At 36.0% G+C, this 72,089-nt stretch overlaps 1 protein-coding gene across 4 annotated transcripts; it reads right to left on the bottom strand.

Moving 5' to 3' along the window:
* Window positions 1-16,142: 16,142 nt before the first annotated feature.
* Window positions 16,143-61,586, bottom strand: LOC127881929 (period circadian protein homolog 2-like). Of its 4 annotated transcripts, none has more exons than XM_052430154.1 (25): window positions 61,475-61,586; window positions 59,181-59,292; window positions 57,820-57,891; window positions 51,339-51,398; window positions 49,139-49,222; window positions 47,964-48,127; window positions 46,923-47,086; window positions 43,066-43,152; window positions 40,801-40,900; window positions 39,571-39,625; window positions 36,430-36,689; window positions 35,579-35,657; window positions 34,726-34,832; window positions 32,941-33,094; window positions 32,269-32,380; window positions 31,806-31,878; window positions 30,417-30,591; window positions 28,463-28,560; window positions 27,162-27,311; window positions 26,267-26,334; window positions 24,918-25,467; window positions 22,625-22,797; window positions 21,938-22,039; window positions 20,129-20,380; window positions 16,143-17,303 (listed from the first exon to the last, which is right to left on the bottom strand). In XM_052430154.1, exons 2-25 carry the CDS (start codon window positions 59,267-59,269, stop codon window positions 16,425-16,427), a joined length of 4,107 nt encoding a protein of 1,368 aa, XP_052286114.1. In that variant the 5' UTR covers window positions 59,270-59,292; window positions 61,475-61,586; the 3' UTR covers window positions 16,143-16,424. The 4 variants fall into 4 exon arrangements, with proteins under 4 accessions (XP_052286114.1, XP_052286115.1, XP_052286116.1 ...); XM_052430155.1 differs by having other exon boundaries at window positions 21,938-22,036; XM_052430156.1 differs by having other exon boundaries at window positions 46,923-47,068.
* Between the last annotated feature and the right edge of the window lie 10,503 nt (window positions 61,587-72,089).

Raw genomic sequence — 72,089 nt, 5'->3', positions numbered from 1 at the left:
TGCTGCGTGCGCATTTGGAAGAAATATTGCATTGACCATCTTTATTAAATGTATGCATCATAAAACATGAACGATACAAGTTTGGCCGACCTAACCTACATATCGGAGATGTTTGTGGAAACAACCCTCTTTTTGGACTTTACCTTGTATCATATAGATCGGAACCAACTGGGACAAAACTTTAAGACTTCGCATGCACTTGTCGAATGACTTTCAGTGAAAACAATCAGTATTCACAAACCATGTCGAATTCATGATAACACAGTTTGCAGCCATTTGCAGGTACTCTACACAAGGAAGTTTTGAACATGTTTTTGTGACTAGTGTTTGTATCAACATATGTATTGACGCTGACAGATTACTATGTCATTTCAGCGACGTCGTTGTGCACAACGGTTTTGCCATGGACCAACCCAACGTGGGAACTAATACAAGTAGAATCCATCAGGAAATCAATATTGCCGTAATGAAACAAAAATATCGAACAAGCTGTGTGTTGGGGTGGGGATTAAGCTTAAATGTAGAAATCATGCAGTAAATAAGAGCAACATTTACAAAACGACAATCTACTGTACTGGCTGAAAATTTAGCGAAATAAATAATGAAAAGTTAACTTCAGTAAATGTAAGTTAACATAAATATGGCAGTAGTAATAACGGATAGATGTTCATGAATATATAAATGGCATCGGAAAATACGTTTACAATTTGGGAGTATACGAACCAGGCAGAATGCAACACGACAAATACTACGTGACTTGCCAATAATGCTGACATATGCGATGGGTGACGAAGAAATAAAGCCATGACTGGAAGTTCGCATTATGTAATCCCTGACATCGATTCTTACCGCTGACGCACTTCTGTCGCATCGAAATACTCGGTACCTCATGTCATCTGGAAATGTCAAATCCATGTATGAGGAATGACATCAACAACAACAATGTTCGTCGTGTGCGTTAAAGAATAATGACTGGAAATGGCTTTTTCAACATGGCTTACATATTCGGTGGTTATCTTAGAGTCCCTTTTACTAGACGAGTGCAACGATTGCAACGAGCGCATGGTAACTACAGTAAGTGCAGCACTAGATATAGACTGTTGCTAAACCGTGGTTCTGTTTAAAATGTGTTGATAAGCAAGTTTACACTGCAACGAATGATAGCGTATACTGACACAACAAGCATGTGCAATAATAATGCATTTTTCGTATTGGTGCGCATATTGTATCGTGCTGGCGAAACGACATTTTGGTGGCAATCGATCGAACGCGCAAATGAACCTCCATTGTTTGAAGATGTGTGTTGAAATAAAAAAATGTTTTTTCCACTTTTTATCAATACCGTACTTATTTTCGACTTACCTGGACCAGCACATGTAAAATGTTTCAATACAAATACAACTTTGCAAATGTCTGCATGTGTTTGCTGTTGGTTTGATATAATTGATGCACGATGTAAAACCCATGCGTTAGAAAGCAACATTTGATTCTACGAATCTGTTTTTATCCTTTAATAAACACGCACCTGGTTACGGGACGTATTTCTGATTTGCGGTAGTTAAGTCCATTGATTAAAGCCAATAGACTAAAAATTGCGATAAGAAACCGGAGTTTCTTATATTACGATGGCTCTACAATTGCCCGGCAATATGGACGACCGGGAATGTTGTGTGTTTTTAAGTTTCCAAAAAATATTTTTCTTTTTTTAAATATTCGGGGTTAATATATATTCATTAAACTGCTTCAAGTGTGCACAATTTAAGTTAACATATTTCGATATTGAAACATAGTTAAAACAATGAAGCTGATAGACTTGATATGGATTGTTCTAACTTACAGTAATATTTCTGTCACAAGAAACATGGTAAAAACTTAATGGCAAAGGAAAATGCTCCTTTCAAAGACGGACCAATCAAAATCCAATTACTTCTTCTTCCTCTTTCCATTAATTGCAGTGTTACTCCGGAGAGTCGGTTCAATTTACTATTCAATAAGTCTTTAGTCTGGGTAAAACTATTACTTGGTGTCTTTGGGGAAGATCTAAAGTACGCCCCCCATCGAACCAGTGACTTCCCGATCGCTATGTGGACACCACATACACTACGCCAAGGCGATCTTTAGTACAATAATAATATGCGCATTGATGTCACCATGTAAAAGAAAAGGTTCAGACCGTTGTTTTCATAAAAGCAAGTTTAAACAAAGAAATATTTTTCTTTGAAAACATATAAAACGTGGTGAATACAATTTTGCAATAGTGTTACTTAAAAATCTGCGAAATTAGTGTTTTACGCAATCATAAGTTAGTTTCTGCTATACAGTCAAAACACATTTCTGTACAAAATACATGGACAGTGGGGAAATAATTTTAACTACGTTTAAGTTCATATTCATGTTAATAGATATGTGTTTAAGATTGTTAAAAATATAACGATGACATTAAAATCGTGTGTACTCGCTTTAAGCAACCTTTAAACAGTTTGTTCATGAAGAAAACTATGTTGATTATATACCACAGTGTGCGTAGATAAAAACCTGCTTCTTGGTTAGCTCGGATGAAAAAGCTATTTATGTCAATCGACCAATATCTTTGCAGCAAATGATGTATATGTTTGGTAGCTGTTGTGATCCGGGTGATGTCCGGTCACATGACAAAAGCCATAATGTCTGGTCACAAGGCAAGTAGAGCTCTAACGATTCGGTTCGATGCATCGAAAAACCGGTTCAACGCCGCCGATTCGATTTCGATACCAATACGGCCAATGTCGATTCGATTCACTGCAATCCCGATTGATCCGCATTTTAAACCTTACTTTCCCAATCCGTCTTCTTAACGTTCTTGTCATTCGTAATACGTTTTGTGATTGGTCAATAGCCAATATGGCATCCAATGAATGGATGAATAACATGCTGAGCATTCATCAGCCAGTAAAATGGCTTCTTCAACCACGCCGAAAGACGCAACGTCAAAAATAAAATCAAAAGTGTGGGGACATTTCGGGTTTCGCGAAGGTTCTGATGCAAAGGCAACTTGCAAAACGTGTTTTGTTGACATAAGTGACCCATGTGGTTTGTTTACTAAACTGTGTGCATTCTGTTAAGAAGTCAACTAGAAGTTGTTTATATACGTACATTTTTTTGGTTTGTGTTTTCTGTTAAACGCATGTTATACATTGTGCATATTATGTTATTTAAGAATAATTCAACAGGATGTTTTGTTCAATAAATTTGTTAATTATCATACCATGTTGCGTTTTAAATTGTAGTTCAACAATAAAACACTTAAAATGTACAACACAATAAGTTTATAACAAATTCCAAACATACATGTATTTGTTCATGCTCTGGACAAACCAAACATGAAATAGTTTGCAAAATAAGCAGCAAATAATTTAATTTGAATCGAATGGAAAATAATCGAATCGGACCATTTGGTATCGATATCGTATCGAATCGAATGATGGGTGAATCGTTATAGTTTTAAAGGCAAGAGCCATAATGTCCGGTAATATGACAAGAGCCATAATGTCCGGTTACAAGACAAGAGCCATACTGTCCGGTCAAAAGGCAAGAGCCATAATGTCCGGTCAAAAGGCAAGAGCCATAAAGTCCGGTCACATGACAAGAGCCATAATGTCCGGTCACATGACAAGAGCCATAATGTCCGGTAACATGATAAGAGCCATTATGTTCGGTCACAAGACAAGAGCCATAATGTCCGGTCACAAGTCAAGCGCCATAATGTCCGGTCACATAACAAGAGCCATAATGTCCGGTCAGATGACAAGAGCCATAGTGTCTGGTCACATGACAAGAGCCATAATGTCCGGTCACACGAAAAGAGCCATAATGTCCGGTCACATAACAAGAGCCATTATGCCCGGTATAACGACAAGAGCCATACTATCCGATCAAATGACAAGAACCATAATATCCGGTCACATGACAAGAGTCATTTTGTCCGGTCATGTGACAAAAGCCATAATATAAGGTCACATGACAAAAGCCATAATGTCCGGTATTATGACAAGAGCCATTATATCCGGTCACATGGCAAGAGCAGTAATATACGGTCGCATGACAACTGCCATTATGTCCGGTCACATGACAAGAGCCATAATATAGGGTCGCATGACAAGAGTCATTATGTCATATCACATGACAAGAGCCATAATGTCCGGTCACATGACAAGAGCCATAATATCCGGTCACATGACAAGAGTCATAATATCCGGTCACATGACAAGAGCAATAATATCCGGTCACATGACAAGAGCCATAATGTTCGGTCACATGACAAGAGTCATAATGTCCGGTCACATGACAAAAGCAATAATGTGTGGTCATATGACAAGAGCCGTAATGTACGGTCACATGACGAGAGCCATAATGTCCGATCACATGACGAGAGCCATAATGTCCGTTCACATGACAAGAGACATCATTGATGTCTGGTAAAATAATAAGATTCATAATTCCGGTTACATGAAAGGAACCATAATGTCCGGGTACGTGACAAGAGCATAATTGTCCGCTCACATGCCAAGAGCCATAATGTCCGGCTACATGACAAGATCAATAATGTCCGTTCACATTACAATAGCCATAATGTCCGGTCACATGAAAGAAGCCATAATGTCCGGTCACATGACAAGAGCAATAATGTCCGGTCACATGGAAAGAGCCAAAATGTCCGATGACATGACAAGATACATTATGTCTGGTATAATTACAACATTCATAAAGTCTGGTCATATGAAAGGAACCATTATGTCCGGTCACATGACAAGAGTAATAATTTCCGGTCACTCGCCAAGAGCCATAATGTCCGGTCACATAACAAGAGCAATTATGTCCGGTCACATTACAAGAGCCATAATGTTCGGTCACATGAAAGAAGCCATAATGTCCTGTCACAGGAAAAGAGCAATAATGTCCGGTCACATGACAAGAGCAATAATGTCCGATCACATGAAAAGAGCTATAATGTCTGGTAAAATTACAAGATTCATAATGTCCGGTTACATGAAAGGAGCCATAATTTCCGGTCACATGTAAGGAGCCATAATGTCCGGTCACATTACAAGAGCAATAATATCCGGTCAAATGACCAGGGCAATAATATCTGGTAATATTACAAGAGCCATTATGGCCGATCACATGACAAGAGTCATAATGTCCGGTTACATGGCAGAGTTATAATGTCCAGTCACATTACAAGAGCCATAATGTCCGGTCACATGAAAGATGCCATAATGTCCTGTCACAGGAAACGAGCAATAATGTCCGGTCACGTGGCAAGAGCAATAAGTTCCGGTCACATGGCAAGAGCCATAATGTCATGTCACATGACACGAACAATAACTTCCGGTCACATGGCAAAAGCCATAATGTCCGGTCACATGACAAGAGCAATAATGTCCGATCATATGAAAAGAGCCATAATGTCGGGTAATATTACAAGAGCCATTATGTCCGATCACATGACAAGAATCATAATGTCCGGTTACATTACAGAGTTATAATGTCCAGTCACATTAAAAGAGCCGTAATGTCCGGTCACATGACTTAATCCATAATGCCCGGTCACATGACAAAGACCATAATGTCCGGTCTTATGCCAAGAGCCATAATTTCCGGTCACATGACAAGAGCCATAAGTCGATCGATGAGAGCTATAATGTCCGGGCACATGACAAGAGCTATAATGTCCGGTCACACGACAAGATCTATAATGTCCGGTCACATGACAAGAGCCATAATGTCCGGTCACACGACAGGAGCCATAATGACCGGTCACATGACAAGAGCCATAATATATGGTCACATGACAAGAGCCATAATGTCTAGTCACATGATAAGAGCCATTATGACCGGTCACATGTCAAGAGCAACAATATCCGGTCACATGACAAGAGCCATAATATTCGGTCACATGACAAGAGCCATAATGTCTAGTCACATGATAAGAGCCATTATGACCGGTCACATGTCAAGAGCAACAATATCCGGTCACATGACAAGAGCCATAATGCCCGGTCACATGAAAAGAGCCACTATGTCCAGTCACATGAAAAGAGCCAAAATGTCCGGTCATATGACAAGAGCAATAATATCCAGTCACATGAGAAGAGCCATAATGTCTCGTCACATGACAATAGCCATAATGTCCGGTCACATGACAATAGCCATAATGTCCGGTCACATGACAATTGCCATAATGCCCAGTCACATGACATGAGCCATCATGTCCAGTCCCATGACAAGAGCCATAATATCACGTCACATGACAATAGCCATAATGTGCAGTCACATGACATTAGCTATAATTTCCGGTCAAATGATTCAGAACGTCCGGTCACATGACAAGAGTAATAGTTTTCGGTTATATGATGTTCGGTCGTATGATAAGAGCCATACTGTCTGGTCATATGACGACAGCCATAGATCAGACGTGCAGATTAGGCGGAGTTTAACTAAATTATAAAAAATGTTGTTCTTACGAAGTCTTGGTTATGTTTTTATAAGCACGTTATGTGATATATGCATGTCCAAATTAAAAAATCCCTAAAGAATAAGAATTATTATGCCGTGTTTAGGTGGACTGTACTTATTTTGTTGATATGTGACTTTGTAATGAATTACTTTTATTACATCCTTAAATTATCAACAAGACAGAAAAATTGCTAACGCAATACAATATTTGAACATCTGGACAACTATAAATATATGTTATTCGCACAAATACATATTAGCATGACGTAAAATGATGTTTACATAAATGACGTCCTTTCATTCAAATTCGGATCTTTAAAGAACTATTTTGAGAAAAAGTGTGAGTTTTTTAATCAAAAGCAGACTTTATTTCCATTTTATTTAAAGGTGCCGCTCTTGTTTGCATGCAACATCAAAGTTTCTATAAACTGATCTTAAAATATCAATTTTTTTTCAAGTCAACTATGTTGTCACGCGAGGAATACACAAATGAAACTCGCATACACGTGTAAAACATGCGATAAACGCTTAAGGTCTTGCCGCCCATCATTGCCATGAGCTCCATCTCTTTTGGAAAAATGCATGTTATATATCAAATCGGCAAGCAGCCATTTTTTAGAACACAGCTTCTTGAATATGTTGAAAGCAAGTGTTTTTAGCGATTGCGACTGTATTATTGATGTTTTTGTTAATAAAACTTAAACGTATAGAGATTTATAGAGAAGACATATGAACAAACAAGATGCTGCATGTGTCCAACGTGTTAGTGTAAATAAATCGACCGATTCAAACAATTTTTAAAGTAGGTAAATTTCAAGGTAAAAGGTATGCCATGTAAATGGAGCGTGTTAAGAGAGTCCATAGGTAACATCCATACGTGTATCAAAGCTGTATATTTAGTTGTATCGATGTTACACGAAACGAGTCATTTGTATAGTTATTACAATATTAACCAATAATGTGGATAATCTGAACTATTCTTAGTACACACAAGTCCCAAACAAGGACAATCAAAATTTAAAATGAGGGTATGTGAAAGTGTTCAGAGACACGATTCGTGCAATTATAAAAGCGTGTATGGAGCATTATTGATGTTAGACGAAGCACGTCAATTTGGTCTAAAAAAGAATATGAAAGATATGAATACGTATAATTTCAAAGGCAGATGATTGTAACTGTCATAATAAGGAGTGTGTCATTTACATTAATCACGTACGGAATGACGGTGAAACAGAAAGTCAATCGCTAATAGCTCAATCTGTAGATACTAGGGGAATAAACATGCTCTCAATTTTAACATCTCACGTCTGAAGTATGCACGTGACTACAGTCTCATAATTCAGACTTCACCACTGCCCTCTATCTTATTATTTAATGATACATTCCTTCAATTAAATTAATTCGTGTCTTTAAATTGCGCAGTTATTGTCTCGATTTACCGGTTCAGGCATAGTTTGACAAGTTTAAGTGAACAGCAGCACGCGGTTTCCGAACACTAGAAAACAATTAGCAGATATTTATGGCCTTTTATATTATATAACGCCTACAGAAATGCCAACAGAATCCATAACCTTTTAACAATTATCTGTTATTTACCTGGTAACAAATTTTTTTCCCACGCAAAACAACAGATGTAAACTATGTATGCTGCCGACGAGTATATAGACACGTAGTCTTTAACTTTTGTTTTATAATGTTTACGACCAAGTGAGATTGACGTGTAATAATGATTTAACAATCGTTACTTGTTTTCTACTCCTATATATATGTATCATTTTATGTAAAAAAAAGAGCTCAGAATTAACCGTTTACGCCAAATTATTTGGATTAGGAGTTCTTCATTTCAGCGCTCTCTAGATATGATGCGGATTTTGTTAATATTATGTTCAAATTTACAATAGCCCTTAACCTAGAATTCTGAATAGTTGACGTCGCGATCTGAAGGCTACTTCCATTACTATCAATAAGCTGTCCATTACTACATTCGCGTTTTACCTATTGACCTTAAAAATCATGAGGGGTCGCCTTTTTCTCCAAAGTAACCAGAAAATCAGTTTTAAGATATACGACATTTCGAAAACCCACATCGATCGGTTGACCATTATGAAGCCTTACCTGATCAAAAATCAGACGAAATATCTATTTAATTTAGTATATGGTAATTCTTACAATTTTTTTTGGAAACGTTTTTCTAACGTTTTCTTTCAAGAATATTGCTGATACCGTTTTTAGTGAATTTTTCAAAGACCGTTTTACGTGAAAAAACCTTCTTAGAAACTAAAACAAATTTCGTTCGTAAAACAATTCTGTTCTTGTTGATAGTGACCTCACACCTAATTTCTATTTCCTTTGTTTACTGGTCTGTGAGAGGTCAAATGTTTACATAACCAGGGACCTATACAAACATGTTTGGATAGGTCCCTGACATAACTGAATTCATAAGGCCCTGGTTTAAGGATATGTAACATTTCATCGGTTAATTATAAATAGAAATTATAACATATTCTCAGCAGGAAGTGGGGCATAAAGCACTTTTATTCTTTAAAAATGTGTAAAAAATGGCGGAGTACGATGAATGTTTTCTGATTTATGACATGGATTCTGACCTGCCTTTCTATGGATTTGATGAAGTAGAGTTTGAAAGTAATAGAGATGTGTTAATTGAAGTTAAAATGATTTACTTTGAGCCAGAAATTAACGTTACGAGTGGAGCTAACGGTTTAAATGTGGCATCGGATTTATTGAATTCGCGCGAATTCTGGACGAGTGTTGTGTCTGTAAAATATTAAATTGAAAGCTGTAAATGTATCAAGTCGGAAAAGAAAACGGATGGTTGCATAATGGTTTGCGTGAAATAATGTAATTCTACGTATTTATTTTCATAGTTATGTCATTTTGTAACCATTCACATTCGTCACTATTTGGAATTCCCGTTTCTAAAAATAGAACAATTTGGTAACAAGGGGGCGACTCGTGATGTCAGCAATCGTTTAGGTTACAATATACTAAATAATCGAGTCATGAAGGACTAAATAATCGAGTCATGAAGGGCTGTACTCTCTAAACAAATCATCATATTTTCCTCGAAGGCATGTTATACACTTTAGACTGTTGTTCTGGTTTTATCGTTTGGAGATATTGATAGGGTAAGCATAGGTGTTCACTACAAAACACCTGAAATAGGATAAAGTTGGAGATTAAAGTAAAAAAATGGCACTGCAAAAGGTTACCATCCACTAGAAAACGGCCGAAAAAAAAGGCGCTAAAACAGTCGATTTTGATTTGAGTCGAATTCTTTTTTGGTTTGAACATGACATATCTTTTTATTGCTTAAATCGATTCAGCTAAGAATGTCCGTCAAGAAAAGGTATGGTTATGGGGATCTCTATGTGCAAAATGTTGTATTTATTTTCGCTCAAAGTTGTCGCTTTTACATCGAAACATATAAGGAAACTATTTAGTATATTTTGACCTAAACATTTACTTCAGCAGCAACTTCCCTGTATCTTGCAACTATGCTTTCAGCGCCATCGGCGCTCTCGTTATGATTATATGTCAAACACGTTATATTTGTACCGCGAGGAAACGGTTTATCCTGTGACTTTGACCTTTGACTAGTTACCTCAAAATCAAGCGTCTAGAGGTTAGCCTTAGCTAACTATTTTGCATATGGCAATTTCAGTTACCCAAAGCGTCTGTGTGACATTGAGTTTGACTTTTGAACCAAACATAAATAGGCGTATCCTTTCTTATCGAGTAACCGTAAGATCTGTTTGGATGGTTGTAGCATCATTTAGGTGTGTAGAAACGAATTTCATGCTACAGCCATCTGTGCCCTTGACCTGTTGAAACCAAAGTCAATAGGTCTGTCTATGCTCCAAGGTAACCAGTATCAATAGGGTCTCCCATTCCTTCTAAGTAACCAACACTCGGGTCGATTTACATTAAATTCACAGAGGTGTTATTTGGAAAAGACATAAGATAAATATATACCATAAACCCTTTATTACCGTGTGTTTCAAACTCATTTTTTTCTATAAATCTAGTAAAGTTAATTATGTTTAAACTGTTTTTTGTATAAAAACGAATGAGATCAGCTAAAAAGGGGGACCTCATATCGCTGATAGTGATGCATCTGTGGGAGGAATGACATATGAAACACTGAAATGGTGACACTCAAAGTAAACAAATATGTGCCGCTTTTCTCTCTTAAGAGTAAAGGTGTAGCTCGATTTACAGGCTCTGTAAAATTGTGACGCCTTTTTTACTCACTGCAATCAAATGTGCGGCTTGTTTACACACTCGAAGGAAATGTGCTGCTCGTTTTACATACTCAAAAGAAATGTGTTGCGTTCTTGGTTAACATTATGAAATGAAACGTGTTGCTTGATGTGCACACAAGAGGGAAAAGTACTTCTTAATTATACATTCAAAGAAAATTTGCAGCTTTATTTAGAGGAAATGTTCTCTTTCCTTTACGAACACAAATTCAATGTGCTGCTTTAGTTACGTACTCAAATTAAATGTGCTTTATCACACTTAAAAGAAATGCACGGCTTTATTTATAGACACAAAATACATGTTTTGAGTTATATTCGCACGGTTAACCCAAATATGCCTAGCGTCTATAAATAATGCCTTGGCAAACTGCATAGACCCAGATGAGACGCCGCATGATGCGACTATCATCAGGGTCTGCGCTGTTTGCTTAAAAGAATTTCTGTACGAAATATTCTAAATATAGAAATAAGTATACTAGACATCCCTAATTTTGCAAATAAGACGATTCAATTTAGAAGGATTGGAGAGTCCAGTAGGCATGAATGGGTAAAGTTGTTGCTTCGTTTACACACTCATAGCAAACGAGCTGGTTGTTTAGCACACAAAGGCCATGTAGTGCTTGATTTGCATAATTTATTATGGTGTATGATTCCGCCCAAAGTACTCATTTCAACTGTAATGTTCGTGCAATATGGTTAATACATTTAAAAGGATTCCAACAGAAAACAAGACCAAAACTTTCCATTATTTTATGTTTCCAGCGCTTTACAATACAATACACATGTATAAGAAACGCAAGATCTTAGAAATAAATACACAAACATTAAATACAATTTACACATTTCCCTAAGAAAAGTGACACAAACTGAATGATGTTTAATTGCGGAATTTCTGAGACATTATTAACATATCATCATTTAATAATAGTTTTCTGGTTAGAACAAATCAGTGTTCATACCAGAAATTTGAATGACATTCTCTTCACACCTATGACACATACATGAGAAATAATATACAGTTCAAGGTGAACAAATATGTACATTATAAAATGAAGGTTACGATGCCTTTGAATGACCCTTGGAAAACAGTGTCAAAGAGTGAACACAAAAATGCTAGCACAAGAAATAGATGAGTAATTGTACAATTAAAGCTACACGTCTTCCAAGTATTGCACAAACATATATTAATATCTGTAAAGACCTCACATTTACAATTAAACAAATAAAATGTTTTAATCATCAAATTTAAAGAAAAAAATAGATGAAAAACAATTCGCACATTCTTACCAACTGATTACTTATTGAATTTTGTATATAACAATCCATTACGTAATTATACTTCTTTTTCAATCTTTTTCCATTTGATATTGCCCATCATTATTTCAGAAATGTATAATTTTGTATGTATAAAACGTAAAATAAAACAGTATTTTGTTGAGGATTTTAAAAAATCAGGTCAGAAAATTCACAACAAATGCTAAAAATGATTTCATATAATTAAAACTAAGAACCAAAATACTATTCAATACATATTTAGAACAGTTATAAATGTCAACTAGTAAATGTGAAGTCTTCAAAGATTGTGAGCAAAGGGCTTTGTTCATTCACTACATATATAAGCATCTGAACACAATGATCAAATGAATGTGACACAACCTGTTAGTATCTAGGCCCGTATCTGTTTGAAAATGGAATAATGAAACTGACTAGTTTTTGTAATAGAACATTGCTACAAATTCAATGATAAAACAGTTCACTTAATATAGCAATAGCACATTCCCCTGCTTAAAATAAAAGTTATCAAAATGCTCACGGAAAAGCTCTTCAGTGCTATTTCCATAAAAAAAGGACAATCAAAACCAAGAATCTAAAATGCTTTCCATGCAATTTAGATTGCAAGGAAATTAATGGGAAAATGGGAATCAATAAAGTTAAGTTGAATGTAGGTCAAAGTCTTCTTTAAATACCATGCAGAATCCTTATAGTCCATTTCAAGCGAAGGATGGTTTCATATAAAAAATACATCTCTAAATTAAATGTGTCCAAAACATAACAACTGTAAATGAATGGCATAATGGAGGTTTGCTTACTAAACGTTGAACATTTAATGAAGAGCCAGAGCCAAAGAATGTTCAGAGCACCGGGTCCTGAAACCATATGGACAAATCTTCTTTTATTCTTAACCCTTTGCATGCTGAGAAATTTGTCGTCTGCTAAAATGTCGTCTGCTGAATTTGTAAAATTAGCATTTTCTTCCATTTTTTTCAAAGAATACTCTCAGAATAGCAAACAGTTTGGATCCTGATGAGACACCACGTTTTGTGGCGTCTCATCTGGATCCAAACTGTTTGCAAAGGCCTTCAAAATTTGGTTCCAGCACTGAAAGAGTTAAAAACTGAGGAAATTACTAAAATTTGATATAATTTCTTTAGTCTCTGGCTATATTTTTTCTAGGACTTTTGTTATTTAACAATTTGAAACAAGTAAATATTACTAAATTGATTGATAATCTATCCTTTCTATAAACCCTTTCCTCTGAGAGACAAAGTCAAAATGGCTACAGGAATCCAGCATAAAACCAGACCAGCTTGCGAGTGACTCCCAGGCTTTTCAGATGTATTGCTGTTTGCTACATATATCAGTATTGCAGGGTTGGAAATGAAGCCTTTAAAACTTTAATAAATGTTTACAAAGTATATAATATAATTGATTTTCTGAAGTAGTACAAGCAAGTCAATATGCGTATTTGAGGAATAAACGGTTAAAGCAGAAAAAAATAGATTAACATTGACAATTTGATCTAAAATTTTTACAAGTTACAGCTTAAGATATGCCTTCAGAGCTTTGAGAGTACAATTCTTTGGTTGGCAAGTATCAACATCTCAGTTTCAAATGAGGTAACTATACATATATAAAATATATAATCAAATCAAGAATACTGCTTGTTTGGATTTATAAACAGTTTTTCAGCCAGATAACTACGTTTACTTCACATACCGCTACTCAAACTTTTTGTGTTAGCAGGTTTACCAGTGCACATACTTATGCCAGGAACTGAGAAATGATCTTATTACAACAGAGGTAGGAGGAAAACTGCCATATCATGTATATGGGCAGTTCTCAGTGAAAAAGGGATTTAATGCATATGCATAAAGTGTTGTCGAAGATTAGCCTGTGCAGTCTGCACAGGCTTATCAGGGACGACACTTTCCGCATGAACTATATTTTTGCTAATAAGATATTTTCTTGAAACCAAAAATATCATAAAAGCGGAAAGTGTCCATGATTAGCCTGCGCGGACAGCACGATCCATGTGTAATTTCACGTCCAATCACCACATAGTCGCATAATCAGTCTGAAATTGACCCTCGCAATCCTCAGACTTGTTGTTTAGCACTTTACAAAATTAGTTACCTGGTCTTGTAAAAAAATGTGAAATCTGCAATTAAGTCTACTTTCACATTCAATTTAGTCAATTTATAACAAATGTGCACCTTGACCTTATGGTTTGAAGACAATTGTTTGTCATCACTCATTGATAGTAAGCAAGTGTGGAGATAATGCTTCAGCATTTAGGATCAGAAATTTAACTGAGGAGCTGCGCCATGAGCGCATGATACGCCCGTCGTTCGCCAATGAAGTAGTAAGGTAATAAATAACCCTTTGAATCATTTTTTTACTTCAGTTTATTTGTATTTGAATACATGGTTTATTTTATAAGTACATGAGCATGGAGCGCCGTCTCCTTGACATTCATACCATATCTTTTTTTGAGTATATGTATGCGTGTATGGAATTCCAATGTTCCAGTCAAATCTCATCCAGTTGAATATGTGAATACTTGATAATTTAACATTGTAACATGGTAAATCCGATACGGTAGGACAGTCAATGAAATCACGAAATTTTGACGAACAAAGTCGCATAACTCTGGAACGACAATTCAGAATTCCGTCAAAAATGAAAGAGGATCAGGGTTTATGAATATTAAGATTGTGTTAAAATTTGAAAAAAATCCATCGAAGGATATTTGAGCTACGGTAGGACATTCAATGAAATCACGAAATTTTGACGAACAAAGTCCCATAACTCTGGAACAACAATTCAGAATTCCGTCAAAAACGAAAGGGGATCAGGGTTTATCAATATTAAGATTGTGTTGAAATTTGAAAAAAATCCATCGAAGGATATTTGAGCTACGGTAGGACATTCAATGAAATCACGAAATTTTGACGAACAAAGTCCCATAACTCTGGAACAACAATTCAGAATTCCGTCAAAAACGAAAGGGGATCAGGGTTTATCAATATTAAGATTGTGTTGAAATTTGAAAAAAATCCATCGAAGGATATTTGAGCTACGGTAGGACATTCAATGAAATCACGAAATTTTGACGAACAAAGTCCCATAACTCTGGAACGACAATTCAGAATTCCGTCAAAAACGAAAGGGGATCAGGGTTTATCAATATTAAGATTGTGTTGAAATTTGAAAAAAATCCATCGAAGGATATTTGAGCTACAGTAGGACATTCAATGAAATCACGAAATTTTGACGAACAAAGTCCCATAACTCTGGAACGACAATTCAGAATTCCTTCAAAAACGAAAGGGGATCAGGGTTTATCAATATTAAGATTGTGTTAAAATTTGAAGAAAATCTGTCAAAGGATATTTGACGTAGCGTACGACATTAACAGACGGACGGACGGACGGACAGACGGACGCGGGGTATACCATAATACGTCCCGTCATAGACGGGCGTATAATTAAGATTGTGTTGAAATTTGAAAAAAATCCATCGAAGGATATTTGAGCTACAGTAGGAAATTCAATGAAATCACGAAATTTTGACGAACAAAGTCCCATAACTCTGGAACGACAATTCAGAATTCCGTCAAAAACGAAAGGGGATCAGGGTTTATCAATATTAAGATTGTGTTAAAATTTGAAGAAAATCTGTCAAAGGATATTTGACGTAGCGTACGACATTAACAGACGGACGGACGGACGGACAGACGGACGCGGGGTATACCATAATACGTCCCGTCATAGACGGGCGTATAATTAAGATTGTGTTGAAATTTGAAAAAAATCCATCGAAGGATATTTGAGCTACAGTAGGAAATTCAATGAAATCACGAAATTTTGACGAACAAAGTCCCATAACTCTGGAACGACAATTCAGAATTCCGTCAAAAACGAAAGGGGATCAGGGTTTATCAATATTAAGATTGTGTTAAAATTTGAAGAAAATCTGTCAAAGGATATTTGACGTAGCCTACGACATTAACAGACGGACGGACGGACGGACAGACGGACGCGGGGTATACCATAATACGTCCCGTCATAGACGGGCGTATAAAAACTGTACAAATACTTCAAAATAATGTGCAACAACTCAAATAATAGGAACGTATTTATAAGTGATGTGAAATAAATTTGTTATGAACTTAGGAAATGAAATGCTAAACATTAGCAAAAATCAGCTCTATACAAGTACAGAATATTTTGAATTCTGTGTACTCACCAATGAATTAACATTAAATATAACAAGCGAGATGCATTCAAGAAAATGAAAGATTCCAATGTAACATTTCTTAAAAACCTAGAATGAGATATGTAGAAAAGCGCAGTCTATTAATTCCATTTAGGACAAATTGTCTGTCACAAAAGAACTAGCCTCGCTGCCGACCATCATCGAGGAAATGTCAGCGTTTGAACTTATGTCTTCCATAAGGGCACACAACTGAGTTCGCACTAGATCTGGTTCACCCATTGCCTCGATCCTAGTTCTGTCCCTTTGCAAGATTAGCTCACTGTCCTTGCACTCCATGTGGTAATTCATCTGCAGGTTATCATCAAAATCCACGTCAACTAACCACGGCACCATATCGGAATGACACTGAGGAAAACACACGGCTAAATCGATAAACAAACTCTCAAAGAGTTCATCGATGATGGATGTTTTTGTATCCAATTCTGATTCCGAAGATATCACTTGTTTATCACTAGAACTGGAGTCAGATTTCTTTGACATAGCGTCACCGTCAGATTCTTTTAATGAGCTACCGTTTTCGTTGTTACTTCTTTGGTCGCTTGGGGTGATATCACTAGTATTTAGGGAATTGCCAGAATCTGTGCTCATATCACATCGAATGAACATGTCCTCACTCTTGTTGCTACACGAGTCCGACTTTGTCGACTTTCCGAGCATTTCGCTATCCTGAATGTCGATAACGATACCATCCCGAGCACCAATTTCAGCTTCAGTCTCGTTCTCAGCTTCTTCGTCCATTTCCATTTTAAAGCCGAAGTCAGTCTGCATTGCAGCATCTTTATGCATCACTTTTGGTTTAGAAGACATTTTCACGTGTTTCTCCTTCTTTTTGCCCTTCTTGCACATGTGTTTGAACATATCCGATATCCCGTGGTCCTCTGTGTTCCATTTGTTACAACAGGTGGCAGTGATGCACGAGCATGGGTTGTGCAGCTCGGAGTTGAAGATCACGTCGTCATGCTCCTGGTCCTGAAACAAGTGAGCACATTTATACCAGTCCTGTTCTGAGAAAACTGGGCATAATGCATGTGCACAAAGTATCGTCCCAGATTAGTCTGTGCAGTTCGCACAAGCTAATCTCAGGGACAACACTTTCCGCTTTTTAAGTCTCTTTTTAGCAAAAATCCAATTTAGGCGGAAAGATTCGTCCCTGATTAGCCTGTGCGGACTGCAGAGGCTAATCTGGGACGACACTTTACGCACATGCATTATGCCCAGTTTCCTCAGAATGCAGCTCATTTATATAAACATGCCATCTTATGTTTGAGCGTTGATCTGGGACAAGGGTGTGTAATGCATGTTCATCAGTCTTCTATGGCCTATGAGGAAGCGCTTTCTGCTTGTATGGTATTTGTTTGTTAACCCTTTACCACTTGGATATGTATTTTGATGCATTTGTAGTCCCTTAAAAAAATACATTTTATTAAAGACCTTTCTAACTAGATTCAAGTTTTAAAGGCTTCATGTTCAACCTTTAGTTACTGATGAGCAGCAAACAGCATAAAATCTGAACCTAAACAGACTGCAAGCTATAATATAGTGGTATTTTAACAGTTGTTTTTAAAACAATCACATACGAAGCTCTACTTAAAAGTAAACTATAGCAACTATCCAGTATCCATGAATGGTACTTTTCTTGATATCAACCAAATTATTGACTCGTCCATTCTCTTACTTATAAAAATCTGTATAAATGTGTTTATGCTAACAGAAATAACGTTGTAAACAAGCACAAAAATTACTACCGGTAAACAGTCACGGAAACCACCTTTCTTTCACCCTGCCACACACACACACACACCATAAGACAAAAACAAAACATGTGTTTATGAAATCCTGTCATTGCAAGCATACCATCAAATATTGAAGAAATAATTTCCAATAAATATACAGGCAAAGAAGAAAACATACATACGCCATTAAACGTCATTTCATAGGCAAGAAGCCAGCCATTGCAAATCTCAGATATCGCCATTACTCCATACCTTGAAAGTTTCCAACCGCTACTGCTCAGGGATCAATACAAGTAAACAAGCTGTTTTTGCAGCAAGCGAGACATTCAACTTTCACACTAAAGCAGCTAATTCTGGAGCTATGGTCACGTTGTACTGCATGTGATTGAAGATGTAAATATATTTGTATACCAGTACATGTATTTGTTCACACAACATGTTCACAGGCTTGTGTACAAGTTTCACAATATTGTTTGAAAGGAAAGTCCTTTAAGCTGTTATATTTTATGGAGTTGTGAAAAGGCAACCCAAATGCTATTGTGTTGGTAAAAAATGATGATCATTCCAAGAATATTAAGAAGCCTTAAAAAAAATACCGACATACATCATTTTTCTTTTAAATATTAAGCCTTTGAGCAGAAACTGTTATTCTGTTATCATAGATTGAATTTCTCAAGATTTTGGAAACAATGAGTAAAATGACCCATGTGTTTGAACATTTTCATTGATAAAACTACTGAAATCAAGAGCTATTTTATTTTTGAATATTTGGTAATGCATAAACTTAAATGCATTACTTTGCAAAAACACAGACAAATTGTATGATATAAAGCATATTTGAGAGAAAGCTAAACCCTTTGCATGCTGGGAAATTTGTCGTCTGCTAAAATGTCTTCTGCTGAATTTCTAAAATTAGCATTTGCTTCGATTTGTTTAAAAAAACACTATCAGAATAGCAAACAGTTTGGATCCTGATGAGACGCCACGTTCTGTGGCGTCTCATCTGGATCCAAACTGTTTGCAAAGGCCTTCAAAATCCGGTTCCCACACTGAAAGGGTTAATGGTCACATTTGCATTCAAATGATGCAAGGCAGAGTTCAAATTCATAAAATTGCAAAAAGCTTCCATCAAAAAGCAGAAGTCTGCTTCAAATGAAACCTCGGATTGGTATGCACAATGTATGTAAAAAAAAACAACACTAAACATGAGCTGTCACCATAGGATGACATATGCCCCCTATAAACGCTTTGAAAGAAGTTATAGCATTTTTCGAAACCTAAACGCAGATTTCGAAACCTAAACGCGGACCCTTTGTTCAAGGTCAAGGTCACAGGGGTCAAAATTTTTGAGCGTTTGGAAAGGCCTTGTCCATATAAACATGCATACCAAATATGAGGGTTATATCTCAAGGGACATAGAAGTTATGAGCATTTTTCGAAACCTAAACACAGATTTTGAAACCTAAACGCGGACCCTAAGTTCAAGGTCAAGGTCACAGGGGTCAAAATTTTTGAGCGTATGGAAAGGCCTTGTCCATATTCACATGCATACCAAATATGAAGGCTTTATCTTAAGGGACATAGAAGTTATGAGCATTTTTCGAAACCAAAACGCAGATTTCGAAACCTAAACGCGGACCATAACTTTAAGGTAAAGGTCACAGGGGTAAAAAAATGTGTGCCTATGGAAAGGCCTTGTCCATATACACATGCATACCAAATATGAAGGTAATATCTCAAGGGACATACAAGTTATGAGCATTTTTCCAAACCTAAACGCAGATTTCGAAACCTAAACGCGGAACCAAAGTTCAAGGTCAAGGTCACAGGGGAAAAAAAAATTGTGCGTATGGAAAGGCCTTGTCCATATACACATGCATACCAAATATGAAGGTTATATCTCAATGGACATAGAAGTTATGAGCATTTTTCGAAACCTAAACGCAAAGTGTGCCGGAAAGACGGACAGACGGACAAACAGACACACAGACGGACAGTCAGATCACTATATGCCCCATTTTTTTCGAAAGGGGGCATAAAAACAATAGAACTACAACTTACGATGATAGGCAGCCCATCAGCGACGCCCAAGACCTCGTCAATTTGCTCGAGGACGCCGATTGGCTGGGACATCTTGGCCAGCTCCTCCATGAAGACCTTAGAGAGCACCTGCTTCTTGGAGCACTGGAGCTGGTAGCGGTACTGCATGCTGTCGGAGAAGTTGACCCGCTGCAGCCAGGGTGCGGGGTGCAGGCCCTTGTGCTGCGGGTCACCCATCTGTCGGGCCAGAGACTGGAGGACCATCTCATTGTACTATGGGTAGAGAAAGTACAATCAGAGACCGTATTTACCAAAACATTTTTAGACTTAGATGAAGATAATTTACACTCAGAAATGCGATTCTTGAACTACTTTGACTCTTTTTTTTTTTTAATGGGACATTTCTGGGGTATACCGGTACTGACACATTCACATGATAAAATTGTTTAACGTTGTATTTATATAGGCAAGACAGACATTAATATCCAATGTAATCCACATACATATCCTGTGTTTATTTTGTGATCCAGATAAATCCAGAATATTGTACAGGGGGAACAGAGTGTAAAATCAGGGTAATTATTCGCCAACCCATTCTTAGACTTAAATCTAAGAATTAAGAATATTGTTTAAATTGAAATATTGAAGGATTGCTTTAATTTCTAGTTCAAATTGAAATTAACCATGTCTATCTACATAACTCTTGGAGTTATTATTTAAGCACATTATTGGAATTAACCATGTCTATCTACATAATTCTTGCAGTTCTTATTTAAACACATGATTAGGAATTTTCATAGGTTATTTTCATACGTGTTTTTGTTAAAGTTGTGGACCAGTAAATCCATAAAATCATTGACTAACAAGGGCTGTTTGTAAAACATGCATGTTCCCCATATGGGCTTTCAGTTGTAGTGACAGCCATTTTGTAAATATGTTTTTTGTCACTGTGACCTTGACCTTTGACCTAGTGACCTGAAAATCAATAGCGGTCATCTGCGAGTCATGATCAATCTACCTATGAAGTTTCATGATCCTAGGCATAAGCGTTCTTGACTTATCATCCGGAAACCATTTTAATATTTCGGGTCACCGTGACCTTGACCTTTGACCTAGTGACCTCAAAATCAATAGGGGTCATCTGCGAGTCATGGTCAATCTACCTATTAAGTTTCATGATCCTAGGCATAAGCGTTCTTGAATTATCATCCGGAAACCATTTTACTATTTCCGGTCACAGTGACCTTGACCTTTGACCTAGTGACCTCAAAATCAATAGGGTTCATCTGCGAGTCATGATCAATGTACCTATGAAGTTTCATGATCCTAGGCCTAAGCGTTCTTGAGTTATCATCCGGAAACCATCTGGTGGACGGACCGACCGACATGTGCAAAGCAATATACCCCCTCTTCTTCGAAGGGGGGCATAATAATGTAAAACTTAGTGCTAAATGGGGGGGGGTATAATTACTTACTTACTGGTTAATACAAATCCTAACAATTTTAATTGACAGCACATGAGCAAAGTTAGCACCTACCGGGTATGTGTACAACCTGTTTGGCATTAAATGAGGGGCACATTAGCTGAAGGGAAACAAATCACACCCCTGAGGTCCTATGGAGTAGACAAAATCACATCATTTGGACTTCAATTGGGTAATTGCGTGAGTTTTGCTTTAAAATGTAAAGTACAAGTGTTTGTAACATGGGATTTGCTAAGGTTCAACTCATATAGCTTGATCAAGAGACAAATTGAAAATTACACTGATTGAGAATGGGGTCAAATTTTGGCCTCAAATTTGACCGAAACAAAAAATAACCCACTGTTACCTGTCTAGTGGGTTGCCCAGACGACTCCAGAATGTAGAAGGATGAGAGGGTCTCCTCCGTGGACGACGTATCCGAAGTAGTCCACACTGGCAGCTTGCTCTTCTATAAATATACAAAGTCACCATAAATTACATACTCGAAAAAGGCTTAACCCTTTGCATGCTGGAAAATTTGTCGTCTGCTAAAATGTCGTCTGCAGAATTTCTAAAATTAGCATTTTCTTGGATTTTTTTCAAAGAATACTATCAGAATAGCAAACAGTTTGGATCCTGATGAGACGCCACGTTCTGTGGCGTCTCATCTGGATCCAAACTGTTTGCAAAGGCCTTCAAAATTCGGTTCCCGCGCTGAAAGGGTTAAAGCATTATATAAAGTGTGGTTCCAGACCCTTTCCCCCATAAGAAGCAAAGTAAGAATGACCTTTGCAAACAGCATAAAACCAGAACAGCCTGCAAGTTACTCGCAGTCTGCTCAGGTTTCATGCAGGTTTCAAAAAAGATTATATGAGTGGTAGAGAGTTAAGTAGTCCATCAAACCTCATAGTTTTTTTCTAAGGGACTAATAATGCGTCAAACTGGTTATATGAGGGTTACAACTAAAGCAAGCCAATAAACCTTAGGCAGTTTTTCTCAGACTTTGTGGACATTTTGGGCATGAGCATGTTACAACTTAAGCAAGCCAACAAACCTCCGGAAGTTTCCTCATAGGTCTGGTAGACATTTTGGGCATGAGCATGTTGCCCTGCTGCATGAGGTAGCTGTTAAGTTGGTGTACGGGGATGGGGAGGCCAACATTTGTCACCCTTGGAGAGCTGTCTGTTGTCTGGAATCCCATCATCTCCCCTTGCCGGAATGTCATACCTGCAGATAGCAGCAGGAATCTGTGAGTTATTGCTCTGTTTTAAATATATGAGCCTTGCTCTGGTAAAAAGGGGCTTAATACATCCTAAAGTATTGTCCCTGATCAGCCTGTGCAGTTTGCAGATACTTCCCCCTTTTTATGGAATTTTTGGTCAAGAAGACTTTTCTGGAAAAAAAATCCAGACAAGGGGAAAAGTGTCGTCCCTGATAAGCCTGTGAAGACTGCATGGACTAGAAGAGGACAATACTGTTGGCACATACATTGAAGACTGCATGGACTAGAAGAGGACAATACTGTTGGCACATACATTGAAGACTGCATGGACTAGCAAAGGACAATACTGTTGGCACATACATTGAAGACTGCATGGACTAGCAAAGGACAATACTGTTGGCACATACATTGAAGACTGCATGGACTAGCAAAGGACAATACTGTTGGCACATACATTGAAGACTGCATGGACTAGCAAAGGACAATACTGTTGGCACATACATTGAAGACTGCATGGACTAACAAAGGACAATACTGTTGGCACATACATTGAAGACTGCATGGACTAGCAAAGGACAATACTGTTGGCACATACATTGAAGACTGCATGGACTAGCAAAGGACAATACTGTTGGCACATACATTGAAGACTGCATGGACTAGCAAAGGACAATACTGTTGGCACATACATTGAAGACTGCATGGACTAGCAAAGGACAATACTGTTGGCACATACATTGAAGACTGCATGGACTAACAAAGGACAATACTGTTGGCACATACATTGAAGACTGCATGGACTAGCAAAGGACAATACTGTTGGCACATACATTGAAGACTGCATGGACTAGCAAAGGACAATACTGTTGGCACATACATTGAAGACTGCATGGACTAACAAAGGACAATACTGTTGGCACATACATTGAAGACTGCATGGACTAGCAAAGGACAATACTGTTGGCACATACATTGAAGACTGCATGGACTAGCAAAGGACAATACTGTTGGCACATACATTGAAGACTGCATGGACTAGCAAAGGACAATACTGTTGGCACATACATTGAAGACTGCATGGACTAGCATAGGACAATACTGTTGGCACATACATTGAAGACTGCATGGACTAGCAAAGGACAATACTGTTGGCACATACATTGAAGACTGCATGGACTAGCAAAGGACAATACTGTTTGCACATACATTGAAGACTGCATGGACTAGCAAAGGACAATACTGTTGGCACATACATTAAGCTCTGTTTTCCTAGAGCAAGGTTTATTCATAACCTTATAAGGCACATGAGTACCATAATAAAAGTGTGCTTGTTAAGAACTAATTGAAGCAAGGGTTATTTATCAATAAATAATGATTTGAAGTTGAGAAGTACAGAAAATAAGCCGGGGCATGGGAAAGAAATTGTTGGTCATTTTCAATGAATGACAATTTATTTAACCCTTTCCCCTTTCCAAATCAAAAACAAAGTAAACAAGAAATGTGTTTGTCAGAAACACTATGTCTCCTTCTACGCCGCTTTGATTTATTTTATTTTTTTATCATTTGGCAGGTTCAGATAATTATCTCCCTTTAAAGCTTATTACTTCCCTTGGATTTGTTTTTTTTACCTTTGACCTTGAAGGATGACCTAGACCTTGACCTTTAACTAATCCAAATGTGCAGCCCCATGAGATACACATGCATGCCAAATATGAAGTTGCTATCTTCAATATTGCAAGATATGGCAAAATGTTAATGTTTGGGCAAACAAATAAAACCAACCAACCGACAGGGCAAAAACAATATGTCCCCCACTATAGTGGTGGGGGACATAAAAAGGCTACATGCAACCAGCATAAAACCAAAACAGCCTGAAAGTTACTTCCACGCTGTTCAGGATTTATGCTGATTGCTGGCCATCAGTACCTTAGGGTTGGAAATAAAGCCTGTACAATTGAATCTCTTAAGAAAGCTCTTTAAGTAAATTTGATTTTCTAAGCGACAACATACATGTAAAGATATTTGGCATCTGTGCAGTAAAGGGTTAGGCAAAATATGGGGTTTGAATTTTAAATATTTCATATTAATCACAAACTAATAAATCGCTGTGTTCCCTGTTCCCTACCTGACGAGCTTGTTATCCCAGGTGGAAGCTGTTGACCCTCTCTGAACTGCGTGACGGACCGCGACACAATTGGGTACATCTGCATCGGCACCACCATCTGTTTGACCCGGACCAGTGAGCGGAAACTATCCTTGCTGTCAAATGGGTGCAGCGGAAAAACCGGATTAAGAATTGAGGTAGGCGTAATAATCCTCTGACCTTCGTTATTCCTGCCGCTCTTACATTGCTTGAAATTCATATCTGGGGAGTGCATTCGCTTCAGCGTGTTTCTCCTTCCGTGGCTGACAGGACTGTCAACATCTCGACACTCGTTTAAGAAGAGTACGTTCCTCTCGGGACTGGCCGAGGCCAGGTAGAGCTGCTCCTGCATGAGGGTGTGATTGAGGAGGGACTCTCGCGTCAGGTGCATCACGGGCCAGCGACCGGCCTCCGTCTGGGTGGTCTCTGTGGTGGGGGTTGGGGGCTGCTGTTGCTTCAGTTGGTCGCGGGTTGTGACCACTGGGTCAGGGAGATTCTCAAGGTCTCTGTGTTCTTGCTCGGACACAAGTACCTGCCGACACAGAAAAACATGCTAAAATACAGAAAAGATGATACAGTATTGATAAAAAATATTCTTTTTTTTGTGTGGACGGGGGAGGGGTTGAATGGCTGATTAGGTGATTGGTTTGCCATTTTTCTGCCTTAAATTAAGCCTACATATTGATAGGATACTGTTTTATCATAACAAAAACTTGTCCATGAAAGAGAGCTAGACTCTGCTCCTATATAATGATGCACATTTTTCTGTCAGTTACTTAAAACAATGACCCTAATTTTTTTTTTCAAAGATTCAATTCTATATCTGAGACAACGGGTATCTTAACAAAAAGGCTTGAAAAAAATATTGAAAACTGGAAGTCTAAATTCTGAACTCTTTTGCCACTGATGTTTGAGGCTTTGCTTGTCTAATTTCAAGGTTTTGGTAATCATTACAAACATTCAAATCAATTGAGTATTAATAATTCACAGAACATGCATATTTAGACAGATTAATTTTCTTTACAACATGTTCACCATTGCGTTTTAGAAGTCCTGAAATTTCTACAGCTGCAATTTCGGACGTCAGAAGACCAAAACTTGGGGGTTAACTACAACTTTAAATGAGCTATGCTCTGTGAAAATGCGGCTCTATCAATGTGCGAAAGGTTTGATAAGCCTGAGCAGCCAACACAGGCTAATCAGGGACAATACTTTCTGCCTAAACAATGTTATAGCTCAGAAGAGAAATCATTTAAACAACAAATTTCATAAAAGTGGAAAGTGTCGTCTTTGGTAAGATTTTCAAAGTTATGTCCCCCTTTCTACAATACCTTGGTACTGCTTCCAAAGCTAGGTGGTTTTGGAACACTTATGTCAAATTCGAATTCATCCCTGGAAACTGAAACAAAATAGAGAAATGATACAAATATATTAAAATCCTCAAGATAATTTTACTCAGGTTCAGATTTTTAAATGTTTGTTCCGCTTAATATCTGTTCAGATTTACCAACAAGACAAGGAGCTCAATAAACACATATGCGCCAGGCAGAAGCATCGTCAGCATGGATTTCTTGGCCAATGTGAATGCATCTAAATCTTAAATTAGGTCAATGTCAAAATGAGATCATGTTAAGTGGGTGTGTTGAAAATGTTCATAGATAGCATCCATGCAAGCATCAAAATTTTCAAGAGCGAGGTATTAATGATAGACACAATGCGTCACTTTTGGTAACCCAAGATTCGAACCTGCAGCATTATTTCATGTCATGGTCCATATGAGTAAAGGTGATGTTGACGTTCAGATTGTTTTCAAGTACAACATCATTTTGTTTAAGAATGAACTCTTTATAGGAAACATTATTAATGCTAAATGAATCTATCATTTTGGGTTAGCCTAATATGTATAGAGGAAAAAACCAACAGGCGCATCACAATATGTCTACAGATCTATAAAGACAGGATTTCACTGACTATGCATTAAGCCAAACATAATGATGAGATTCATGTTTAAATAAAGATATTAAATAAAATAATAATTAATCATAAACGGTGTTTCTCTGTGACTAACTGCTAATAAAACAGTAAATCACTAGTTATAAGAAAAAAAGACAAACACAAAAATCGCAATAGTCAATTAAAGATTTGAGAAAGACTTAAGCTTCATTCCACTTTTACAAATTTATAAGATTTTAGAGATGTACGTGAAAATGGTAATCGGACACTCACATATAGTAGCATTTTTCCAGAAAGCGTCATTGAGAGATGGAAGGCTTCTGGTCTCCTCTGACAGCCTGGGAACCTTGACACGCTTGTTGTACACCATGTCGTCTATGCTGGCCTTGATCCACTTTCCTATGGGCTTGCCGGCCGAGAGATCTGTTGGGAAACACGTGCTACATATGAGTCTCTATATAAGAAAATCCATTATTTGCAAGTTTTCAGATGCAACGTTATTGCATAATTATTACACTTAAGCCAATCTTTATTGTACGTTTCCAGGAAACATAGAATATGAGCCTTGTTCGGGGAAAACTGGGCCAAATGCATGTGCTTAACCCTTTCAGTGCAGGAACCGGATTTTGAAGGCCTTTGCAAACAGTTTGGATCCAGATGAGACGCCACAGAACGTGGCGTCTCATCAGGATCCAAACTGTTTGCTATTCGGATAGTATTCTTTGAAAAAAATCGAAGAAAATGCTAATTTAAGAAATTCAGCAGACGACATTTTAGCAGAAGACAAATTTCCCAGCATTCAAAGGGTTAAAGTGCTTTCCCAGATAAGCCTGTGCAGCCCATAATCCAGTTAAGGCGCACATTTATATCTCTGATTAGCCTGTGCAGACTTCAAAGACTAATCTGGCACCACAATTTACTGCCATGCATTAAGCCACGTTTTTCAAGAACGAGTTTTATATCTTACATTCTTTAAGCAAAACTACCATATGCCACGGGAGACTTAGTTGTAAAAATTTCTTCTTTCTTTGTATATAAATGAGCAATGGCAATTTATTGAAACACCAGTGATTGAACATAGCTAGGAAAATACTCTCCAAAATTAATTTTAGATTAATGAAATCAATTTTCAATTTCTTTGACTTCGCTTTGCTTGTGTTAACCATTTTGAAAAAAGTTATTTTCAAATCAATATCAGATAAAATTGAATCGAAATCATTGCAATAGAAAATTCATGTAAGATAGTTTTGTAAAATTCAAAGCCAAACTTGTCCAAACTGGGTTATTTTACTGTAATTTTTCTTGCCCTCACAATTGTAAGTCCTGATAACTTACAACTACAGGTTTGAATGACTGCCATGGTAACCATAAGTTACTAAGACCTATGTTTCCATGGTAACACTAATTGATAGTATAAGAGTCCACATTCATAATTTTGTTTTGTACACATGCATTGCAAGGAAATACATAAACGTTTCCATAGTAACATAAACTGATAACCAAAGAGTTCTCCTTCATCATTGCTATGGTAACTCTACCCAGATAGGACATATATTTTGCATGGTTACACTTACTGATTGCCACAAGTGAGTCGTCATCAAAGCCGTCTTCAGATGAACTCTTCCTGACCTCAGAGTCGCTGGAGAAACACTGGGGCTGACTAAGCAGGAACCTGAAAATATCACAAGTACGCAATGCACTCAGAGTCGGACAATGCGCTATTTTGCTCACAAGACTCCTTTTATTTGACCACGCGCCGAGAAAACGGGGATTTTTGTGCATGTGCATAAATGTTCACACCAGATCAGCCTGTGCAGTCTGCACACAGAAAAGCTATAAGTGTCACATCTGATTAGCTTATTTGAACTGCACAGGCTAATTTGGAACCACAGTATACACACAAGTATGAAGCCCCATTTTTCAAATGTGCCACTTATTTTATTAAGTTGCATGTTCTGCCACTGTAAACATTATTTCTGCCACATTATCATAGCGATCAGTTGACGAACTCAAAGGTCACAAGAACAAGTTCCTAAAGCACATAATTATGCCAGTTTCTAAAATTAATTCCCTATTTAACCCTGTCCCCCTTTAGAAGCAAAGTGAAAATAGCTTTTGCAACCAGCATAAAGCCAGAACAGCTTGCGAGTAACTCGCACTCTGTTCAGGTTTTATGTTGTTTGCTGCTCATCAGTATCTTAGGGTTGTAAATGAAGCCTTTAAAACTTGAATTTAGTAAGAAATTTATTTAACTAGTCTACATGTAACTTTCTACGGGACAACAAATGTGTCAAAATACCTATCTTAGTGGTAAAGGGTTAAATCAAAGGTAGGGGTAGAATGGCTGTAGAATGGATTTCATGAAGTACAAGATACAACATTATTTGTGTCTTGTTCTGAGAAAACTGGGCTTAATTCATGTGCGTAAAGTGTCGTCCCAGATTAGCCTGTGCAGTCCGCACAGGCTAATCAGGGACGACACTTTCCGCTTTAATAGTTTTTTTGTTTTCAGGGAGGTCCCTCCTTACAGAAAATCAAGTTAAGGCAGAAAGTGTCGTCCCTGATTAGCCTGTGCCAACTAAACAGGCTAATCTGGGACGACACTTTACGCACATTCATTAAGCCCAGTTTTCTCAGAACAAGACACATTTTTTTAATAATATGAGCCTTCTTCTGATAAAACTTGGGTTAATTCATGTGCGTAAAGTCTCTTGCCACATTAGCCTTGTGCGTAAAGTCTCTTGCCACATTAGCCTTGTGCGTAAAGTCTCTTGCCACATTAGCCTTGTGCGTAAAGTCTCTTGCCACATTAGCCTTGTGCGTAAAGTCTCTTGCCACATTAGCCTTGTGCATAAAGTCTCTTGCCACATTAGCCTTGTGTGTAAAGTCTCTTGCCACATTAGCCTTGTGCGTAAAGTCTCTTGCCACATTAGCCTTGTGCGTAAAGTCTCTTGCCACATTAGCCTGTCTGCAGTCTGCACAGGCTAATCAGGAGCGACTCTTCCAAATTTATGGAAATTTTCATTTACATGAAGTCTCTACAAAACAACAAGAGATGTGTTTGTCAGAATCACAATGCCCCCTTCTACGCCGCTTTGAAGCCATATATTTGACCTTTGACCTTGAAGGATGATCTTGACCTTTGCATGCCAAATATCAAGTTGCTATCTTCAATATTGCAAAAGTTATGACCAATGTTAAAGTTTTCGGACTGACGGAGAGACTGAATAACAGACAGACAGACGGACAGTTCAAAAACTGTAAGCCACCCTTCAGGGGCATAAAAATCCAGTGCAGAAAGTGTCGCCCATAACTACCCTGTTGAGACTGGGAAGGCTAATATAATTCTAATTCTCAGAAAGAGATGAAAGCTCCTTTTCATGGACCTAAATACCAAAATAAAGATACACAATGACAAGCTTATATGAGGTACAAGATACAACATTATTTTGTATTCTAGACAATACGAGAAGTCATGAGGTACAAGACGCAACATTGTTTTGGATTCTTGTTAATATGAGAACTTACTTCTTAATACAGCTGGTGTAGCTGAGCTGCTCGTAAGCTCTACTGATGGCGTTCTCCTTGAACAGTATTCCTGTGCCGTGCAAGGCCTGCTTATCTGGGTCACAGCTCAGTATCGTGTCCTTCTTAAATGTCGCCGCCTCTGAGGACATGGCCGTGGAGACATAGTCGATATCTTCTGTAAATACATATGAGCATTGCTCATGAAATTGGGGTTTTATGCATGTGCATTAAGTGTCCTTCCACAGAAGCCTGTGCAGTCCGCACAGGCTAATCAGGGATGACACTTTCTGCTTTTGTTGCAGGGTTCGACATTAACTTTTTTTACAGCAAGACCGTCGGACCAGCTCCTCTTAAAATGTACTAGCCCGAACCTGATGTTTACTAGACCATAAATGACATAGCAAATGAACACAATTGTGTCATGTAACTGTTAAATCAGGATTTATCAGTACATAATCAGTGAACACCAGATTTTTTTATGCATATAGTAAAACAATAAAATAACCTTTTTTTGCTTTTCTTCGTCAAATGCAAGCCATGGGAACTGACTCGAGTTTCCATCTATGATAAAATTGACGTTTTTGTGTTTCTTTATATTTACGTTTCGTGTCAGTTAAGCGTCGGATTCTTTTGTATTAACTGATTTGTCGGACAAAAATCCGAACTTGAACAAAGCCATTCTTTAAATTAAATTATCTTGTTTGCTACGCAAAAAAGTTTACATTGACAATACCGATTTTCGATAGAAGTTGTAAAATCATGCCCTACAGTTTTACGACACTGCAGAAAATCATTAATATTCATGACAACTTGACCAATTGAAACAAACAATTTCTGCAGGAAGCTCTCCTTTGTGTCTAAAATAGCGATGAATCATGTGAATGCTCCCCGTTTATTTAAATATACTAGTTTTGTTTTAATGGAAATAACGGATACAAGAGTAATTTTACACATTAAAAGTAAAGGTTTTCACAGCAGTTATTTATAGTTATTTGAATCAGTATAGATTTTTTTTAATTTATAGACGACCAGTCGGACACGTTAGCCCGCAGTTTTACTAGCCCGACCACCGATCTTACTAGACAATGTCTGTCGGACGTGCCTTAGTGTCGAACCCTGTGTTGTATTATTTTTTCCATTAATTCTCCTGTTAGCTTAAATCAAGTTTAGGGCGAAAGTGCAAGGTGCTTATCAAGGACAACAATTTCCGCCTACACTGGATTTTCGTCTATAACGGACATCCTTTTAACGAAAAAATCCATACAAGCAGAAAAAAGTTGTTCCTGTTTCATTGCAAACTTCACAGGCTAATCTGGGCTGAATCTTTACTCTCATGCATTACCCCCAGTTTTGCCAGATTACGACAAAATGTATGAGTAAAGAACTTACCAGCGATGGCGACAATGGGCCGGGGCCTCTGACTTTTCTGGTTCTCCTCTCCCAGGTATATAGTCACCACAGGCTGTAAGCAAACATAAAAAGCCAGTGTGAGAAACGCGAGTAAGTCATTTCAATTTAATGTTTACTTGGCAGTAATGATTGAAACATTCACAATATCACTGCAATAATATTGTTAGAGATACTATACAAATTGTGAGCACAAAAAGTAACCGGAGTTAAAATCAAAAGCAATGGGTATAATCAGTATCAGTAAGAATGTAACCAACAACAACAAGCACCATAATTATCAATGATGATCACCACTATCACCCCTTCATGGTTATTAAAAAATTCCTTTACAGTAAATTGTCACCATCTAAAAAAAACTTTGCCTTAAAAAATCAACTGTTATGTATCAATGACAATGCTACTATGCTAAAATTCAAATGTCCAGTAACCATGACAACATTACCTGCAGCAGAAGGTTCTTGATCTTTTGTCTGGCCAGCAGCACCTCATGGGGCGTCTCCTCCACGGTGGGCCGGGTGAACCTTTCACAGAAGATGTCCACATTCTCTGGGCCCCTGATGATAGAGGTCACAGGTCAAGGTCACATGGTAATCGAAACTAATGTAACACAGCTTACCATGTAACAGATGTGACATTTGTATGACTCTAGGTCCAATGCATGGATACTGTTACAGTAAAGGTTTCATAGGTAAGAATTCAGGTTACAAGGTCATGGAGGTCATTTAAAAACCTAAATAGTCTTGGATTATGACATAGGAAAGGTCACATGGTGATACCAATAAGGCGTTACATGTATAGCAATTGCTGTGAATAAAGCATGGATTATAATTGTATGTTTTACAATCCAACACAACATTCATATGCACTATTGCTGAAATAGTATACATTTTTATTTATTTTGTTCTACAGAAAATATGAATATTCTCTACTTAAAATTAAATTTCTTTCAACAACACTCCTACACATAATCTTATGAATACAAAAGTGACTAAAATGCACTTTTTGTCTTAACTCTGAATTTTCAACCTATCAAAATATATAGTCTTGAAGAATATTTTCATCAACATGACCACATCAAAGAACCTTCAATATAAAATATGTTTAGCACTCTTACTTGACAACAGTATGTTTGCCAATGACAAACTCCAGTCGCTTTGACCATGGATTGACAAAGCTTGACCACTCTGTAACGCACGACAGCCAGCAGCCATTCTTTGCCAGCAGACGTATCGTGCCACTCTTATATGGAACACCTTGCAGAGCTATCACTGTAACGACATTAATGAGTTTTTGTTCGCAGTTCTCTATAAAATATTTTACTACTAATAACGCCTTTACATACAGTAAAAAACAGCTATTTGTAAGTCAGTCATTCTCGCCTCTATGTCAAAAATATTAAATAGATAAGAAACAATAAATTAAAGTAACAGTTGGATGTAACCTGTTCAACAATTCGAGAGACCAATTATGGGGCTATATTAATTCAAGGGCTATGTAGATTAGTGGGTTATTTTGATGTTTCAACCTAAAAACTTTCCCATTCAGAAATAGTCAAAATGGTTTTATGAAACCACCATAAGACCAGAAAAGCTGTGTGTTGCTTACAAGTATCTTAGGGTTAGAAATAAAGCCTTAAAAACCTAAACCAATAACAACAGGGCCTGAAAGGCCCAAAGTCGCTCATCTGAAATAAAAAGAAATGACCTGTTTTTTTTTGCCCAAGATATCATAGAACAAATGTTCTAACTAAGTTTCATGAAGAATGAACAACAAATGGCCCCCTGGCGGCCATGTTTTTCAACAGACCTGAACCATTTTTGAACTTGTCAAAGATATCATTGGGACACATTTTCTGACCATGTTTCATGCAGATCCGACAAAACATGTGGCCGCTACAGTGTTAACAAGGCAAATATTCATGATGCACAACAGAAGACAGACAATTGACAAAAGCTGATCACAAAAGTTCACCATGAGCAAAAAACATTATGCTCATAAAGATTGTCACCATGTTTGAAGATGATATTATTAAAACTTATTGAGTAAACTAAATCAAGATATGATAACAACATTTGCACTCAGCAAGTGTCATTCAGATTAAACTTAAATTTGACTAAAAGTATTCACAATGTTTCACTATAAACAACTGTAGACATACACAAAAAACATGAGAGCCTTGTTTATAAACAATAATGAACTATTTTCAGACTCACCATGCAATTATATTTCCAATAAAACCAATATTTTGACCAAGTTTCATAATGATTGGGCAAAAATTGTGACTTCTAGAGTGTTCACAAGGTTTCTATATAGCCATATAAGGAATACTGCCCCGCCCCCTGGCGGCCATGTTTTTCAATGGACCGGAACCATTTTTGAACTCAACCAACATATCATTTAGACAAACATTTTGACAAAGTTACATGAGGATTGGGCATCAAATGTGACTTCTACAGTGTTCACAAGGTTTTTCCTTTTTTTTTGAACTAGTGACATAGTTTTTGACCCAGCATGACCCAGTTTCGAACTCAGTCGAGGTATCAATGGGACAAATGTTCTGACCAAGTTTCATGAAGATCGGACAATAAATGTGGCCTCTAGAGTGTTCACAAGGCAAAATGTTGACGACTGATGACGCACAACGGACAAAAGGTGATCACAAAAGCTCACCATTAGCACGTTGTGCTCAGGTGAGCTAAAAATAAACATTAATTTTATTCTATTTTCTTATTGAATTAAAACAGGCCAAAATATGTATCTAATAAGTAAAGGTTAAAACAAGCTATAATTGCCAGAACAAAATTCATGAAGTTGGTGTAGATTGAAAGAAAATTGTTGACATTTAATACTGTAACTTTCGGTGCACATTTTATGGAATTTATGATGTTACTAGGCTTACCTTTCTGATAGATTGTGAACAATCGTTGCAGGTCATCATTGTGATAGAACTCAAATATTGACACCCCAACAATCTCCTGTGGTAGGTAACCTAGCAATGCGATAGTGCTGAAAGCAACAACTTTCACTATAGTCACAGAATGGTTTTCACCTCATAAATATTTCTAAACAAGCATTTGAGTAATTTCCAACTTTAGAAGGGAAAATTGCTTTTTTGTTTTCTAAAGTGTAAATGAAATAGCCAACAGTTGTACACTAAGTGTAAATGGAATAGCCGGCAGTTAATAACTCTTTTCCTTAAATAGCAGGGTCATCAATCTCACGCCTCCCAAATCTTTATCAAACCACTTATCAGCCCATGAAGCTCGCAAAAGCAAGCAAGGTTCTTTACAAATTTTGCTTAAGAATTATTTTGTTTTTAAAGTGGAAATGGTTGGGAGATCTTTCTTAAATCAAATTAACTGATCATAGAAACTCAAATAGGGAATAACCATTTAAGACTCTTTACTCACAAACTTTTTTTAAGTAAATTAAGTTTTTGCATGCAACAACGAAGTGCACAATGTAACAGTCTGGAATGTGCTTAAAGCGAACAATAAAGTAATCTTGAAAATGTGCATTATTGTTTTTACCAATCACCGAAACGGACCCAAAAACATAACCTGCCATAAAGGAATGGTAACCTCAGCTATCGCTGACAAAAATTGCAAATTAACTTGACGTTCAACATCAGATTGGTCTGGTACATAAATTTAGCTTTTTTTTAATTAATGTGAACTTGTGGTTTTTTATTTGCTTTTACAGAGATAAGATGAATTTCTTTAAGAGACTGTTATATTTATATTAAGACTCACTTTGGCTCGATATGACAGAAGCTGCAGAAAAGGGTTTGTCGAGTTTCAAATGAGGTCACATCTGGTAATCTCATGGGATCTATGAATAGATAAAGGAAAATCATGAGATTTATATTAAGATGTAGGAAAATAATGAGGTGTTTAAATAGAATGATTCAAATCATGAGATCCATACATAAAGCAAAACTTATAATCAGATCTTATAATTATTGATGACAACAAGTTGATGTTTATTAATAGTTCGATGTTTACCGCATAAGGGGTGCCACGCTCGGCTGCAGGTGCATTTTTTAATAAATGAAAGCTTGTCAGATTTTTTTTTTTTTTTAGAGGTCACAATGACCTTGTGACCCAAATATGGGTGTGGCATGTAGAACTCATCAAGGTGCAGCTACATATGAAGTTTCAAAGTTGTAGGTAGAAGCACTTTGATTTTTAGAGCCAATGTTCAAAACCTTGACAAAATGTTAAGGTTTTAGCACGACGCAGACGGTGGACGACACGAGGGCGGACACAACGACGGAAACGACACGACGAGCTGGCTATGACAATACCTCGGGTTTTCTCCGAAAACAGCCGAGCTAAAAATCAAGCAATATGTAAACAGATGAATTAAATACTCAGAATTTAATGATATAAATAATCATCAATACATCACACTATGAATGGGTGTAAGCAACTCATAACATCTGTAAATACAAGTAAGCAAATTATGCAATCTGTAATACTGGTATATAAAAATAAAACATCAAATCTATAAATAGATGGATACAAATCATATAATCATGTAAGCAAATCATTTCAAATCTATTAATAGATTAATCAGCAACAATAGAAACAACACTATTCACCTGTGTATGGAGATACAAGCGGGGTACAGTGGAGAATCGTGTACCACGTGTCAGCCTCGTTAGACCCGCTCTCTAGGGAGGAACCACCCCACTGCATTAGGGAACCGGAATACCCGGAGCTGGATATCACATCTGATTGGTTGGCCTCAGCCTGCATCTCTCGCTTGCACATCTTCTTGCGGATGAACGAGCACTGGAAGGGCAGGTACTTGTCATGTTTACGGAGACTAAAGCCCGTCGTGTTGAGACTCTTGCACTCCCTGGAATTTTACAATGAAATTGTATACATACCGTATGTACGGTCTCTTGCCTGGGCATACTTTCAGTGTGTGTTGTTGTTTAGGGTCTTTTTTTATTGGGGGGGGGGGGGGGGGGGGGGTAGCATGTCATATTTGAGATGTTTATGTCTTAATAACAGAGGGCCCCAGTCCAATTCCCAAAATGGTGGTAAAAAACACTGATTTTTTGCTGCATTATTGTTTTTTAAGTAAATAAAGCCATTTTTCCAATCTCTATAAAAAATATATATCAAACAAGAGCTGTCACCATAGGATGACAAATGCCCCCTATAAACGCTTTGATAGAAGTTATGAGCATTTTTCGAAACCTAAACGAAGATCTCGAAACCTAAACGCCGACCCTAAGTTCAAGATCAAGGTCACAGGGTGCAAAATTGTTGTGCATATGGAAAGGCCTTGTCCATATACACATACATACCAAATATGAAGGTTATATCTCAAGGGACATAGAAGTTATTAGCATTTTTCGAAACCCAAATGCAATTTCGAAACCTAAATGCGGACCCTTAGTTCAAGGTCAAGGTCACAGGGGTCAAAATTTGTTGTGCATATGGAAAGGCCTTGTCCATATACACACGTTTACCAAATATGAAGGTTATATCTCAAGGGACATAAAAGCTATGAGCCTTTTTCGAAACCTATATGCAGATTCGAAACCTAAATGCAGACCCTAAGTTAAAGGTCAAGGTCACAGGGGTCAAAATTTGTGTGCGTATGGAAAGTCCTTGTCCATATACACTTGCATACCAAATATGAAGGTTATATCTCAAGGGACATAGAAGCTATGAGCATTTTTCTAATCCTAAAATGCAAAGTGTGACGGAAAGACAGACGGACAGCAGACGGACGGTCCAATCACTATACATGTATGCCCTCCTTCGGGGGCATAAAAATAATGTTCACAGGGTCAAACAAGACCTTATCACAGTAATGACAAATGCCCTCTGACCATGCATAAAGGTAGCATGTTGTAATAATTATTTACTTCCAGGTTGAACAAGATGAATAACTTATTAACATTTGATAAAATTACAAAAACCATTTGCATTCAACATGTAAATGGTCTCCAAAGAACAAATCTGCAATACAAATGTAATTTAACACAAACATCAGCATCCTATGATCTCATTCATTTTCATGATATGCAATAACGGTACCCAAATCCAGAATATTAAAGCTGACGGAAGTTCATCATTCTTCAAGACTAACAATCATGAAAAATGCCAGCAAATCACCATGAGAAAAAAACTCCAGCCAAAAAATCAAGCACCAAATTTAGATTCTTTTACCTCTTTAATGATTTCAAGAAAAATAATTAGAGCACCATGTACATATTTAAAGTAATCACGACATTTAACCATCCATTTATTCAGTGAGAGGCATGCACAAGTCTCAAATTTCCTTCCAATCCATTATTTGCCCACACCCATGCTCATCTAATGAATGAAAAAATCAAAGACCGGAGATTTTGCTATTTTTAAAGAATCCCAGCTGATTCTTCTAATCTAGAGCAAATGATAGCTTCCAAGGCTTTAATTGCATCATGATCCCAAAAAGAACAAGTAAATTTGTTGAATTGATATCCCCCGCCAATATGCTTCTGGACACAAAAGTATTATATTTGACACTCAAAAAAGCATTATTTCAAGATACAAAGGGCCATAACTCCGTTATTAACAGATGGTTTACAATGCCGTTTGGTGTGCATCATCCTCTTATCCATATACATACTCATACCAAGTTTAAATGAAATCCGCCAAAGCACTTCCAAGATATGGCTCCGGACGGAAAGACGACATCAAAACAATATCCCTCCGCCTATGGCAGGGGATAATGGAAAGAGGGACGGAAAGACGGAAGGACGTATGGACAACACCAAAACAATATCCCTCCGCCTATGGCAGGGTATAACAAATCTTTTATGAGAACATTTGAAACAATTCCAGCTATGATATTCTCCACACCTAAAAAACAGTCTTGATTGTTATAAGCACATATATAGTTATGTATCTGTGAATATGATGTTTAAAGCGATTCCATTACTATTACGAAAGTAAATGACCTTTATAATATCCTCATGCTTAATGGATTGTTGTGGATATTGAAAGATCTGTCAGCATGACATTTTAAATGATTCCCCTTATGCAACATTGGCATTATTCACAGAGCTTTCTTCATTATCATACACAGCCAACCATCATTCATGAAAACAACAACAGAGAATTATTACCATAGATACCATGAGGAATTTCCTATTTAGGAAACAGGATGGTCAATGAAAGAAACATGCAACAAGGATTCCATTGATTGTCTGGGTGTGCAAGTCAAGCTTTTCTGTTTATATTATTTAATTCATTCATTCATTTTGTATCATTCATAAAATGCAAGTCTTTATTGGGAGAAATTCCGAACAAAACACAGCTTTCCATGAAATTCTTGGATTAATATGAAAATTAGACTTGTACAAAAATATTTATAAGTATTTTTAAGTAGTAATTAAGTATTTTATAAAAGAAATTGTAATCTACACTGTTCTTTTTTTTCTTGTAAAAGTGTAATGATTTCAAAGTAAATATTCTGAATTGGTTGAACTGTATCTTCACAAGTTTGAATAATGCAATGATACAATGAATAAAAGATATTGTTTATTAAGAGGCCATATTTTTTATTGTATTTCCAAAAATAAAAATGTCCTTTTACTCATTCCAATGGAAGGCAGATAATCTTGGTTTTAACATTCATAATCATTATCTTTATATTAACAATAAATTGACCAAGACTTTAGCAAATCTATAACCATAAAGGAAACACACAAACAACGTGAGTACAATTCTTATCTTACCTTAATCTAATGTAGAAAATCTTCTGTTTCTCACTGGCAAATTCACCATCAGAGGCTAAAAGACAAGGCAAAGGGATCACTAATATTTGGTTTCACAATTTTCATAACAGTATTACAAAATGCTCTTTAAACTTTGATTAAACTATATATATATACTATTTGAACAGTTAATATAAAACATCTGAACCTAAGAAACATGAAAAAACCTATACCCTTTCCCATATCTATTCCCTATCTACCCAATTACAAATCCCCCTATCTACCCACTCACAAGTCCTTATCTACCCAATCAGATTGTTCCCTATAACCAATCACAAGATTCCCTATCTACCCAATCACAAGGTTCCCTATCTACCCAATCTAAAGATTCCCTATCTACCCAATCTAAAGTTTCCCTATCTACCCAATCACAAGGTTCCCTATCTACCCAATCACAAGGTTCCCTATCTACATAATCACACGGTTCCCTATCTACCTAATCTAAGGTTTCCCTATCTACCCAATCTGAAGTTTCCCTTTCTTCCCAATCACAAGGTTCCCTATCTAACCAATCACAAGGTTCCCTATCTACCCAATCACAAGTTTCCCCATCTACCAAATCTAAAGTCTCCCTATCTACTCAATCACAAGGTTCCATATCTACCCAATCACAAGGTTCCCTATCTACCCAATCTAAAGTTTTCCTATCTACCCAATCACAAGTTTCCCTATCTACCCAATCACAAGATTTCCCTATATACCCAATCACAAGGTTCCCTATCTACCCAATCACAAGGTTGCCTATCTACCCAATCACAAGGTTCCCTATCTACCCAATCACAAGATTTCCCTATCTACCCAATCACAAGGTTTCCTATCTACTCTATCACAAGGTTCCCTTTCTACCGAATCACAAGGTTCCCTATCTACCCAATCACAAGGTTCCCTATCTACCCAATCACAAGGTTCCCTATCTACCCAATCACAAGGTTCCCTATCTACCCAATCACAAGATTTCCCGATCTACCCAATCACAAGATTTCCCAATCTACCCAATCACAAGGTTACCTATCTACCCAATCACAAGGTTCCCTATCTACCCAATCACAAGGTTCCCTATCTACCCAATCACAAGGTTCCCTATCTACCCAATCACAAGGTTCCCTATCTACCCAATCACAAGATTTCCCGATCTACCTAATCACAAGGTTCCATATCTACCCAATCACAAGGTTCCTTATGAACACTCACAGTCAAGAAGACTCTCGTCACTTCTCTTGATGATGCTCTTGTATGTTACAATGTCATATTTGTGTACAAAGTCATCCAGTGATCTCCCCACCCATCGGTCCTGAAATGAGGGTATAAAAAAAACATGTGAATTCGGGCCAAGATGACACCCAATTTTAATAAGTAGTTCAATCCTTGTCAGATGAATTAAACAAAGTGCAAAATCAGCACCAATTACATGTACTACATTAATTTTCATTGATTTTGTTGGTTGATTGATCTATGAATTTAAAACAAACATCAAAATTTGAGAATGAACATGTCCATAAATATCTTTTATACCACCAAGTTTCAAATATATATGATTTTACAGAAAAATGTAATGCAGTAATTAATTTTATGTTTCCCTTCCGTGTGACCTTGACCTTAAACTTCAATACACGCTTCTTCCTTTCCTTCCAATTAACTATCAATATAAGAAAATGTGCATGACGGTATACCTAAGTGTTCTCTAAATATCATGCATAAGCCAAATGGTCTATAGATCAACCATCCAATTGAGAGACATATTTGCCAAGCAATATACCTTGATTCTTCAAAGTCGGCATAACTTGTCCACATGTAATATTCTATCCGTAACCATATAATACAGTACACATTAAATGGAAACTAATTAAAGAGAAGAAGGTATTCACTAATGTCTAAAATAGCACAATTCACAAGTTATACAATATATTAACACAATTAATATTAACTGTAATCAAATAAAAAGAGATGAAATCCATGCATGCCTGAAAATAAAATGTCTTAAGTAATAAATTATATTATAATATTAAAATCAATAAATGAAATTATAACCGATAAGTTACAAAAATAAAAAATAGGTGTAAAACTTAAGAACTATTGCAAATAAGAGTAAACATTTATGGAAAACATAACTCATGCTAATGTTTCCAATTTTTTCCAACTTCCTGCCTTAATTATTTAGATCAGTTACTACTTTTGTAATGAAGTACATTGTACAGTTTATCCATGAATTATACACAAAATGGGCTTGTGATGTCCTCTTTAGATAACAATAGAAAGACAAAAGTTAGAAATCAGTGCAGAAGCTGTTCATAAGGTACCAGCAGACTTTGAGTGATTTGGCTGTTCATGAACATGAACATTTATTCTTGGGTCTGACCTAGTCATTGTAAGATGATGCTAACAGCAAAGCAATTAATAAAATGATATGATAAAATATGAAATGTATAAATAAATGCCCAAGCAATAAAAATTTATTATGCAACTATTTACAACATTTATAAACTGGACCAGAAATAAATAAGAAAAAAAATTACAAATTTACAGTACAAAACTGTTGACATACCTTAAAATCTCTCTCAGACTGTAAATTAAATGGCTAATGCAAACGTTTAGTATGGAATCCCTTTAAAATGTAACATCAATGTAACAATTATTGATATAATGCATACGGTAGAGAACAGATAACACAACATTTGTTAACCATGGCCACACCACATTTGGTAACCATGGCTCACAACACATTTGGTAACCATGGCTTATGTCACTCTTGGTAACCATGGCTCACACCACCCTTGAACACCTTGGCTCACACCACCTGTGGTAACAATGACTCACACCACACTTGGTAACCATGATTCACACCACATTTGTTAACCATGGCTCACACCACCCTTGGTAACCATGGCTCATGTTACCCTTGGTAACCATGTCTCATACCACACTTGGTAACCATGGCTCACACCATTATTGGTAACCATAGTTATGCCACCCTTGGTAACCATGGCTAACAACAGACTTGGTAAACATGACTTACACCCCACTCGGTAACCATGACTCACATCACACTTGGTAACCATGGCTCACACCACACTTGGTAACCATTGCTCACAACACACTTGGTAACAATGGCTCACAACATACTTGGTAACCATTGCTCACAACACACATGTTAACCATTGCTCACACCAAACTTGGTAATCATGCATCACACCAAATTAGGTAACCATGGCTCACATCACATCAGGTAGCCATGGCTCGCTTCTGTTGTTATATATATATATATATATAAAATTGTTCATTGTTTGCTTTCTGACTGTTTTCAGTATAAGACAGAAAAACAATCCTATAACTGATGCATGTGCAGTGCTGCTACTTCTTTACAATATTATTGCTCTAGAAAAGAAATAAGACACTAAAAACATGGTGATAATAAGTTGGGAGGGTTGTTCCAAAATTTATGAAGGAAATCCAACTTACCCATTGATAGCCGAGCACAGTTTTGAGATTCTGAGAGACGGCCCTCACTACGTTGTCTCTGGCTGTGAGGTATATCAAGATCTCATCCTGAAAATCAACAAGTCACCAATCAATTGAATGTATGGTAAAAAATAACAATGCAGTAAAATACAAACAAGAGGGCCTGAAAGGCCCAAAGTCGCTCACCTGAGATAACAAGATATTATTGGGACAAATCTTCTGACCAAGTTTCATGAAGATTGGACAATAAATGTGGCCTCTAGAGTGTTAACAAGATATTACTATAGCCATATAAGGAAAAATGCCCCGCCCCTTGGCAGCCATGTTTTTCAAGCAAAGGTTACCATTTTTGAACTCATCCAAGATATCAGTGGGACAAATCTTCTGAGCAAGTTTAATGAAGATTGGAAAATAAATGTGGCCTCTAGAGTGTTAACAAGGTTTTACTATAGCCATATAAGGAAAAATGCCCCGCCCCCTGGCGGCCATGTTTTTCAACCAACTGGCATCATTTTCGAACTCATCCAAGATATTATTGGGATGAATCTTCTGACCAAGTGTTATGAAGATCAGACAATAAATATTACCTCTAGAGTGTTAACAAGATTTTACTATAGCCATATATAGCCATATAAGGAAAAATGACCGGCCCCTTAGCAGCCATGTTTTTCAAGCAAACGTAACCATTTTCGAACTCATCCAAGATATCATTGAAACGAATCTTCTGACCAAATTTCATGAAGATTGGACAATAAATGTGGCCTCTAGAGAGTTAACAAGGCAAATGTTGACGCAGCACAACGGACAAAAAGCAATCACAATAGCCCACCATGAGCACGTTGTGCTCAGGTGAGCTAAAAACAAGAGTGCCAAACTGTCACAAGATACACCCGTTTGGTTTTGGACACCATGCTCAATACTTGAAAGGCATTAAGTGACCTCGAGACCTAGTTATTGACCCGGCATGACCCATATTTTAACTTGACCTAGATATCATTTAGACGTAACATCTGACTAAATTTGGTGAAGATCAGATGGAAACTACTTCAATAAGAGAGCGGACACCATGCTAAATGCTTGAATTGCACTAAGTGACATCGTGACCTCTTTTTTGACCCGGCATGACCCATAATTAAACTCGACCTACATATCATCTAGACACAACTTCTGACTAAATTAGGTGAAGATCAGATGAAAACTACTTCAATTAGAGAGTGGACACCATGCTAAATGCTTAAAATGCACTAAGTAACCTCGTGACCTCGTTTTTGACCCGGCATGACCCATATTTGAACTTGACCTACATATCATCTAGACACAACTTCTGACCAAATTAGGTGAAGATCGGATGAAAATTACTTCAATTAGAGAGCGGACACCATGCTAAATGCTTAAAATGCACTAAGTAACCTCGTGACCTCGTTTTTGACCCGGCATGACCCATATTTGAACTTGACCTACATATCATCTAGACACATTTTCTGACCAAATTAGGTGAAAATCGGATGAAAATAACTTCAATTAGAGAGCGGACACCATGCTAAATGCTTGAAATATACTAAGTGACCTCATGACCTTGTTTTTGACACTGCATGAACCATATTTGAACTTGACCTACATATCATCTAGACACAACTTCTGACCAAATGAGGTGAAGATCGGATGAAAACTACTTCAATTAGAGAGCGGACACCATGCTTAATGCTTGAAATGCACTAAGTAACCTCGTGACCTCGTTTTTGACCCGGCATGACCCATATTCAAACTTGTTCTACATATCATCTAGACACAACTTCTGACCAAATTAGGTGAAGATCTGATGTAAACTACTTCAATTAGAGAGCGGACACCATGCTAAATGCTTGAAATGCACTAAGTGACCCTGTGACCTAGTTTTTGACCCGGCATGACCCATATTCAAACTTGACCTAGGCAGGGTTCGACACTAAGGCACGTCCGACAGACATTGTCTAGTAAGATCGGTGGTCGAGCTAGTAAAACTGCGGGCTAGCTTGTCCGACTGGTCGTACATGAAAAAATCTATACTGATTCATAGAACTATAACTAACTGCTGTGAAAACCTTTTTTCTTAATGTGTAAAATTACTCTCGTATCCGTTATTTACATCAGAACAAAACTAGCGTATATAAATAAACGCGGAGCATTCACATGATTCATCGCTATTTTTAGACGCAAAGGAGGGATTCCCGCAGAGATTCCTTTTTTCCATTGGTCAAGTTGTTATGAATATTAATGATTTTCTGCAGTGTCGTAAACCTTTACAGCATGTTTTTACGACTTCTATCGAAAATCGGTATCGTCAATATAAAATTTTGGTATAGCAGACGAAAGAATGTAATTAAAGAATGGCATTGTTCAAGTTCGGATTTTCGTCCACAAAATCAGTTAAAAAGAAGAATCCGACGGTAAAACTGACAGGAAACGTAAATATTAAAAAAAAAGAAAACGTCAATTTTATCCGAAATGGAAAATTGAGTTTCCATGGTTTGAACTTGACGAATAAAAGCAAAAACTGTTAACTCTATGCATCAAAATAACTTTCTGGTGTTCACTGATTTTTTACTGAGAAATCCTGATTAAACAGTTACAGGACACAATTGTGTTTATTTTGCTATGTCATGTATGGTCTAGTAGACATCAGATTCGGGCTAGTACATTTTAAGAGGAGCTGGTCCGATGGTCTTGCTGTAAAAAAGTTCATGTCGAACCCTGCTAGATATTGTCTAGACACAACTTCTGACCAAGTTTGGTGAAGATCGGATAAAAACTACTTGAATTAGAGAGCGGACACTGCTTTGGACGCCGCCGGCCCGCCAAGGGTGAAACTATAAAAATGAGCACTTTTTTTATATAATTGATATCCCTGCCAAGTTTCAAAATTTTGTTACAGACAAACTGATTGACGGACTGACAGACTGACGTATAGACAACACAAATTCCCCTGCATTTGGTGGGGGATAAAACACCCAACATATAAATGAAGGGGTGCAATTAAGGGTAGGGAAGCATAATACTCTTCTAGTACATAAAATGGGTCAACCTTGTTTACACCAATATACTGGGGTGTTATTGAGGTGAAGTCTGAGGGGAGAAATTAAAAACATTATGTAGACTGATTTTAACTAGGCAAATTGCATGCATAACGCAATGACAAACCTTAAAAGAGACATTTAAATAAACACCATCTTAAACTTATTAACAATATTTATTTATGAAAACCTTTTTATATTTACTTTTAACATAATATGCAAAGTTACTAGCAGGCTGTTCCGGTTTAATGCTGTTTGCACAAAGCCATTTTCATTTAGCTTCTGGGTGGGAAAGAGATAAGGACCAATTTACCCTGAATGTTAGGGAATCACTTGGAAAAATAAACTGCGTCAGCCTTGCTTGTACCTCAAGAGCACATAAGTTTTTTTCCAAAAGATTAATTCATTTAAAAAAATCGATTTTAAGAATAAATTAATCCAGGTGCACAAATGTGTCCCAATTTATGAACTCATACTCATTAAATTCTTATATCAACTATGATTGAACTGTTCATACCATAGACTTAAATTATGACAGAGTTAAAATATATAGTCAGCTCTCCATTTCCACTCAGAGGCAAAGTGGAAATGGCTACATGTATGTGCAAACAGCATAAAACCAGAACAGCCTGCAGTCTATTCAGGTTTTATGCTGTTTGCTGCTGATCAGTATCTAAGGGTCGGAAACGAAACCTTTCAAACTTGAATCCGGTAAGAAAGGTCTGTAATTAAATTAAACTTTCTAAGGGACAACAAAGGCATCAAAATATGTATCTAAGTGGTTAAGTGTTAAAACAACCAACTTACACTGTGTTTAAGGGCATCACTGATGAGACTCTCATGAGACATGGAGTCATACACGGTTTGCGAGAGAGCGTAGTGGGAGCTGATGGCAGTGTCCGAAGGCTGCTCAGCCTTCTTCTCCGCCGTTTGGCTGGGTTTGAGCGCATCAGCTGATAATTTAGAATTACCTGCAGTTAACAATACAATTACCAGTATTTCATTGAGAAATGTGAAAGCAAAAGCATTACCATGCCCAATGCCCTCTCTTTATTCAATATTGGCTTTGTATAAAAGATGTTATATTAGTAATTGACACTTGTTTTCAAATTAATCTAAATAATTGTATGTTCATGTTAGTGAATAAATTGTATCTTTATATGTGCTGCAAAAATTCAGGAAAAAAAACACTATGTATTCCTATACATTTTCTCCCCTGCCTTTCTGCCCAATCACCAGTTTTTTTACATTTCCCACAGTTTGAGACCTTTCCACTCTTTCTTTAATTGTCTTCTTCTCTACAGCATTTCAATCTATTACCACCAACACAGCCCTAAATCCTTTTCAAATGTTCTCAGTCCCCTTTTAAGGTGCCCCTCCATTCACAATTTAAAAAACTGCCCCTTTATCTTTCAACTTTTCTCTACCTCCCAGTCACCAACATTTTCCTTACTCAGCATTGGTCACACACCCATATCCTTTCCCTCCTTCTGCAGTTTTATTTTCACCATTTTGAGAATAGAGCTAGGGCCGTTTGTGTTTTCAGAAAAACCCCTTTTTGAACTCAAATTGGGATATTGGTGTATATACTGCTAATAATTACTTCCTTATTAAGAATAAGTGTACACTGTTTTCAATATAATATTTGCCAAATGGCTACATATGGAAATAAGGGTTTTGTTTCATTTTATGTAAAACAAGTCATAATCCTGGGTGGGGGGGGGACTTCAAATATACACTTTTGGGGAATGGTGCCAAATCAGTACCAGGACGTGACAAAAAGCACCGTAACCATGATGAGGTTAACAGATTCCTTCAATCAAATAACGAACCCCTGTTCCCACTAACCCTTCATCTTCCTCATGTTGGTGAGCACCTGCTGTAGGGCTGACAAAGTCCCGCCCCGCCCGTCTGGCTGCACCATTGACTTGAGCTCCTTCAGGTACTGCTTCACACGCTCCTTCTTCTCCACCTTGCTCGCACGCTTTTTATCCTTGTGGGCCATGAACGAGCTGCAGCACAGAGACAGGGTTTTCCAGCCATTTTGGGAAAAGGAGTTTGGTCAGATTGGGATTTTTATTGACACAATAGACAAAATTGGGAATTTTTTATCAACAAATATTGACACATCAGGCCTTTTCCTGGCCATTTTGGGAAAAAATAGGAAAAAATGCAAATTGAGTTTGGGATCGGGTCCATTTTATGGCCTTATTTAAATAGCAGAAAAAAGCTGGTACTGCGCAGGCGAATCTGCATGACACTTTTCACACATGCCTAGGTTTGGCAGAATGAGGATCCATTTTGTAAAACAAGGGCTGTTTGTAAAACATGCATGCCCCCCATATGGGCTGTCAGTTGAAGTGGCAGCCATGGTGTGAATACGTTTTTTGGCACTGTGACCTTTGACCTAGTGACCTGAAAATCAATAGGGGTTATCTGCAAGTCATGATCAATGTACCAATGAAGTTTCATGATCCTAGGCGTAAGCTTTCTTGAGTTATCATCCGGAAACCATTTTACTGTGTCAAGTCACCTTGACCTTTGACCTTGTGACCTGAAAATCAATAGGGGTCATCTGCGAGTCATGATCAATGTACCTATGAAGTTTCATGATCCTAAGCGTAAGCGTTCTTGAGTTATCATCCGGAAACCATTTTACTATTTCGGGTCACCGTGACCTTGACCTTTGACCTAGTGACCTGAAAATCAATAGGGGTCATATGCGAGTCATGATCAATGTACCTATGAAGTTTCATGATATTAGGCATAAGCGTTCTTGAGTTATCATCCAGAAACCATTTTACTATTTCGGGTCACATTGACCTTGACCTTTGACCTAGTGACCTCAAAATCAATAGGGGTCATCTGCGAGTCATAGGCCTAAGCGTTCTTGAGTTATCATCCGGAAACCATCTGGTGGACGGACATACCGACCAACATGAGCAAAACAATAGACACCCTCTTCTACGAAGGGGGGGCATAATAAGATTACAGACCCTGAATACTAGCCAGCATGTACTTACCTACAGCCGCTGGTTGATGGCGTGTTATCTTCCTGTGTCTCCGCACCACTGCAGGACATGGTGAAGTTACTGTAGGTCATAAAACTGAAAAGGAAACAACAACATTCTGATTTTGATAAATTTAAAACATACATGGTTTACATCTTATCCTAGTGCAGGGGTTTTATGAAAAACTTGGATGAGAGTAGATTACCATATTTTAATCAGAATTAGTTAGTGCAGGGGTTTCATGAAAAACTTGGATGAGAGAAGATTACCATATATTAATCAGAATTAGTAAGTGCAGGGGTTTCATGAAAAACTTGGATGAGAGAAGATTACCATATTTTAATCAGAGTTAAAATTACCAGGCTAATTTTTGTAGATTTAGTCATAACAACTTTTCAAAGAAAGTGTCCACAATTATTTGATATAAAACATTACACGTGCTTTCAGTCAACTGATAGCATTACCACAAAGACACATTCAATGTTGTTTAAACTAAGCACAACATCACAGCTCAATAACTCCATCTTAATTAAAGGTATTCAGCATTCTATTTTTTGTAACAATGACCTTGACTCAACAATCCCCAAATTTAATCACATCTTGGATCTGCATGAAAGCTACCTATGAACAAAATTAACCCTTTCACACTCAGAAGCAAAGTCAAAATTGCTATGTGCAAACAGTATAAATCCAGAAAAGCCTGCAAGTTACTTGCAGTCTGTCCAGGTTAAATGCTGTTTGCTGCTCATCAGTAGCTAATGGTTGGCAATGAAGTCTTTAAAATTTGAATCTAGGAAGAAAAGTCTTTAATTAAATGTAACTTTCTGTGGGACTACAAATGCATCAAAATAAGTATAAATGTGGTAAGGGTTAAAGCACCATACCCCCATCTAAACAGTTTTTGAACATAAACTATTTTCCTATTTATATCAGTAACAGTGACCTTTACACCACTTGCCAATAAAGCTATCTTTCACTGTAACCTACCAAAAGAAACAATTTCAGCACCATATCTGTATCATTTATTTAAAATCAAAGCTGAAGGCCATAATGATAAACATATCAGTGTGTTTTTTTCGTTAAAAATTGGATCCGGTATTTGGCCCCATTTCCAATGGAAAAAAGTATATATTTTTCCCAAATGAGACCTAACAATTCCGAATTGAAGGATTTCAACAAAAAAAATCTTTTTTGTAGATTTCAATATTTTGTTCATCGCCCATCCAGCCACTTAAGTTCAACATAATACTGAAAACACTATTTTAAATTAAAAACATTTTTGATCAAAACAGCCAAAACACTTATTTTCCCAATTTTAGTCAAAACGTCGCAAATTTTCCCAATTCAAAGAGACCCGGTCCCATTCCCAAAATGGTGAATAAAACACTGCATATTTGTATAAACTGGTGCAGGAGTATTGTAATAATATTTCATTGAATTTGTCACTACTACATTTTGCAGTTTTTTTTACAACAGTTAATGGCCAACTTTTCCCAAGCCCATGTTATGAGAAGTTTCATCTGAATGTTGTGCATTCACTCTGATCAACAGCAAACATGGCTTTTTGTCTTGATTTGGGGAAAGGGTCTGGGGGGGGGGGGAAATTATCGAAAAAAATGAGAAAGGGGAGAAATCCCATAGTAAGCTTGACATTTGGGGAAATTTTCATCCTTTTTAAGAAATTCTCTTTGTGGAAGGGGGGGGGGGGGGGGGCGGTGGGCCTAAATATATCTGGCATTTCTAGGTAGCAAACCTTGATGAACATGACTGTATAATGACCAAGAAACAAGAAAACTGTCCGATCAACTCTATGTTTCTATGACTGGATACGACAGTTTCTTGTATATCAAAAACTATGTTACCTAGTGATTTTTTTCGTTCAAATTTTGGTCTGGTAGTGGAAACCAATCCCAATGGGGCAAAAAAAAATTAATATTTTTTCCAAATGGGACTTAAAAATATTAAAGGCTTCCAATGAAAAAAAAGATATATATTATCTGTTTAAGTCTAAACAATTTTTAAATTTCTTATCAAGTTCTATAAGTTAAACCTTAGTTAATGTAACATTGAAATCACATTTATTCTCCATTCAACAAGTAATTGTTAGCAAAAAAACACAAACTAATTTCCCAATTTTAGGATGCAATTTTTTTCCCAACCCAAAGAGACCCGGCCCAATTCCAAAAATGCTGAAAAAAAACACGCTGGTTACCTTGACAACGAACTGCTGTCATGCCTTTCCCCACTCTCCCCTTCACTGCTTAGGACCTTCCTGAAAATAGGAAGCAACACATTTAACATTATTAAACTGCTTCTGCACCACACAACTGTATCTGTGACACTAATTGTTAGCACATACAGCCTTGATGCGTTCAACACTTTTATTTGAGCGCATACAGCCGTGTTGTGTTCAACACTGTTATTTGAGCACATACAGCCTTTTGGCGTTCAACACTCTTATTTGAGCACATACAGCTGTGTTGCACTCAACACTCTTATTTAAGCACATACAGCCTTGTTGGGTTCAACACTCTGATTTAAGCACATACAGCTTTGTTGCGTTCAGCACTCTTAATTGAGCACATACAGCCTTGTTGCATTCAACACTCAATGTATGAAGCCATTGATGCCTCTTTATCTACTATTTTCAGGTAATTAAAAAAAATATACATTTTTGTTTTCATCTCAAGTTCTGAGAGATTTATGCTGTAGCAGCAGGTGGCAGATGAGCTCCTAAAGGCAAAGAACTCCCAGTAGTTCTACATGTGTACATCAGGAAATATAACTACACAATGTTCCATAGTGTTCATCAATCATGTATCACAGAAACTGTTCACTTAACTAGGGATTTTGACAGACAAATAATGGCAAGTAGGGGTCAAAAAAGGTCCAGGAGCGGGGCCTTAAAAAAACATAAAAACGAGATGTGCATGTCTGTATTGCAACAATTTTGTCAATCTATCATTGTTACCTCATGTGGATACAATTTTGTCTTTGTTACAAATTTGAAAACAAGCAATGTGTTTGAGAAACACTATGTCCCCATATATTTGACCTTTGACCTTGAAGAATGACTTTGACCTTGACCTGTAATTCACCGCTCAAAATGTGGAGCTCCATGAGATACACATGCATGCCAAATATCAAGTTGCTATCTTCAATATTGCAAAAAGTGTACATGAAATGAGCGATTTGGACACATATATTTGACGTTTGACCTTGAAGGATGACCTTGACCTTAACTTTTCACCACTCAAAATGTGCAGCCCCATGAGATACACATGCATGCCAAATATGAAGTTGCTATCTTAAATATTGCAAAAGTTATGGCCAATGTTAAAGTTGGGGCAAACAAACACACAAACCAACCAACAGACAGGGCAAAAACAATATGTCCACTATAGTGGTGGGGGACATAAAAAGATGGAACATGAATTGGTTATTATCAAAAACTAAGTTATGGACATTTTAAGTATTCTTCAGACCAATAAGGCAATATCATCAAAGTATGATTGTTACATGTACTTGATACACATTTATACCAGATAAAATTATTTGTTAAAAGATGGAATATGAATTGTGTACATGTGTAACTAGATCTTGCTTTATGCTTTACTGTGATATGCCTCTTTAATTATTAGTAACATCTATACAAGACATATACACCTTGTCTACCAATAGGGTCACATTTACCAACACTGTCATTTTGATATCATATGTGATATACTGACCTCTGACTATACACTCAATTATTACAGTAATAATGACTTTGATATAATAAAACTACATTTCCTAGCTGACTAAGTGAATAACATAAATGGTTTCTTAGAAGGAAATGCATTTTGAAGTAAATGCTATTTTATTTAAATTCCAAAAAAAATACACAAACAAAACAGGGCAAATGAAATTTATCTATTAATTCATTATCATTTTTTTGTGTCATATACAAGATTTAAGAGATAACAGTTAAAAAAAATTCATCTCATAACATCAAAAATAGGACAAATGGTTCATGAAAAACAGTTGTGCATTGATATCCATACATGCAAAGTTGTTGAATTGATTTCCTCCGCCAAATAAACTTTGCTTATGGATAGGTGCAAATCCCTTGACTTACAGTATAATCATTAAGTGTAGCCTAGGGTAATAATTAATAGGTAATAATTAAGTGTAGGGTAATTGTTTCAATGAATTGCAATTCTCCTCATTGATATATATCTACACACCCATGATGTAAAAATCTTGTAGCCTATCAGAGATATAGATCTGAAAAAATTCATAATCCAAAAACAAAACAAAGGGCAATAACTCTTAAAGACAGTGTAGTGTTCTGGTTCTTGTGCATGACACTTATCATTAATATCAATACACCCATCAAGTTTCATGACGAAATCTTGCATAGTATCTGAGATATAGCTCTGAAACAAGAGATATGTTTGTCAGAAACACAATGCCCCCTACTGCGCCGCTTTGATTTATTTATTAAAGTTTTTTGTTATATCCCTTTAAAAAATATTAATTCCCATGTAAAAATGATCTGTACCTGAAAAATGATAAATAGAAATTATCTCCTTTTAAAGCTTGTTACTTCCCTTGGATTTGTTTTTTTTAACCTTTGACCTTGAAGGATGACCTTGACCTGTCACCACTTAAAATGTGCAGCTCCATGAGATACACATGCATGCCAAATATCAAGTTGCTATCTTGAATATTGCAAAAGTTATGGCAAATGTTTAAGTTTTCGGACAGACGGACAGACAGTTCAAATGCTATATGCCACCCTACCCGGGGCATACAAATTCCTCATACAAACTAGAGTGTTAACACGATTTTAATATAGCCATATATAGCCATATAAGGAAAAATGTCCCGTCCCATGGCAGCCATGTTTTTCAAGCAAACGTAGCCATTATTGAACTCATCCAAGATATCATTGAGACCAATCTGCTGACCAAATTTCATGAAGATCGGACAATAAATGTGGCCTCTAGAGAGTTAACAAGGCAAATGTTGACGCCGCACAATGGACGACGGACAAAAAGAGATCACAAAAGCTCACCATGCCATGAGCACGTTGTGCTCAGCTGAGTTAAAAACCAAAGGGCAATTACTCTTATTAAAGAAAGTTTAGCGTTATGGTTCTTGTTCATGACACTTCTTCTCATTTATTATAATCTTTACACCTATGAAGTTTCATGTTGATTTCTTATAATATAGTTTCTGAGATAAACCTGGCAAGAAAAGAACAAGTTAAAACTACCCTTGGCAGATAAGATCTATAAATATTGATGGAAGGGTGACCATTAACCCTTTCCCACAGAAGCAAAGTGAAAATGGCTACGTGCAAACAGCATAAAACCAGATCAACCTGTGAGTAAGTCGCAGTCTGTTTAGGTTTTATTCTGCTTACTGCTAATTAATAACGAAGGGTTGGAAATGAAGCCTTTAAAACTTGAATTTACTAAGAAAGGTATTTAATTTAAGTTAATTTTCTATTTGACAACAAATGCTTCAAAATACGTACCTACATGTAAGTGGTAAAGGGTTAAATTAAAGATCATTAAGGTCTGCAGCATACATGTACAAATTCTGTACACGTTACATGGAACATTTATGTATAACTATCGTGTATATACGTTATCAATCTACATGTATACAGTCTGTAACAAGAACTTCATCACAACATATAAGCAGCAACTTAAAATCATTGTCATTAAACCAATGTTACAAGCATTAAATCTGAAAAAGAAAATAACACTTAAATTTAGTCAATGAGAATTATTATTGCAAGAAACACTGTTAACATTATAAACCTTTAACCCTTTGCATGCTGGGAAATTTGTCGTCTGCTAAAATGTCGTCTGCTGAATTTCTAAAATAAGCATTTTCTTCATTTTATTTCAAAGAATACTATCAGAATAGCAAACAGTTTGGATCCTGATGAGACGCCACGTTCTGTGGATCCAAACTGTTTGCAAAGGCCTTCAAAATTCGGTTCCCGCACTGAAAGGGTTAAAGCTGCAAAATAGAAATTCACTTGCATAAAATAAATGGAAAATTACCTGAAAGAAAAAGGGTCACTATAGCTTATCCTTTCATTCAGACTATAAAAACACTGTGCCTATATTATAAATTCAGTATTAATTAAACCAACAAGAAAACCGGTCACAATAATTAATTAAATGGTAATTTGGCATGCAAGAAATTATGTAACGAGTATAAAAATCAATCCAAATAAGAAATGTCATTGATAATTCCATGATTGATAACTTAACCAGCAAGAAACAGTGTCAGTAAGATGAAATCAATTGTAAATAAAATACTAGAGACAAAAAATTGATAATGCAACTTCCATTTCATTGACAGGCATTAAACACAAAAAGAGCATGTGACTAGGTCAATTACGATTTAATCCAAAATGGTTTTGTCTACATTTGTGTATATTCAAAGAAAAAACATAACCATTTTTTTTGGCTCACAGAAAGTTTAAGACACAGGGGTGGGGGGATATTGGTTAACTGTTTCTAATTAAATATATCAGAGCAACATGTACGACGCGAAATTTTAGCAACATTTATGTGCAATAATATAGAACTGCGGCTTTGAGGAAATATCTTCCATAAAGTAAAAATACTTAATGCAATTCTGAAGACTGCTTTGCCCCTGGTGGTCCTGATTTGTTATAAAGCATATTAAGAAATTTAGTAGAAGGTACCCCGAGATGATTTCTGTGAAAACAATTTTCAATTCCAACAATAAGTATCTGACAAGAATATTTTCTTTTTGTTTTTAAAGCAGGTATATACGATCTTGTCAAATATTTATTGATATAAAATGTGTCAAAAACTTATTATACATATATTTCAATATAAACTCAAATAAAAGTTAAGAAAAACATGTGTCGAAAAATGCTAAATAAGCCAAATATTTAATTCTGAAATCGAAAAAGGCTGTACAGCCGAATTCGCCAGCATGTATATCATGCATGTACGATGTGAATCTAAATTTAGTTTAACGGTTCATTTGAAATTCCTGAAGCGATATTGATTCATACGACACAAGAACACTTACTAAAAAGACAAATGCATCGGTTATTGTAGGAAAATATGTACGAATTATCTTCGCCACAATCGGCTCGGGATGCTAATTTGTATTTGCTGCATTTTATGAAATTCGTCTTAAATGTTTCATTTTTCTTGCATATTGTGTGTTATTATAACATATTTGTATCAATATTTGACAAGAATATTTTCTTTTTCTAAAGAGATTTCTTTGGATTAATGAAACTTGGAAACAGACCATCTCAGTAACATTCAAGCTTTAATACAATCAGATCATTATAGATAAAAAATATTTGAAGCCAAATGTTGGCACAATAACTGGTAACTACTGCATTACTCTTATAAACTTTGTCCTCAGGTGATCTTGCAACATCTTTCTGAATAATTATCATGTAAAAAACTGTCAAAACGAGATAGGTCACAAGACAACATGGGTGGTATAGTTTAGGTTGTGTGGCAACGCATGCACTAAATGACAAGGAAATCATTCCACAAACATTTCAAGATCCAACAGATTTTGTTCAAATTGAAATTAATACTGCTTTGTTAATATTTGAAAGGTAACATTCCAATGAAATAAGTGTTTGCTAATGTAACCAAACTTTTCTTCTTTTTTTTTTCCTTTTTTTTGCAGACTCATTTTTTTATGGTTTTCTATTTGTTACTCACTTTAATGCAAGGAAATGTCCAGCAAGGGACATGTAACAAACCTTGTGATAGGTTTTAAAATTTAATTTTTCCTTATTAAGATAGGACACTTTGCTTTTAATCCATAAATAAACAAGAGATGTGTTTGTCAGAAACACAATGCCCCCTAATGTGCCGCTTTTTTTGTTGACCTTTGACCTTGAAGGATGACCTTGACCTTTCACCACTCAAAATGTGCGGCTCCATGAGATACACACGCATGCCAAATATCAAGTTGCTATGTTCAATACATGTATTTCAAAAGTTATTGCAAAACTTTACTGTAAGGTTAAAGTTTTGGTGACAGAATGACAGAATGATGCAATGACAGACAGAAAGAAAGACAGGCCAAAAACAATATACCGCCGATCTATCAATGGGGCATAAAAATACAAGTATACGGAGTGTAAATGTTCATTCTGGATTAAGTTCAGTTTTAGGTGTAACTGAATAAAACAAAATTAATTATGATATTTATAACTTCAGTTTTGGATGTACATGTATACTGCATGATGAAAATAAATTTTTCTCAGATTTTGGTACCAACAAATTTTTGTGTATTCTGGTTAACAATTAAGAATTAGCACAAACATACAACTAGCAATGCCCTAAAATTATTTTACACATGTTCTCATACAAAATACAAAACAACTAGACCATCAAATTGCTTCATCAAGATTTTAAATTTGTACTAGGCAAAAACAACAGCTATTGACAACATGATTCATTTGAATCCATATTTTCTCTCACAGCCACCATAGATTTGAATACCTAATTCCTCTATCCTAACTTAACATTTTCCATCGTTTGTTTGCTATATGAAAATGTTTTCCAGATTTTTTTCATTACCTTTTTTAAAAATAACAATGCCTTATTTTAAGCTACGTTTAATAAGAGATCGAAATGCAATAAATGCAGTTTACTCTGTTTACAATCTATCTGTACCTTTTCTTGTTGCTAGACCGATTATCATCGGAATCCCAGCTTTGAAATCGGGGTTTCCTTTCACGACACCTTCTAAAAACAACGTATGTATATTTTGTATGTATTAAACAACTGTTGTATATGTTGCAACATATACAAACACTATAATTCTTTATCATGTACTTAACAACCTCTCAAGTACATCACTTAATTGGAAACTTTAAACTCCAAAGAGTCGAAAAACAATTATATCGCCACATTATAATACAATAGACTCACTGTTTGCATCATAATAAAGGTTTTGCCAATAAATACCTCTTTCACATAATCACTTTAAGCAACAAGAAAAAAAGGACACACATATGTGCATGCAATCATGAGTACATTTTACATGCAAGAAACAAATCTTTGCACGATACGAGGAAGGGAAAACAATTCTGTAAAGGATATTGTCCGAAATGGACCATAAATGAATTATGATTTTGCTTCATGACAATATCCCAGAACGAAGTTTCATTAACACTTTTAATGTGTCAAGACACTTAAAAGAGCAGCGAAGCACTTTGTTACATACCTGACTACATGTAATACCCCAGCAAAGTTTTGTCACGGACAATAACAATTATATTATAAGGAATCCCTGGAACACCACTGATGAAACAAGTTCATGAAAAGTTCATCAACTCACAACCTTGGTTCAAGAAATGATCCACAAACTCAAATTCATGAACTCTTGTGACTTCATAGCCTGATTTTAGTCAAAACAAATTTTCCTATTCCAAAAGGCCCTGTCTAAATTCCCAAAATGATGAAAAAACACTGTAGAAGGATTTCACAAACTAAAACATTTTAAGTGCACTGACCGCTGAACAAGCAAACTTATCAACAGAGTTACTCCAATATACATCATCGAGTCATCAGGAAGAATACATGAAATTCAAAGAAATAACAAAATAACTCCTTTTCTGCAATTAAGCCAAAACAAAATGTAATGATCCTTGACCTTGAAATACGACCTAAAAGTTTCATCAAGGACCTTGATAGTTGCATGTGATTTATTCTCTTGTCATTAGAAAGAATAATTATAAATCCAACTTTCAATCCTCCAAAGCAAGGCCTTTACAGAACGAAAAGCAATCTGGACAGACAGAAAGCCCTATCAACATTTAGTGATGTACAGCGCAAATACTTTTACGTGCCTACTTAGTGGACATGCGATCATATAAGAAATCCTGACCAACTCAATAAAATATTTGAAGATCGGGGCTTTTTCAAGGTATGTATGAGTATGAAACCTGAAATGAAAAATATTAATTTGCCAAAACAGAAGAAAAACAACGGGAAAAGCGATTAAAAGGGCCAAGAAGAGTTTCAAGACTTACGGATCCGAGAGGTCGACAGTTTGGCCGGCAGAGGGCGCTCTAGCTGCAGACTTCTCATCTGGGGGCGCATGCATGGTCTGTGAATCCATGTGTTCTCTAAGTCAACAACTAGCTGCAACGGTCAAGAACACAAAAGAACATATTAACAATTTATATAATACAATTTAATTTAATTAAAGCATTCAATTAACTTAACAAACATGTATAATTTAATTCACAACTAATATCTTTTTGAATTTTGTGTTATTTTTTAACTTTAAAGTGGTAAAAGCTGGAGATTAATCGTCTGCTTAAAAAAAAAAATTGTTAAAAGTTTTGACCAAAATTTCCCCCATTCTCAATCTATATTTTCCTCAAACTGACTGCCTAAAATCAAACTAAAAGGCGTCCACCAATTTGTTTTAATAAATTGCAACATTCAGTGTATTACCCCAAAAAGCTCACTTGAGTTTTAGCAAATACAATGTTAACAAGCAAATTTGTTGAATTGATATCCCCTGCTAAACTAATTATGTTTATTGGTGGGTGCAAATCTCTTGATATACAGATTAATCTTAAAAATAATTATGCGCAGGGTGTTTTTATTTCTTGAATTTCTCTTCATTGATATCTATTTATCAAGAAAGTTTCATGTTGAAATCTAGTGGCGTATCTGAAACCTTGAAAAGTTAACAAAGGGCAATAACTCTTAGTTAAGAAAGTGTAGGTTTATGGTTCTTGTGCATGGCACTTTTTCCTATTGATTTCAATACACCAATGAAGTTTCTTGTTGCAATTTTGTATTGTATCTAAGATATAGCCTGAACAGTTACATCATACAAAAACAAAAAAGGGCAATCAATCTTTTTAAGAAAGTGAAAGGTTATGGTTCTTGGGCATGGCACTTATCATCATTAATATCAATACACCCATGAAATTTAATGTTGAAGTGTTGCAAAACAGGAGCCAAGAACAACACGGGATGCTTTTCTCATCAAATAAATGCATTCGGTGAAATTTAATAGTGACAATTTTGTTTAAATGCCAGTGTTTTTTTTTCACAAATTGGGGAATGGTGGCGGGGCCCGTCCAAAGGGGAAAAACGCGTCGTATTTTAGGAAAAGGGGAAAATTAAAAATTCACTCTTTTATATGTTAAGAAATTTATTATATGAATACACATGTATGTATGAATGTTATATTCACAGCTGAATTTCTCTGTCCTTTTTCTAAAATATATCCTAATGATTTTTTCAACATTAGTTTCAGACAGTTTAGCCTTCATGCACACTCTCAGTTTTCCTAGCCATTTTGAGTCTAATTGGGACTTTCTAATCGATAAAATGGCAAATTTGAGCATTTTTTAATCAATAAAATGGACCAAATTGGAATGTTTTTATCATCAAATATTGACACAATATGTGCAGATACATCAGGCCTTTCCTGGCCATTTTGGGAAAAGCATGAAATTCATATGAAAAGTACACTGATTCGGGAAATACTATTATTTAATGTAACTCTTTATAATAATTCAAAATCATATTATATTATAAGTTTGTAATATACTTTGTAAGTTGTTATGAAATAAATATTTATTATTAGAAAGTTCTTAAAAAAAAATAAAATAATTTTTTTTTAAATTCTTGAGGGGATTTTTTTCTACAAAATCGGGGAAAAATATATACTCTTTTTTAGGGGAATGGGGCCGAATATCGGCCCCGAAATTGCCATAAAAAAACACTAGTGCAGCTTCATGAGATACACATGCATGCCGAATATCAAGTTGCTATCTTCAATATTGCAAAAGTTATGGCCAACGTTAGTGTTTTTTTTCGTACGGACGGACAGATGGACAGACTGACATACTAACTGACGGACAGTTCAACTGCTATATGCCACCCTACCGGAGGCATAAAAAGAAAATACTGTCTTTAAACACCAATACATTCATCCACTAGAATAACTATGCATGATAGATAAACGAAACAAACACCATAAGTCAACAATACAATATGCATGTATCACCAGGCCTTCTTGAATGTCACATGGCAAGAAATGTGGACTTATTATAGAAGAAGGAAAGCTGTGCGCTTGCACGCCCGCAAGTACCGGGATCACAATCAGCCTCGCCTCTTTTGCATTTTATGCTTAACTCTTGCATTTGTGTGAAGCATCACACAAAGTATGCAAGCATTATCAATGCCGAAACTAAAGCCAGTCAATGGTTTTTAAGTTAAGTTACAGAATGAATGCATATTCAAGACCCTATCAAAGAGTCTAGATAACACGTACGCTATTTAATTGGACGAAACTTACCTTTCGACATCAATTAAAGTCTCAACGGTTTATATTAATCTTTAAACAGCACAGAAAACTAAATCGAGTTCATGCTTGGTTTGTCTAATTGACATTTGTTTACTACTATTTTAATAGGTAGGTACGTCATTAAATGTAGAATTGCAATTCGTAAATTTGGACGAAAATAGTATTTTTATATAAATTATGTTAACAATTTAATTTAAAGCACAAAAATAACAACTATTATAAATATTATAAATAACAATAATGTCAATCATCATCATCGTCATCATCATCATATAATTACCAAAGACCTATAGAATACATGTATTCAGGGACCTATACAAACAAGTATAGGTCCCTGATGTATTTTAATAGGTCTTTGTACATCATCATCATGCAGCTAAATAATTCTAGTTATATTAATGATGGTAATACTTAAAATACTACTACCACTACTACTACTACTACTACTACTACTACTACTACTACTACTACTACTACTACTAATACTAATACTAATAATAATAATTTTAATAATAGTAATAGAGCTCATAGTGTAGATCTACTCGGCAACCCAACCTCCATGGCACAGACAGTGAATTCAACCCGGGGAGTTCAAGTTAAATGGGTTTTTAACATGCTATATAACAATAGATGTTTACATGCTATTACAACGCTTTTGAAGTTCGCCAATTCGTTAAAAAATAATAAAACAATAATACAAATATAATATTTTACAATTGCTATCTGTTTTTCAATTATTTTTTAGGGGATATGTTTACATAAAAAACTAATTAAGGGCTTGCTACAAAATATTTTAATAGTAATAAAAATGTTACATTATGCATTACCTCATTCAATGTTATCCGTGTAAACAAAATTAAATTTGAAACGACCAACGATGGTTTAAAGCAAAATACTATTGAAAGCAGTTTCCGATAATATTTTCGTCTAAAATGAAATGCTATAGATGGTTTATTTTCGAGGAATATTCCCTAGCCAATCGGCATATGATATCTAAAAATACGAATCTATTTTAAGATTCACATGGCCAAACATACGACCGTTAATGATCACGTTGAAAACTGTGTGAGCACCTGTAGGGGAGCAGGCGACATCGTGGACACAACATATAAGTTAAACATCAGAGAATTTTGAAAAAAATAAATATGTTAGCGCATCATAAAATAAAGAAACAGTTCATTGTCAAAACCATGCATTCATATCGTCTGAAATTATTAGTTTTAACACATATGGACATATAATGGTTTTCAATACAGTAAGGCTTAGCAGCCATATTAATCTATATCTATCCGAGTAAATTTGTATACATCGGCATTATATTTTCTAACGCTCGATTGGTCATTGTCGGGGGTACTACTTACATGTACCCGGGTACATGTAAGTATACTTACATGTACCCCGGGTACGGTAAATATACTAAAACGTACCCGGTCGGTATTAAATTGTACCAAAGTTTTATTCCCGCCCAAAAACGCGCTATCGTTTACCGTAATTACGAATCAAACTTCTTAAAAAACTATTTCTGCATAAACAGGTTTTTTGTGTATGTGCTTCGATGATATAAAGGCAATTTAACAGAAAATTTACATAAATATAAACATAATTAATTTTTTAAATAAAGTCGACAACGACCGATTTAGCGTTAAAATTCCCGGGTACGTCTTAGTATATTTACTGTATCCGGGGTACATGTTAGTAAACTTAATAGTTCCCAACGAACATGTAAGTAGTACTCGAGCCGACAATGACCAATCGAGCGAATATAAGACAATAAGGATATATCCAGTACATATATTCATATACACGTATATGTAAAATGCATACTTGTGTTCGTTCCTAAATTGTACCACATCATATAATATTATATAATATTATATCCTCATAATTATATCAATTTTGTATTTAACATAGGTATTTTTTCAAGCTTGAAATATATGGTATCCCATTATTTCATCAAGACAAAAGTCACTATCCTAATATTCAACTCGCGTAAGTATTTCAAATTGCAAATGTCGGTAGCCTATTCTGATTTCCAGACAGGCTGACATTGCTATCTTGCGGTATGGAATGTATTATGTTTAAAGGAAGTGAACTCTCTTAGTGCTGTTACACTGACTTATGCAAAACCCAATAATGTGACTTGTATATATTATAATATGAGTCGCGTTCTGAGAAAACTGGCCATAATGCATGTGCGTAAAGTGTCGTCCCAGATTAGCCTGTGCAGTCCGCACAGGCTAATCAGAGACGACACTTTCCGCTTTTATGGTATTTTTAGTTTCAAGGAAGTCCCTCCTTACCGAAAATCAAGTTAAGGCGGAAAGTGATGTCCCTGATTAGCCTGTGCGGACTGCACAGGCTAATCTGGGATGACACTTTACGCACATGCATTAAGCCCAGTTTTCTTAGAACAACGATCATATTATTTTTATATAAAGCCATATTACATTACTTTGTGTACGTATATCATGATTGGGAATAAAATGGAATAAAATAATGAAATTATAAACAATATACAAGTGCACATAATGCTATATGAAAATAAAAATAGTTGCACATAGCCTATAGATTAAAATGCTTGGGATCAAGGGGGTAGATCGTACGCAAGTTACTGATGTTGGGTAAGTAAAAAAATATTAGCTTGAGTTCAAAATGGCAGCAAACAGGTACGACAACGCGATACGGCGTCATAACTACAACGGTTACGGCGTCTTTCCACAGTTTGTTGACGATACGGGACGTTGTTAAAATAAATTATAATAACGGTAATTTTGAATAGTTTTTGTATGTGTAAGCCAATGTTTATTTTAATACAGATATTGTGTTCCTCTTTCACAGCTTGCCATGCAATTTATTCCTTGTTATCGATAAAATGGAAGTTTAACAGACCTGCATAGACAACTCATAAAATCATTGGAATATAATTCAAAGTCTGACATTAAACAGAAGAAAATGCAAACAAACGTAAGAAAGAACGAATATTGAATCAATCTTATCAAGATCTGTCTCAAAATTAACTGCATGTAAGTGTAACGAGATACATTTTGATGAATTAAAATGTTACGGCGTCTTACAGAGAGTGTTACATTGCATTTACTACAACATGTTTAAGGTTACGTATCGACGGGTACTAGAGGTTTCGGTAAATAACAAATTCGGTAAATTGTATTTATATAGTAAATGTTGTGGAGGATTCGGTAAAATGGATCTTTACAGACGTTTACCTACAATGAGGTGTTAAAGGGATCTTTTCACGCTTTGGTAAATTGACAAAATTGAAAAAAGTTGTTTCAGATTCGCAAATTTTCGTTTTAGTTATGATAATTGTGAGGAAACAGTAATACTGAACATTTACCATGGTCTAATATAGCCATTATATGCATCTTTTGAGGATTTTAAAACCTAAAAATTATAAAGCGTTGCAACGCGAAACGATTGAATAATTTGGAGAGTTCTGTTTTTGTCGTTAAATTTTGTGAAACTACGAAGATTGCCTATATAAGGTATAAAATACAAAAAGCATGTGTACTCGGCGGAATAGCTCAGTAGGCTAAAGCGTTTTTACTTCAGGACTCTGGCAGGACTCCAGGGGTCACTGGTTCGAATCCTGTTCCGGGCAATGTTCTTTTTAATTTTATTCTTGATTTTTTACTGGAGCTTTTACGATCCAATGTTTACATTTATCGATATAAAGCATTTAATGAATAAGTTAAAAAATGCCAAAATCTGTGAAAAGGCCCCTTTAATGCCACCTATTATTGTCTTACATCAGGGGCATATATTTGCAAACTGGTGATTAATTTTTATTTTATTTATTAATGCAATGCCTACAGTAAAGAATATAGGGGCATGAATAAGCTACCACTGAACTTTTTAAAAATAATAATTTTAGGTACCAAACCAAAAAATGTAGATTGAATTTAAAATGTAACTTTATTGAAAGTAAATTTACGATTTAAATAGATCAATACTAACATGTTTACAGATTTGGTGCATTTATTTAAAAAAAAGATAGTAATCATAAATGTTGATTTAAAGACTGAATTAATAGAAGATCTTCAATTTAGATTAATGCTATTAACAAATGTTCAAAGTCTCGTAAAATATTCTAGTACTTATTTATTATTAAAAAAAAACATAAACAAATATTAATGAATTTGCGATTCTTAAGATTAATTCAGTCTTTAATTAAATATTTTTGCTATTATTTTATCTTAAAATAAATGTACCAAATCTTTAAACATTGTATTACTGATTGATTAAAAAACGCCATAAAGAAATACAAATAAATATTACCCAAATAAAGTCTTGCTTTCAAATGACCTTAATATGGTATTGAATTCCCCACTTTCGATGTGTGAAATGTTTTTTACATTCCTGTTAAATTCTTTACAGTAATTGAGGTAATTAGTATCTGTTGTTGTTGCAATCAATGACGACTTCCATACTCACGCCCAAAATGCTACTTTTGTGGAACGAAGTCTCCATGGTTGTAAATTTGACTTCATGCAGGCGCTGTACATAACGCTGTCAAGAAGACAACGTAACATGTCTTAGTCGTAAGAGAAGATACCGTAACATGTACACGGAGTTAACATGCTACAACTTTTTTTTTCAAAATCGGATAGAAATCACCAATAATAGTATACACATGGGTATCACATGTTTGTAAAAGAGTGAACTTGATACAAATCTTTGAAAATAATCATCGTGACAGAAACTGCAAGCCATAAACAACGAATTTATTGGATTTTCTATGTTTTGAGCTTGAACGTCTTTTATCATGATTTCACGCTAGAGAATGTCTCGATAGCTTAGGTAGCGAGTAATGAAACAATAATAAATGCCATATCCCGTTTTACGTGTAAGTTTAAACAAAGAATTTATCTGTGTAAACGCGTGTGTATGTCTATAACTGTCAAGACGGTGTAACCGTTGTAGTTATGACGCCGTACCGCGTTGTCGTACAGACGCACCTCTCATTGTAACGTAGTTCAGCGGGAGTGTGTACATTTACTATACTTATTCGACTTTATCCTTACGCGCCGGCTACTCAACGGATATCTATTTAACCTAGGCCTCGTTATAAATCCTGCAGCTGAATTATCAATATTAAACAAGTTATTGAAGACTGTACACGAAAGTGCCTGATTGTTGACAATTAACATGATTCATCGTATGTGCATGTTTGGGGTCATATAAACGGTTCTCTCATCAGTTTTCATGGAAAGGTGGACTCAAGAACCATCATAGTATAACTTGCATGAACACCAGGATGCTTCCAACAGGCAATCGCAATATGCATCTTAAGTTGAAAATTAACCCTAATTTTCATAACTGCTGAGTATAGTAACCCCACTTTCCGTAACTGGTATTTATGCAAATAGCACACAATGTATGTTCATCTTTATAATTTCATAAATCTTTTAAAATGTCAGGACAATATTAAATGCATTAATGTTTCATTTCATATTCCAGTTTGGTTTCCTCCAAATATGCCTATTATTGTCATGGCAGATTATCACAATGATGATGGTCCTGTTCACTTTGTGTGTGCATGAAAGTGATCAATATCCATGGCAAGGGTGTACTAAAATTACATTCAGCAGTTAATCTGAACACATTTTTATACGATTCTAGAAAATATGCTTCATTTCTCAAACATTTATGACATGTAAATAAAGGTCAACAAAGGTCAAAACCTGGATCAGATAGTTACGCCGAATAAGAACGACAACATCCTCAAACAGAATTATGGGATTAACGACATTCTAGCTAAGAATTCCAAACAAAGGCCTGCGTTCCTAAAGCTTTTTTATTTTTTAAGCGAAAAGATAAGTACACATGTTTGTTTTTAAGCTGTTTATTCACGCTTCGGTTTCTTGTCGATAAGTGTTTTAATATCCGATGAATCATGTGATAATGAAAATTTCTCAACCCAATTCTCAACTCAGATCATATAAACTTATTTAATTGTTTACTTGTAGGCACCCGGCCCAACATACAGTATATGTATATAATACAATACACTATTATACTAATGTCTTTATGTCCACGAAAACCGGCTAAATGTATTGTTAAAGCGTATTTAAAAAGACGAACTGTTATCTATGCAAAGTTCTGAATGAGTATATCATCGACATAAATTCCTGTTATTTTTTTTCATATTTAAATTCGCAATAAATTATTCCCATGTATCAGTGTAAGTGGTGCTATTGTATAAAATTTGAAATATTCTGTTTTGGTGACTTAAGGACACATCGGGCCAGATGCAAACACATTTGTATATATATATATATATATATATATATATATATATATATATATATATATATATATATATATATATATATCTATATATATATATATATATATATATATATATATATATATATATATATATATATATATATATTAATAAAGCATTTTTTTATATTGCACATGTCACTATGATAAACAATTTACTTACTTACTTACTTACTTACTAACTAACTTACTTACAAACTTACTTTCTTACTTACTTCTTACTTACTTACTTACTACTTACTTACTTACTTACTTACTTACTTACTTACTTACTTACTTACTTTACGTACTTACTTACTTACTTACTTACTTACTTACTTACTTACTTACTTACTTACTTACTTACTTACTTACTTACTTACTTACTTACTTACTTACTTACTTACTTACTTACTTACTTACTTACAATACATTAAAGCCACATTGAAATTCTTTTAATCAATTCCTTATATTACACTGACGTGGTTATAATTTCAACAACGTTTTTTTTTATTATAATTCATTAATCTGACTATATAAAAGGCTGTTTTTTTATTGAAGGAAACAACCTTCGTTGCCCGTTTGATCTCTGGCCAGTTTACCGATCAATACGTGATTCGTTATTATTTCTATATTGCTATTGATCCCTCATGGTTGTTTTACTATAAGAACATTCCCGTTTGATCTCTGGCCAGTATACCGATCAATACATGACTCCATCGTTATTATTTCTATATTGCTATTGCTCCCTCATGGATGTTTTACAATACGAACATACCCGTTTGATCACTGGCCAGTATACCGTTCAATACATGACTCGTTATTATTTCTATATTGCTATTGATCTCTCATGGGTGTTTTACAATAAGAACATGCCCGTTTGATCACTGGCCAGTATACCGTTCAATACATGACTCGTTATTATTTCTATATTGCTATTGGTCCCTCATGGGTGTTTTACTATAAGAACATGCCCGTTTGATCTCTGGCCAGTATATCGATCAATACATGACTCGTTATTATTTTTATATTGCTATTGATTTCTCGTGGGTGTTTTACGATAAGAACATGCCCATTTGATCTCTGGCCAGTATATTGATCAAAACATGACTCGTTATTATTTCAATATTGCTATTGATCTGTCATGGGTGTTTTACAATAAGAACATGCCCTTTTGATCACTGGCCAGTATACCGATCAATACATGACTCGTTATTATTTCTATATTGCTATTGATCCCTCATGGGTGTTTTACTATAAGAACATGCCCGTTTGATCTCTGGTCAATATACCAATCAATACATGACTAGTTATTATTTCAATATTGCTATTGATCCCTCATGGGTGTTTTACTATAAGAACATGCCCGTTTGATCTCTGGCCAGTATACCGATCAATACTTGGCTCGTTATTATTTCTATATTGCTATTGATCTCTCGTGGGTGTTTTACAATAAGAACATGCCCGTTTGATCTCTGGCCAGTATACCGTTCAATACATTACTCGTTATTATATCTATATTGCTATTGATCCCTCATGGGTGTTTTACAATAAGAACATGCCCGTTTGATCTCTGGCAAGTATACCGATCAATACTTTACTCGTTATTATTTCTATATTGCTATTGATCCCTGATGGGTGTTTTACTATAAGAACACGCCCGTTTGATCTTTGGCCAGTATACCAATCAATACTTGACTCGTTATTATTTCGATATTGCTATTGATCCCTCATGGTTGTATTACAATAAGAACATGCCCGTTTGATCTTTGGTCAATATACCAATCAATACACGACTCGTTTTTATTTCTTTATTGCTATTGATTTCTCGTGGGTGGTTTACTATAAGAACATTCCCGTTTGATCTCTGGCCAGTATACCGATCAATACATGACTCGTGATTATTTCTATATTGCTGTTGATTTTTCATGGGTGTTTTACAATAAGAACACGCCCGTTTGATCTCTGGGCAGTATACCAATCAATACATGACTCGTTATTATTCCTATATTGCTATTGATCTTTCATGGGTGTTTTACTATAAAAACATGCCCGTTTGATCGTTGGCAAGAATCTCGATCAATACATGACTCGTTATTATTCCTATATTGCTATTGATCTCTCATGGGTGGTTTACTATAAGAACATGCCCGTTTGATCGCTGACCAGTTTATCGATCAATACCAGACTCGTTATTATTTCCATATTGCTATTGATTTCTCATGGGTGTTTTACTATAAGAACATTCCCGTTTGATCTCTGGCCAGTATATCGATCAATACATGACTCGTTATTATTTCTATATTGCTATTGATCCCTCATTGGTGTTTTTCTATAAGAACATTCCCGTTTGATCTCTGGCCAGTATATCGATCAATACATGACTCGTTATTATTTATATATTGCTATAAATCCCTCATGTGTGTTTTACAAAATGATCATTCCCGTTTGATCTCTGGCCAATATACCGATCAATACATGACTCGTTATTATTTCTACATTGCTATTGATTTTTCGTGAGTGTTTTAATATTAGAACATGCCCGTTTGATCTCTGGCAAGTATACCGATCAATACATGACTCGTTATTATTTCTATATAGCTATTGATCTCTCATGGGTGTTTTACAATAAGAACATACCCGCTTGATCTTACCAGTAAACCGATCAATGAATGACTCGTTATTATTTCTATATTGCTTTTGATTTCTCATGGGTGTTTTACTATAAGAACATGCCCTTTTGATCACTGGCCAGTATACCGTTCAATACATGACCAGTTATTATTTCTATATTGCTATTGATCTCTCATGGGTGTTTTACTATAAGAACATGCCCGTTTGATCACTGGCCAGTATACCGTTCAATACATGACTCGTTGTTATTTCTATATTGCTATTGATCTTTCATGGGTGTTTTACTATAAGAACATGCCCGTTTGATCTCTGGCCAGTATACCGTTCAATACATGACTCGTTTTTATTTCTATATTGCTTTTGATCTCTCATGGGCGTTTTACTATAAGAACATGCCCTTTGATCGCTGGCCATTATACCGATAAATACATGACTCGTTATTATTAATATATTGCTATTGGTCTCTCATGGGTGTTTTACAATAAAAACATTTCCGTTTTTATCTCTGGCCAGTATACCGATCGATACATGACTCGTTATTATTTCTATATTGCTATATTGCTATTGATCTCTCATGGGTGTTTTACTATAATAACATGCCCGTTTGATCTCTGGCAAGTATATCGATCAATACAACACTCGTTATTATTTCTTTATTGCTATTGAATTATCATGGTTACAATAAGAATATGATGATTTAGAGTGGGTATTAAAATAACCATTGCTGTTTGTTAATATGACCCTCGATCTGGGATAATAGTGCTTAATGCATGTGCATTAAGTTTCGTCCCAGATTAGTATGTACCGTCCACAAATGCTTATCAGGGTCGACACTTTGTGCTTTTTTCGTATATATAGAAGTGTCTTCGGTTACGAAAATCCAGTTAAGGCCAACATTTAGTACTATAATAGCCTGCGCGTACAGCATTTATGCATTAAGCTCCGTATGCCAGAGTGTGGCTCATATAGATCTCTCATCGATGTCTAATTATAATATGTGTCGTGTTCTGAGAAAACTGGGCTTAATTCATGTGCGTAAAGTGCCGTCCCAGATTAGCCTGTGCAGTCCGCACAGGCTAATCAGGGACGACACTTTCCGCTTTTATGGTATTTTTAGTTTCAAGGAAGTCCCTCCTTACCGAAAATCAAGTTTAGGCGGAAAGTGTCGTCCCTGATTAGCCTGTGCGTACTGCACTGGCTAATCTTGGACGGCACTTTACGCACATGTATTATGACCAGTTTTATCAGAACACGACACATATGTACATGTTAATTTACAACTGATGACATCAATACAACTAATAGGGTCGCCGTGGTGTACACATACAATAATGTAATACGTTCAAATATAGTTTGGAGTTCGTTTCTTACATTTGTGGGGCCTCTCGTATTGGGATCCCGTCCGTATCTTCTTTCGGTTCAAAATGTAGTGTAAATCAACGGAATAGATTTATATGAAAAGACCTTTGTGTTCCGTGCGTCTTTTTGCTACATTACGGGACTTGCAATGGCTAAATGGTGTGCGTGACATAGGGTCGAACCGAAATACAGCTGCCACTAATCTCTTTTGCGAGCTTCCGACAACTACAGCTTCGATGAAGAAGAGGTCACTTTATTTATATATGATGGCATTAAGCATTTTGCAAGGGTAAAATGGCTAAAATCACACGTGTTATTGTTTAGGGCA

This window comes from Dreissena polymorpha, chromosome 5 (assembly GCF_020536995.1).
Source record: "Dreissena polymorpha isolate Duluth1 chromosome 5, UMN_Dpol_1.0, whole genome shotgun sequence".
Taxonomy (NCBI): Eukaryota; Metazoa; Mollusca; class Bivalvia; order Myida; family Dreissenidae; genus Dreissena; species Dreissena polymorpha.
The sequence above is the reverse complement of the archived record's forward strand: the minus strand, read 5'-3'. Positions and strand labels throughout refer to the sequence as shown.

Bases quoted from the DNA above. Each gene is read 5' to 3' on its own strand.
- LOC127881929 (XM_052430154.1), bottom strand. From the start codon at position 59,269: ATGGATTCACAGACCATGCATGCGCCCCCAGATGAGAAGTCTGCAGCT. The intron at 48,128-49,138 runs GTAAGTACATGC...TCTGTGCTGCAG, and splicing joins CCATCAACCAGCGGCTGTAG to CTCGTTCATGGCCCACAAGG. The intron at 39,626-40,800 runs GTGAGTGTTCAT...CTTGTCTTTTAG, and splicing joins TGACGAGAGTCTTCTTGACT to CCTCTGATGGTGAATTTGCC.